This window comes from Mesoplodon densirostris, chromosome 2, assembly GCF_025265405.1.
Source record: "Mesoplodon densirostris isolate mMesDen1 chromosome 2, mMesDen1 primary haplotype, whole genome shotgun sequence".
NCBI classification, from domain to species: domain Eukaryota; kingdom Metazoa; phylum Chordata; class Mammalia; order Artiodactyla; family Ziphiidae; genus Mesoplodon; species Mesoplodon densirostris.
In genome coordinates this window covers 9,909,152-9,981,240 of record NC_082662.1, presented here as the reverse complement: position 1 = coordinate 9,981,240, position 72,089 = coordinate 9,909,152, and the positions used below count along the sequence as shown (strand labels likewise).

The window sequence follows — 72,089 nt, the reverse complement described above, 5'->3', positions numbered from 1 at the left end:
TTTTTCTTTCTTTCTTTTTTTTTTGTAATAGCCTATCCTAATGGGTGTGAGATGATATCTCATTGTAGTTTCAATTTATATTTTCCCAATGGCTAACGATATTGAGCATTATTCCTGTGCTTATTGGCCATTTGCATATCTTCTTTGGAGAAATGCCTATTCAAGTCCTTTGCTCATTTTTTAATTGTGTGTGTGTATGTGTGTGTGTGTTTGAGTTGTAGGAGTTATTTATATTCTGGATATTAATCTCTTATCAGATATAAGATTTGCAAATATTTTCTCTCATTCTGCGAGTTGTCTTTTCACTCTCTTGATATCATCTATTCCTATGTAGTTTGTATTTTATGCTAGTTAAATAAATTATTTTTATTTCATTTTCTGATTCTTGCCTATATATTAAAATGTGATTAATTTTTTAAAACAATAACCTTGGGCCTCCCTGGTGGCGCAGTGGTTGAGAGTCCGCCTGCCGATGCAGGGGATACGGGTTCGTGCCCCGGTCTGGGAGGATCCCACATGCCGCGGAGCGGCTGGGCCCGTGAGCCATGACCGCTGGGCCTGCGCATCCGGAGCCTGTGCTCCGCAACGGGAGAGGCCACAACAGTGAGAGGCCCGCATACCGCAAAAAGAAAAAAAAAAAAAAAAAAAAAACAATAACCTTATGTCCATCAACCTTGTTAATTATCTTATTAATTCTAATAATTTCCCTGTAGATTCTTTGAGAGTCTGAATGCAGGAGTATAGCATCTGCAAATAATACCTATTTTATTTCCTCTTTTCCAATCCTAACTGGTTTTATACTTGTCTTTTGCATTGGCTAAAACCACCAGAACAATGTTGATTAAAAATGGTAGTGAGCAACTCTTGTCCTGTTCCTAATACCAAAGGAAAAATGTTTAATGTTTACCATTAAGTATGATGTTTTTGTAAATGCTGTTTATTGAGTTCAAGAAGTTTCCTTCTACTCTAAATTTGCTTAGACAGTTTCCATAAATAAATGTTTAATTTTTGCATCTATTAAGATAATCACACACTTTCTCTCATTGAATCCATTAATGTGATAAATTGTATTGATTAATTTTGCAATGTTAAAATGATCTTACATTTCTAGTATAAACTCTAGTATATATGATCATGATACAGTATCCTTTTTCTAATATTTCTGGAATCTGCTTGCCAAATATGTTTTAGAAAATTTTTTTGCCTCTGTATACATGAGTAAGATTTTCATAGCCTGCAGTTTTCATTTCCTCAGTTTTTGTGGGATTTTATTATTAAGATTAAGTTAACCTGAAAGTTTTATTGAGCTCTGCCCACCAGAGCAACAGCCAGCTCTACCATCCACCAATGCCTCCCATCAGGAAACTTCCACAAGCCTCTTAGATAGCCTCATCCACCAGAGGGCAGACAGCAGAAGCAAGAAGAACTACAATCCTGCAGCCTATGGAACAAAAACCACATTCACAGAAAGATAGACAAGATGAAAATGCAGAGAGCTATGTACCAGATGAAGGAACAAGATAAAACCCCAGAAAAACAACTAAATGAAGCAGAGATAGGCAATTTTCCAGAAAAAGAATTCAGAATAATGATAGTGAAGATGATCCAGGACCTCAGAAAAAGAATGGAGGCAAAGATCAAGAAGACACAAGAAATGTTTAACAAAGACCTAGAAGAATTAAAGAACCAACACTTAGAAGAATTAAAGAACAAACAGAGATGAACAATACAATAACTGAAGTAAAAAAATACACTAGAAGGAATCAATAGCAGAATAACTGAGGCAGAAGAACGGATAAGTGACCTGGAAGACAGAATGTTGGAATTCACTGCTGCGGACCAGAATAAAGAACAAAGAATGAAAAGAAATGAAGGCAGCCTAAGAGACCTCTGGGACAACATTAAATGCAACAACAGTTGCATTATAGGGGTCCCAGAAAGAGAAGAGAGAGAGAAAGGACCCAAGACAGTATTTCAAGAGATTATAGTCTAAAACTTCCCTAACATGGGAAAGGAAATAGCCACCCAAGTCCAGGAAGCACAGAGAGTCCTATACAGGGTAAACCCAAGGAAAAACATGCTGAGACACATAGTAATCAAATTGGCAAAAATTAAAGACAAAGAAAAATTATTGAAAGCAGCAAGGGAAAAACGACAAATAACATATAAGGGAACTCCCATAAGGTTAACAGCTGATTCATCATCAGAAACTCTACAAGCCAGAAGGAAGTGACATGATATACTTAAAGTGCTGAAAGGGAAGAACCTACAACCAAGATTACTCTATCAAGCAAGGATCTCATTCAGATTGTATGGAGAAATCAAAAGCTGTACAGACAAGCAAAAGCTAAGAGAATTCAGGACCACCAAACCAGCTCTACAACAAATGCTAAAGGAACTTCTCTAAGTGGAAAACACAAGAGAAGAAAATGACCTACAAAAACAAACCCAAAAGAATTAAGAAAATGGTAATAGGAACATACATAGCGATAATTACCTTAAATGTGATTGGATTAACTGCTCCAACCAAGGGACACAGGCTCGCTGAATGGATATAAAAACAAGACCCATATATATGCTGTTGGGCTTCCCTGGTGGTGCAGTGGTTGAGATTCCACCTGCCGATGCAGGGGACACGGGTTCGTGCCCTGGTCCGGGAAGATCCCACATGCCGTGGAGTGGCTAGGCACATGAGCCATGGCCGCTGAGCCTGTGCATCCGGAGCCTGTGCTCCGCAATGGGAGAGGCCACAACAGTGAGAGGCCTGCATACAGCAAAATAAATAAAATAAAATATATGCTGTCTTCAAGACCCACTTCAGACCTAGGGACACATACAGACTGAAAGTGAGGAGATGGAAAAAGATATCCCATTCAAACGGAAGTCAAAAGAAAGCTGGAGTAGCAATACTCATATCAGATAAAATAGACTTTAAAATAAAGAATGTTACAAGAAACAAGGAAGGACACTACATAATGATCAAGGGATCAATCCAAGAAGAATATATAACAATTATAAATATATATGCACCCAACATAGGAGCACCTCAATGCATAAGGCAACTGCTAACATCTCTAAAAGAGGAAACTGACAGTAACACAATAATAGTGGGGGAATTTAACACCTCACTTACACCAATGGACAGATCATCCAAACAGAAAATTAATAAGGGAACACAAGCTTTAAATGACAAAATAGACCAGATAGATTTAATTGATATTTATAGGACATTCCATCAAAAAACAGCAGATTACACTTTCTTCTCAAGTGCACATGGAACATTCTCCAGGATAGATCACATCTTGGGTCACAAATCAAGCCTCAGTAAATTTTTTAAAATTGAAATGGTACCAAGCATCTTTTCTGACCACAATGCTATGAGATTAGAAATCAATTACAGGGAAAAAAAGTAAAAAACACAAATACATGGAGGCTAAACAATACATTACTAAATAACCAAGAGATCACTGAAGAAATCAAATAGGAAACCAAAAAATACCTAGAGACAAATGACAATGAAAACACAACAATCCAAAACCTATGGGATGCAGCAAAATCAGTTCTAAGAGGGAAGTTTATAGCAATACAAGCCTACCTCAAGAAACAAGAAAAATCTCAAATAAACAATCTAATGTTACACCTAAAGCAACTAGAGAAAGAACAAACAAAACCCAAACTTAGCAGAAGGAAAGAAATCATAAAAATTAGAGCAGAAATAAATGAAATAGAAACAAAGAAAACAATAGCATAGAACAGTAAAACTAAAAGCTGGTTCTTTGAGAAGATCAACAAAATTGATAAACCATTAGCCAGACTCATCAAGAAAAAGAGGGAGAGGACTCAAATCAATAAAATTAGAAATGAAAAAGGAGAAGTTACAACAGATACCACAGAAATACAAAACATCTTAAGAGACTACTACAAGCAACTCTATGCCAATAAAATGGACAACCTGGAAGGAATGGACACATTCTTAGAAACGTATAATGTTCCAAGACTGAACCAGGAAGAAATAGAAAATATGAACAGACAAATCACAAGTAATGAAATTGAAACTGTGATTTTAAATCTTCCAACAAACAGAAGTCCAGGACCAGATGGCTTCACAGGTGAATTCTATCAAACATTTAGAGAAGAGCTAACACCCATCCTTCTCCAAAAAATTACAGAGAAAGGAACACTCCCAAACTCATTCTATGAGGCCACCATCAGCCTGATACCAAAACCAGACAAAGATACTACAAAAAAAGAAAATTACAGACCAATATCACTGATGAATATAGATGCAAAAATCCTCAACAAAATACTAGCAAACATATCCAACAACACATTAAAAGGACCATACACCATGATCAAGGGGGATTTATCCCAGGGATGCAAGAATTCTTCAATATATGCAAATCAATCAATGTGATACACCATATTAACAAGTTGAAGCTTAAAAACCATATGATCATCTCAATAGATGCAGAAAAAGCTTCAGAAATTTAGCACCCATTTATGATAAAAAAAAAATATCTCCAGAAAGTGGGCATAGAGGGTACCTACCTCAACTTAATAAAGGTCATATATGACAAACCCACAGCAAACATCATTCTCAATGGTGAAAAACTGAAAGCATTTCCTCTAAGATCAGAAACAAGACAAGGATGTCCACTCTCACCATTATTATTCAACATAGTTTTGGAAGTCCTAGCCACAGCAATCAGAGAAGAAAAAGAAATAAAATGTATAGAAATTGGAAAAGAAGTAAAACTGTCACTGTTTGCAGATGACATGATACTATACATAGAGAATCCTAAAGATGTCACCAGAAAACTACTAGAGCTAATCAATGAATTTGGTAAAGTTGCAGGATACAAAATTAATGCACAGAAACCTCTTGCATTCCTATACACTAATGATGAAAAATCTGAAAGAGAAATTAAGGAAACACTCCAATTTACCATTGCAACAAAAAGAATAAAATACCTAGGAATAAATCTCCCTAGGGAGACAAAAGATCTATATGCAGAGAACTATAAGACACTGATGAAAGAAATTAAAGACGATACCAACAGATGGAGAGATATACCATGTTCTTGGATTGGAAGAATCAATATTGTGAAAATGACTATACTACCCAAAGCAATCTACAGATTAAATGCAATCCTTATCAATTTACCAAAAGCATTTTTTACAGAACTAGAACAAAACATCTTAAAATTTATATGGAGACACAAAAGACCCCGAATAGTTAAAGCAGTCTTGAGGCAAAAAAACGGAGCTGGAGGAATCAGACTCCCTGACTTCATACTATACTACAAAGCTACAGTAATCAAGACAACATGGTACTGGCACAAAAACAGAAATATAGATCAATGGAACAGGATAGAAATCCCAGAGATAAACCCACACACCTGTGTTCAACTAATCTATGACAAAGGAGGCAAGGATATACAATGGAGAAAAGACAGCCTCTTCAATAAGTGGTGCTGGGAAAACTGGACAGCTACATGTAAAAGAATGAAATTAGAACACTCTCTAACACTATACACAAAAATAAACTCAAAATGGATTCGAGACCTAAATGTAAGACCAGACACTATAAAACTCTTAGAGGAAAACATAGGCAGAACACTCTATGACATAAATTGCAGCAAGATAATTTTTGATCCACCTCTTAGAGTAATGGAAATAAAAACAAAAATAAACAAATGGGACCCAATGAAACTTCAAAGCTTTTGCACAGCCAAAGAAACCATAAACAAGACAAAAAGACAACCATCAGAATGGGAGAAAATATTTACAAATGAATCATCAGACAAAGGATTAATCTCCAAAATATATAAATAGCTCACGCAGCTCAATATTAAAAAAACAAACAACCCAATCCAAAAATGGGCAGAAGACCTAAATAGACGTTTCTCTAAAGAAAACATAAAGTTGGCCAAGAGGCACATGAAAAGCTGCTCAACATCACTAATTATTAGAGAAATGCAAATCAAAACTACAATGAGTTATCACCTCACACCAGTTAGAATGGGCATCATCAGAAAATCTACAAACAACAAATGCTGGAGAGGGTGTGGAATAAAGGGAACACTCTTGCACTGTTTGTGGGAATGTAAATGGATACAGCCACTATGGAGAACAGTGTGGAGGTTCCTTTAAAAACTAAAAATAGAATTACCATATGACCCAGCAATCCCACTACTGGGCATATACCCAGAGAAAACCATAATTCAAAAAGACACATGCACCACAATGTTCATTGCAGCACTATTTACAATAGCCAAGACATGGAAGCAACCTAAGTGCCCATCGACAGACAAATGGATAAAGAAGATGTGGTACATATATACAATGGAATATTACTCAGCCATAAAAAGGAATGAAATTGGGTCATTTGTAGAGACGTGTATGCATCTAGAGACTGTGATACTGAGTGAAGTTAAGTCAGAAAGAGAAAAACAAATATCGTATATTAACGCATATGTGAACCTAGAAAATGGTACAGATGAACCTGTTTGCAGAGCGGAAATTGAGACACAGAAGTAGAGAAAAACCATATGGACACCAAGGGGAGAAAGTGGCAAGGGGTGGGAGTTGTGGTGTGATGAATTGGGCGATTGGGATTTACATGTATACACTGATGTGTATAAAATGGATGACTAATAAGAAAATAAATAAATAAATAATTTTTAAATATTAAGTTAACCTCATAAAGGAATATGCCTACTTTTTATATTCTCTAGGAAAGTTTACATAAGATTAATGTATTTCATCCCTGAATATTAAATAAGTCAAGGCATCAGGGTCAGGAGATTTCTCTTTTGTTTTTCTTTGTTTGAAGGCTTTTCATTGTAGACTTAATATCTTTTATTAGTTAAAAAACTAACCAGATTTTTCTCTTTCCTTTTTTGTCAGTTTGGTGAGTTGTATTTTTCTAGGAATTTACACATTGCATCTAAATTTCAAATTTGGGGTCATACGTTGTTCATAATGTCCTCTTATCATCTTTTTAATATTTCTAGGATCTGTGCTGAAGTCCCTTTTTATTCCTAGTATTTACTCTTTGTGCTTCTTCCTTTTCTTCTTTATTGATCTCATCAGACATTGACCAATTTTATCAGTCTTTTTAGAGAACCAAAATGTGGCATTGTTGATCACCTCTATTGTGTCAAGATTTTATGGTTTAAGGATTTTGCCCAAAAGATATTTAAAAAGTATATAAAGATAAGTATGTTGAAAAGTATAAAATACTTTTTAATACTTAATCATTCAATCATCTTAGGAAATTCTCAGCACAGCTATTTTATCTACATAATAAACAGAGTTATTTTACAGTGGCTTCCTTTTTTGTTGTTGTTGTTGTTGTTTTTGTTTGTTTTTTGTGGTACGCGGGCCTCTCACTGCTGTGGCCTCTCCCTTTGCGGAGCACAGGCTCCAGACGTGCAGGCTCAGCGGCCATGGCTCACGGGCCCAGCCACTCCGCGGCATGTGGGATCTTCCCGGACCAGGGCACGAACCTGTGTCCCCTACATCGGCAGGCGGACTCTCAACCACTGCGCCAGCAGGGAAGCCCCCCACCTTTTTTTTAACTGTTGTTTCTGTGGGTTTCTGCTGCTATCGCTTCTCTTCTTGTATGCCTGGTATCTGAAAAACTAAATGGTAAGGTCTAGGATGAATTTATCTTCCACCAGAGATGATTGTCACTTGCTTTTCCAATCACCTGTGCATATTAGAAACTGGGGATCACTTTAATCTAGTTTAGGAGCAGACACTTTTGGTCATTGAATAATCACAATACTGTGTGCTCAGCACCACACTGGAGGAGCTACAGCAGACACTGTGCCCATAGGACGAGGGTCTAGTTCTACAGAAGGTGGCACCCTTCTATGGTGAGACCTCAAAGATGGATAATGAATTGACTTCTCTTCTCCTGGTCTAGTGCATCCTAGAAATACTTCTTAAAAGTGGGCAATCAGCTTTGGGTTATTGCACAAGGAATGGAATGGAGTGGGGGGTTGCTGGGTACTCAGACAAACTTGGCTTCCACTTCCAGTCTCACCTCTTACCAGCTGTTTCACTCTGGCCAAGTTCCCTGGTTCAGCCAGCCTTGGTTTCCTAATCTGTAAATTGGGAGTAAATATCATTTATTTCATAAGAGAAGATTATGAGAATTCAGTGAAATGTCACCTACAAAGCACTTCATAAAATGCCTATCACATATAAGGGATCAATAAATGTTCAACCCTCTCCTCCCTTTGTGCCTAAACCAAGTTTATTTTAATAACAAAATCCATTCCTTTCCCTATATTAGAGGAGTAAATTTGGGGAATTGGGGCAGAAATATCCCAAAGGGAACAATTCTAGATTCTCTTTTAAGAGGGGATTCCTGAACACAAAAGCAGCTTGTTATCCCCATCAGAGGATATGCTGTGAGTCTGATAACCAGCACCTCTGTAACTGTATCTGTTGAACAGCAGATGGCTAATCACAACTAACATCAATTCAGCCTGCTTTACAAACACCTCTATGCATTCAATATGATTATCCCCATTTCAAGGCAAGAAAACTGAGGGACTAGAAGGTTAAGTCAATATTGGGCCTCTAATTGATTCCAGACCGTATGTCCTCCATCACTCCGCCTCCCGGAAGCGGCTTTGCAGAAGAGGCTTTGCACAAGCAGCAATAACAAACCCAGAATGTGTCTCTTCGACTTAAAATTAAAACTGTTCTATCCTTTGGTGATGACATAGTTGCTTCACTGTAAGGAGATCAGACTCTTGTGGGGGTTTTCCTACGATGATAAGTGCTTTGAAAACTGAGCCCCAGGCACTGCCTTAATTGATTCAACCTTGCACAGCAATTTGCAAGAAACCAGCTGCAATGTTGGAGCAGGGGTGTTCTAGCCAAGAGCAAGCCTTGACAACCTGGGAATGAGGAGCCAATCTGCTGACTCTGGCATCCTTTGCTTTGTTAGATGGAGAAAAAGATGTTAGAGACAACACACCAGCAATATTGCAGCCTGCCCAAACTCCTCAACTGATTCTTGGAAAGGTTCATTGAGTTAAGAAATTTTCCCTTTCAAATACAGACATGCCAGCCAACTCCATCCCACTCGACCAGTTGTCAAGCCAATCAATTTTCTTTTTGCTTTTGGCATTGGTGGTTACGATTCAACTACTTCCTCCAAAGCTGAGACCTGCTAGGGAAAAAAAGGAATGCGACAGACAGGCTTCTTGGTAGCATCTATCAACATGTAAAATTGTTCAGGGTCAAAAGTCCTTCTTGAATCTATCACAGAGAACCACAAGTGCAGAAGGGGGCATGTGCAGAAATGTTCACTACAGAATTGTTTGTGAAAAACTGGAAAGAGACTAAATGTGTCCACCACTAGGGAATGGCTAAGAATTGTAATATGCCATACCACAGAATACCATGCAGTAGCTAAAAAGAGCAAGATATATCTATGTTGTTTACTAGGCTAGATTTCTAAGATACATTGTTGAGTGAAAAAAATCTCAAGTGGCACAACATGTACAGAATAGTATCTGTTATATACAATATATGTCAAAGTCATCCCACAAAATAATACTCTATATTTTCTGTGGGTACATATCTGCATATGTGAAAGCATAGAAACAGGTTTTGAAGGGTTGGAAAACCTACCCTCCACCCCCTAAAAAAGGTAACAGTGGATGAATCCAGGTAAAAAGGAATAGAGTTGAGGGAGGGTGGTCAAAAGGGACTTTAGCCTTATCTCTAAACGGAGAATTTTTTTAAAAAAGGGAATTCCCTGGTGGTCCAGTGTTTGGGACTCTGTGCTTTCACTGCTGAGGACGCATGTTCTCTCCTTGGTCTGGGAAGTAAGATCCCGCAAGCCACGTGGCACGGCCAAAATGAATAAATAAATAAAAGGAGAATATATTTGTGTATCACTTACATAATTTAAAATTAATTTTTAAGGTAGAATGGAAATGAAAATATTATGAATGAGAGTGTGGAAAGCTGTAACGTTGTCCAAAAGTAACTCTTGCCCCTTTCCGGGGAGGATTATGCTTCCTTGTTCTGTCAACATCAAGCTTGGTCATAGGACTTGCTTTGGCCAACGAAAGGTGAGCAGAAAAGGTGAGCATCACTTCTGAGCAGAAGCTTGGGGAGCCAGTGTGTGATTTGCCAGGTTCTTTTTCCCTCTGTCATGAGACTGGAGATATTTCAAATAGAGCCTGTATCCAGGAGTAGACAAATGTGCATCAGAGCTGTCGCTGACCTTTGAGGGTCATGTAATAGGTAACTGAGCAGGAAATAGACCTTTACTGTCATAAGCCACTGAGACTGTGGGGCCACTTGTCACTGCAGTGGAGCCTAACCTGTACTAGGACAGGAGGAGAGAGCAGGCAGGCACTCTGGAGCAGAGGTTGCAGGGGTAAAGGGAGACAAGGTCTGGGGTCAGACAGTCAAGGAGTTCCTGGGTGGGGGTGAGGAGTACCCTGAGGAGGACACAGTTTTTTTCTACTTTGCCCTAAGATCTTGTCCTCGGTTGCCTTCTGACAAAAGAAAGCGATCTGGGAGGCAACACGTTATTTTCTATCTGATGGCACTTGCCCCGGGCTAACTGGCAGATCTTTGCAGCGAAAGTCCTGGGAACTTACTGAGAAAACACTCCCGGAGGGCTTCCCTGGTGGCGCAGTGGTTGAGAGTCCGCCTGCCGATGCAGGGGACACGGGTTCGTGCCCCAGTCCGGGAAGATCCCACATGCCGCGGAGCGGCTGGGCCCGTGAGCCATGGCCGCTGAGCCTGCGCGTCTGGAGCCTGTGTTCCGCAACAGTGAGAGGCCCGCGTACCGCAAAAAAAAAAAAAAAAAAAAACCACTCCCGGAGCACCTGGGCTTAAAGGTATGGAGGTGTCCATCTCTCCTGAGCCGTATTAGTGGGGCACATCAGCTGTGCATTCCTGGAGTGGGCTATAGTTACCAATTCCAAAGCCATTCAGACTTAGAGAAAGTTACAGTCAAGGAAGCAAAACAAACAAACAAAAAATGATGGCAAAAAGACTTGATGTTATCAGTCTAATTCAGATCAGAGGGAGGCTGACACCCAGCTGGATGGGAAATGACTCACATAAGGTCATGTGGCTCAGTCGTGTCTCTCATTTTAATCCTGAATGATAGGAAAGAAAAGAGCTAATGGACCATAGAGCTCAGCAGAAAAAGTTTGTTGTCAGACAAAACCAGGGCTGCAATGCTCAGTGCCCTGGCCAACTACACAGCCTTGAGTAAACTACTGAATCAGCTGGCCTTGAGCCTGACTGGAAAGGGTCAGGAAATGAGTATTGTTATTAATGTCTCTGGGCCTCAGTTTCCTCATCTGTAAAGTGGGCTTAAGAATACCCACTTTGGGGGAGGGTGGGATGAAGTGGAGAGATTGGGATTGACATATATACACTAATATGTATTAAATAGATAAATTATTTTAAAAAGAATACCCACTTTGTAGAATTCATGTGAGGCACATATGGCGGGGGGGTGGGGGGGGTGTAGCTGGTGTATTAAATTAAGACTATGCAGATGATGACCTGATGAATGAGGGGGCACAACCCACCCACACGGGCTCAGCAGGGAGCTCCACCGCCCTGCATCTGAACTCCTGCTCTGGGGAAGCAAAAACCCAGGGGTCATTTCAACTGAAGGTGCAGTTTCAATACACTCACACAAAGGAGGTAAAGTAACAAGATTTATTATTTTTAATGAGCAGTGGGGAGAGCAGTCCTCTGTTCCAGGTCATGAGTGAGCAGGATATGGCCAGCAGGGCAGCAAGCAAGCACCTGTTCCTTCTAAGATGACTGGGGTGTAGGCTTCCCTGGTGGCGCAGTGGTTGAGAGTCCACCTGCCGATGCAGGGGACACGGGTTCGTGCCCCGGTCTGGGAAGATCCCACATGCCACAGAGCAGCTGGGCCCGTGAGCCATGGCCCCTGAGCTTGCATGTCCGGAGCCTGTGCTCCGTGACGGGAGAGGCCCGCGTACTGCAAAAAAAAAAAAAATAAGATGACTGGGGTGGACGTCACTAACTTTTCACAGGCTCAACTCTAAGTGGTTATTTTAAAAGGTGACCAGGGCAAAGCAAAGCAGGAACTTGTGGTAGGAATCCTAAGCTCGGGTCTTTATCAAAATGTCCAGACTCTGGATGTGAGCAGGGCTGCCATACTATAAAATGTTTGGGCAGCAACCCAGCACATGTGTTTCTCATCACAATGAGGTGGTAGATTTAAACAGCCCAGTACGGAGCCTGGCATGCAGCTGGCTCTCAGGGAACATTTATTCCTATCCCTTTTCCATTCCCTGAGCCTCATGACGGGCTTCAGGAAGGGTAGCAATGCATCGGTAAAGGAGAAGAGATGAGCATTGGGTCTCCAGATCAAACCAGCCATTGGGGGTGAAAGTGCTTTATTTCTCCCATGATCTGCAGAAGGAAGCAGCTTCAGAAATGAGCCCACCCAACAGTTCTTCCGGACACGAAAGTGTAACCCACTCATCTCCACTGGGCACCACCTTCCTGTGGCTCACCCACTCCTCACCAGCCCACTGTAGAAGAGCCGACCACCCAAATTTCCAGAAGGCCAGTTCATGTCCCTCTACCTATCTCCAGAGGCAGGGGTGAATCAAGACAACAATCCAGGAGGGGAACCTACCCAGACTCAACTCGGAGGCCTGTCTCAGAAGGGACTGTGCTCCCCAACAGCTGAGTGGCCACCAAAGTATGTGCTTTCAGTGAGTGCGTCCTATTTCTCCAATAAAGCCGGTCTTCCTGCTGTGAATGGACCAAGAAGCCATCCAATGGGATTCCTCTCTGTCCCATGTTTCAGCATGAACTTTCAACTGAAAGCAAGGTAAGGGCAAACATGGGGTCCTTTGGGCAGTAGATTTGAATATTGGCCTATAAAAGCCACTGGCCAACCAGGAGCAGAGCCTCCTGAAGGCCAGATGGGGCCAGCATGAGAGCCCGGGCCATCCCTTTCAAAGGAATTTTTATTCCTAAGTGGCAGGTGGTCAACTTGCCCAGTGGTCCTTGACATCTCTTGCCACTTCCAAGGACCTCGACTCAGGCTTCAGTTTAGCTTGTATAGTGGAGTAAGTGTTAATGTGAGGGAGCACTCACTCCATCCTCCATGCCCATCCAAGCACCAGGTGGAGTTGACCCCACCTTCCACCCCAGGGATGACTGCCCCAGGAGGGGCTGATGTCCAGGTAACCACACCAACGGTAGAAGGCCAAATTCTGCCTGAGCAGTGGAATGTCCTTGTTCTGCTGATAAGAAGGAGGCTGGAAATCCAGGGCTTGGAGAGCGGCGTAGATCAGGATCTGAGCACGGATCTTGGGGAGATCAGAACTGTCCACAAGGTTTTGACAGAGTATTGTTGCCACACCCCCACCCACACTGTCACCACAGACCACGACCCAGGCTGGATCTGCCCCATATGTATTCAAGGACTTCAAGAAGTGGATGGTAGCCACCATGGAGTCTCTTACTGTCACCGGAAACCTATGCTTGAGCATCCTGTGGTATTGGAAAAGGAAGTAAGGAGCACAGTGTCCACTCACCACAGAGCCCAAGACACCTGTGTCTAACATCCTCCAGCCCAGATTTCTTCCATTAACCTTTTTCTGAAGGCTGGGCAGGTGACGTTAAGGTAGAAAGCTTAAACTAGGTGACAAACATAAAGCCTTCAGTGCCGGGCGTGTAGGCTCAGAAAGTGGTATGCTATTCCCACTGTCTCGATGCCAACTGGGGGGACAGTCTGTGACCACAAGAGCCCTGTCATCCACCTAATGGTCAACAGCTTAGCTATCGCCAACATGATCCCCAGCTTTCTGAACCTACCTGATGCTGCTTCCCTGACTCACACCTGTTTTTATTCTTTTATAAGGCTTGCTTGGGTGTAGATTCTACGTTATCCTGCCATGTTCACAAGTTTTGTGGGAGGATCTTGAAGACTTAAATACCAGAAGGGGCTAGCAGCTAACATACGGTCCCTCCAGATCAGCCACGCCCACTCCAGACCATGGCTCCATGTTCATGCAGTTATGCCAGCTTGGCAGTGCTAGACCACCTCATCTTTCAAGAGATTCCAGAAATCTGGGGTTGGCAAGAAATTTCACCATTTTAAATGCTGACCTCATTTTTTAAAATTTAATTTAAAAAAAAAAAGGAAATCCTTTATGGACTCAACAAATCTTCTGTCAGCCATTTCTATTCTCCCTGTTCTAAGCTACCCTAGGTTCAGGCTGGGACAACAATGCTTTCAACTCCAAAACGCCATTCTCCCTTGGAGTCATAAAATAACTTTCTTGCAGGGATTTGCTAGTATATTCTACTGATGACCTCTTGTTTCAGCACAACCAGAACGGTAAGACATATAGTGGCCAACAACTGGGTCAAGATTTCCATCCCATTGCAGAAATAGTTTTGGAGCCAAGAATTGTAAAGTGAGGAGTTTCTCCAGGTCTCTCTCTCTCATCCAGGACTGACTTCTGTAATTTTTACTTACTCCACTGGCTGTATTCCCACGAAGACGTGGGCAGTGGGTATTTCTTTATGGCATGTTGCATTTAAATTAAACTTCAGGAAGTGCTTGATCAGGAGGAACCACCCTGGCCCTGGTGATGATGCGTCAGGCGGCAGGGCAGGAGGGTGAGCCCACTCCACTATAGTGTTCAGTATGCTCCTCATATGTGTCCAGTTTGCCTGATGTGGAGACCCAGGGAGGGCCCGTCCCAGGTCTCTCCTGCCCCTTCGAGGTTCCAGATTGTAGGGTGACACTCCCAGATTGGTTAAGAGACAGAGTGGCTTTTTAATTTTTCCTGCTTCCTTCTGTGGCTCCCACCAGGGTGGACCTCCCTCTTGGAAGCACTTGGAAATGATGTAGCAGTGTTTGAAGTTGCCGGGCTTACAGCACAGGGCACTGTGGGCATTTAGTGGAGGGAGGTGCTAAGAGTTCGGAATGTGCAGGGCTATTCTGCTCAATGAAGAGTGTTCCACCCAGATGTGCACTGGTGGTGAAGCTCTGCACTGTATTTGCTTCACGAAGACCACCCCCCGACCCCGTCCAGTTTCCAGATGATGCAGTGCTCAAAAGGCATCGTTTAAACATACCTAAGGGTCACCCGCAGGAAGGAGTGCCCCATCTCTGCCTCTCCCTGTCTCTCCCTTCCTCTCCTTCTTCCTTGCCCTCCTGCTCACTGGCTTCTCACAGCCTGTCCCCTGCCCCTGCTGTCCCCCCAACCCCAGTCTCCCTCCCCATCATTGCCCTGGCACTCCTGGAATCCCAGCACCTCCCCATCTTTCCCTTACTCACCCAACTGCTAGAACCACTGAGTCACTCTCCTTGCACAAATGACAGCATAAGCCACAGTGAGTTTCTAGAAAATGAAAGGTTTGAAACATTCAAGCTAGGAAGGCTAGTGGGTTTCCTTTGCCAGCCATCCTCAACTGGCCCTTCTCACTAACAGCCATGACAGACGGAGTGCCTAGGTTGATTCTAACAAGGTTTTGCAGACTCTCCTCCAGCTCTCAGCAGCCTCCCTCTCTCAACCTTCTCACTACCTCTCCTCTGTGGCACTGTCTCAACAACTTTCTCTAAGACTCACCCCCCACCAACCCCAGCAATTCTCCAATTCATTCACAGCATCTGAGAAGCTGTCTGGCCATGGAGCACAGTGGTTCAGGGGGTGAGTTCTGGATTCAGACCCACGTTCAAATCCCAAATTTGCCTCCTTTTAGCTTGACCTGAAGTGGTAGGGGGCAAGTCCCTTCACCTCCCTGAGGTTCAATTTCCCCTTCTGTAAAATGGAGATAATGACAGTGATAGGGCTGTTGGGGGCTTAGATGAGATCATACATATACACGGCTTCCACAGGATCTGCCATGGAAATATTAATATTAATAAATATCAACCAATAAATATTGGCTATTACTATCATTGATAACGCAGACCAAATCAAAACCATGGTCGCATTAAATCCCTTATTCTCAAAGACTACACGACCCTGACATTCCACAGGTTAGAAAGCACTATATAAAGGTGGTTTTTCTCCTTAATTCATGATGGAAAAAATTAAAACAATAACATCGTCTCAATTTTGCATTTTTTCCCTCATTAATTTTTTTTTTTTTTTTTTTTTTTTTTTTGCGGTATGCGGGCCTCTCACTGTTGTGGCCTCCCCCGTTGCGGAGCACAGGCTCCGGACACGCAGGCTCCAGACGCGCAGGCTCAGCGGCCATGGCTCACGGGCCCAGCCGCTCCGCGGCATATGGGATCCTCCCAGACCGGGGCACGAACCCGTATCCCCTGCATCGGCAGGCGGACTCTCAACCACTTGCGCCACCAGGGAGGCCCCCCTCATTAATTTTTATCAACTCTTTGTTGAGAAAAAAAAAAGAGTTGAGAAAAACTGTCTGCCTGTACCAGAATTTGCCTTAATCAATAGCTATCGTGAAACAATTGTGTGTTTAATTATTTTCATTTTTTTTTTAATCCTTATTTCCAGCTAAATAGAGGCGATGGTCACGCAACATTTCAATGTACTAAATGCCACTGAACTGTACACTTTAAAATGGTTAATTTTATGTTACATGAATTGTATATATTTATATACATATACACACACACACACATATATATACACACAGACACATACATAGATACACATACACAGGCATATATATACATAGGTACTATATATATATATATATATATATATATATATATATATATATATACACATATATACACATAGGTACTATATATATATATATCCTTACTTCCAGGAAGTGGTCAATACATTCCACATCTTAGCCTGAATGATCTGGGCCCCGCTAACTGTCCTGGTGTTCCCTGGTCATAATAGCAGCTTTGAGACCTTGGGGAGATGACGGGAGCGCCACCACCCGCTGGAAGATGGGTGTCCACCCAGCTCTGCTCTGAGAAGATCACACTCCGGGCGGGGTTGTCTGAGGGAAGGACTCTTACTCAAGCTCCCTACGATGCCCCCGCCGCCTTGCAGAACACGATGCCAGACCTGAGGGTGCTTGAGGACGCCTTGGGCTGGTACAGCTTCACAGGGATCCTCCCGTACCAGAGGTCCTTGACTTTCCTATCCAGATCCTTCTTTAGCGGCACCAGCTCGTGAATGAAACGGACAAATTGGGGCATAGAACAGATTCTCAGTTTCTCAAAAATCGTCCCCTGTTGGTGAGAGAAGAGGAAATGGGGCGGGGAGGGCTTCAGTGTGTGCCGTGCCGGAGCCCTGCCACCGTGGCACCCTCCACAGAGCGGGTGGGGGGCAGACTGGACCGCAGCCCTGCAAGTCCCCGCGCTGTGCTTCCAACACACCTGCAGAAATCCACCCCCGCCCAGGCCCACGCTGCCCCAGCACCAACCCCTCTCCCTCCTCTCTCCCCAGACACCGGACACCCAGCCCCACAAACCAGGTTTCTGGCCACCCCTTGAGAGTCCCTCTAACCTGGAACGCCTCTCACCTCAGCCTGGATGTGACGTCTCTTCCCAGGAAGACCCTCTGGACCACCCTAGTCATCATGGCCATCCTGAGCATTTGCTGCTATTTTTAAGACGTGATGACTGCATTGTGGTTATGTTTTTTAAAAGGGATGGGGAGACAGTTCTTATTTTTTAGAGTTACCTACAGAAATATTTTTAGATAAAATAATACCATGTCCAGGATCCACTCGTGAGAAAATGGGAATGAGGGTAAATGTGGGAGCACAGATGAAATGAGATTGGCTGGGATAATCATGAATGCTCTGGGTTGGGTGTCTGGGGCTTCTTTATATTATTCTGTCTCTGTTGAGTTATGTCTGTAAGTTTTGCATGATAAAAAATAAATATAGGGCTTCCCTGGTGGCGCAGTGGTTGAGAGTCCTCCTGCTGATGCAGGGGACACGGGTTCGTGCCCCAGTCCGGGAAGATCCCACATGCCGTGGAGCGGCTGGGCCCGTGAGCCATGGCCGCTGAGCCTGCACGTCCGGAGCCTGTGCTCCGCAACGGGAGAGGCCACAGCAGTGAGAGGCCACAGCAGTGAGAGGCCCGCGTACCGCAATCAATCAATTAATCAATCAAAACAAGGAATGTGGGCTCTCCCCCAGGCACTCTCTTTCCAGTGGTTCCTCACTCTTCCTGTACCAAGGCCACTGTAGCTTTTAGTGAAGCTCGTGGATGTTCTCACAGAATACCTTTGAAGACATCAAATAAAATACATGGGTTTATTACATTTTACTGAAACATGGTTATCAAAATACTAGAGTAAATGTATGCTGTAATAATATACCTAATATGCTTCCTTATTAGCACACTAAATAGAAGATCTAGCGGCTGGTCTAATACTATCATAATTTCAAAGGAACGAGGCACATATGCGATATTTTGCAGTCTCTGCAGTAGCTATAATAGGCTCTGAAAATATCCGTGATTCCTCTTGGTGACAAAGTCAAGGGTTCTGCTATCCCAGCGGTAGTTTGTCCCCTTCATGCATAATGAAAGGAAATAATACTATATTTGCATTAGAGGTTAGTGAAGATGGGGCAATTTCCACCCCATCCAAATTCACGGGCTCTTTGCATTCTGTTGCCCTTGGGGGGTTCTAGGAACCCCAGGTTAAGAAGCCCTACTGCACTCTACTGCCCTGTTTTACTCTCCTCACAGCACCTGCCACTCTGTCACTTGGTTTATTTGTAGTGAGTTTGCTTATTTATTGCTGCCTCCTCACCCCTCCCTGCCATGAGCGCCCAAACTCCCTGCAGGCCGACTCTGTCTGGGACTTTATTCTCTTGCCCATCACTGATCCTCTGAGCTGGAAAGGGAGAATGACACGCAGCAGTTACACAACACAACTTTGTAGAAAAAAACAAATCAAAAAAATAGCAATAAGGCTACTATTTATGAACGGCTTACTCTGCCAGGCATGTAAAGCCCACTCTGGATAGATTAACTCATTGCATCCCCACCAAATGCTCTGAAGTGGGGTCTTTTACTTTCCCTGATTTTGCAGATGAGGAAACTGAGTCACTATATTTGGAAACCTGGAGTGTAGATTATGAGAGTCAAGGCCAGAAAAACCACAGGACTGAACCGTCCCATCTTGTAAAAGCTGAGCCTGCAGGTAAGAAAACTGGCTCCTGGGTTCTCCTCCCTCAAGGCCTGCAGGGAGAACAGGTGCTTGCAATCCCTCTGCATGAAGTAAGAGACTTAAGCAACATATTTCCTATATTCAGTCTCTGTCAGCCCTTCTGGAAAAGTACAGCGAATCCTTATTGGCACCATTTACTCGATCCTCACCATGATCTACTTCCAAGGATCTGATTAAATTACACACACCAGCAACAATGAGCAGGGTCTGACTATAGGACAGGAACAGTTTTCCATCTCTCAAAAGCAACAAAATATTTTTCTAAAAAGTCACATTCTGTAGTTTTGCTCATCTGTCCTAACTTACCCATCTGCTACATTTCTTTATCGTGTTGTTGGTTGCTTCTAGGTAGCAGGTAGGTAGTAACAAGGGCCCTGTGAAGATTATTCCTATCGTCACAGCTTCACAGAGTGGTGGGTGCCGTGAAGAAAATAAGACAGGAGGCAGGGTGGAATTTCTCTGTTAGCTGAGAAAGTGAATCATTTTCTGAATGTTGTGGCTCTTAGCCCAGTCCAGCTTGAGAAACACCAGGAAGAGGTTAAGGGCCATGTTATCCAATAGAAATTATTCAGGTCTGAAATATGCTGTCAGCCTCCACCGCCATGATACCACTATTAATTCAACTAGAAGATTCTGGCACGTGTTTCCCCAACTCCCTCCTTAATCCTCAGAAAGAGCAGACAAGTAAAACACAAAACTCACCCATGTCACTAACAGCTGGAAGAAGCAATGGAGGACCTGAAGTTTCACGGGGTGGCCAACGGCTGCAGGGATGTCTGCTGTGAGGAAGTGGTTGCCGACAACCCACAGCCCCACCCCCATGGAGAACACGCAGGCTGTAGCAAGGACCAGAAGCAGGAGCGAGAACATCTTGCTGATTCCACCACGGGAGAGGCCTGTGCTCAGGAGGCTGCGCTCAGGACAGGCTATTTAGGACTCGGATGGGAGTCAGCAGACCTCCTCCACTTATACATCACAACCTGCCCTCACCGCCTCCCCATGTCCTGCAAGCATTGGTCCAGCCAGGTGAGTCACAGACTCAGGTGAGGGCCTGGTTCTAGGACAGGGCCCGTGTGGAGGAGAAAGTGGCTCGTGCAACCTGATGCAGCTGGAAAGGAGAGCTCCGAAGTCGGAGCTTGCATCCTGGAATTGCTACTAGAAATGGCCTTGGATAAGTCACTGTGGACATCACAAACACTATTCCCTCCACCAGCCCTGGGACCTCATCACCACCTCCTAATTCCGCTCTGGTTGCACTTACTGATCCTCAGCCTGCCAAGGAGGCCCCAGGGCCTAGGCACTTACAGTTACCTGCACAACATTCTTCCCTGAGACTTCAGCTCACTTCAACCCCTCCTCTGCTGTGACTCTGCGACTCTGCTCAAATGTCACCTTCTGAGTGAGGCCGTCCCTGGCCACCTTATTTAACACTGTAAGTACCCACAAGCCTTCCTATACCCACCCTGGTCCTACCTGCGTACTCTGTCTCTATGGCCTTTAACATTGCCTGAGATACCACGTGCTTCACTTGTTCACTTACTGCCTTGAACGTAACCTCTGTGAGGACAGGAATTTTTGTTTTCTTACTTGCTTTGTCCTCAAAGGCTAGATCACGGTTTGGTACATGGTAGGTGCTCAGCAATGTCTGTAGAATGAAGAAATGAATAAGCAGGCTTTGTCCTTTTCATCATAAAGCAGAAAAAAAAAAGCTGAGCTCACCTGTCTTTTCAGGTTGAGTCAGAGATTGATATCAGCGTTCAAAGTCTTCCCCAACAACAAAGTCCCTCATCGTCTGTAACAATGATGATGTCTACTATCTTTCTCACCTCCCCACCGTGGTGTCAGGGCAGTGGTTTTTACACAGAAGGATTTTACCCCCCACCCAGGACACATCTGGAGACATTTTTGGTTGTCACAACTCCGCGGGGGCAGGGACTGACACTGGCATCTCGCCGGTCGATGCCAGAGATTTTGGGAAGCATCGTACAGTGCACAGGATGGTCCCCAGAACAAGGAATTATCTGGTCCAATGTATCAATAGTGACAAGGATGAAAAACCCTGAGTTAGTAAGACTTGGATTTGAACCCTGCCGAATGCCAGCATTCTGATCATGAGCAAGTTATACTCTCTAATCCCCCAGTTCCAAATCTGTAAAATGGGGTGGATAATAATAGTATCCCCATGGGGTTGTTGGCTGCATCAAAGGCACCGTGTCTGTAAGCATCTAGCCTGAGTCTGGGTGTGGGAACACTTAATAGGTGTCAGGAAGCAAGGCCAAGACATTTCTATGTGTTCTCCAAACCCCATCACTCCCCTTGTGGAGGGAAAAGCACACAGGTGCTAACACTTAGTCTAGCCCCTGCTGCTTCTGGAGTGACCACATGATGTGTTCTGGCCAGGGACTGTGAGTCACCATGCTGCCGCCACTTCCAAGCCTGGTATTAGAAGGTTCATGTGATCCCTCATGCTCGCTCTCTTCAGAAAGGAGGGACTCCTGATGGCTAAGCTTCACAGTGGCAGAGCCTGGATCTCCGTGTCAGTCCTGGAGGTGAGATGCCAGAAAGGGGACCCAGCAGGACCACCTGTCAGGTGTTGCCTGATGGGGTATGCAGGTTGGTGGTGTTAAACAACTGAGATACAGGATTATTGGTCATGGCTACTAGCCTCTCCTGGCTCGTATTGATGCAGTGGCAGTATGAAAGCTGGGAAGGGCTTCTGCAACGTCAAAGTCTAAATTTACTTTCATTCTGCGTAACTCTTGTTTATTTCCTTGCGCTTTTATCCTTTCACTGCAAGACACTGAACTCACTCCCAGGAAAGCCACTGATCCTGACACCTGAACCCTGCATCCACCGCCATCTGAGGTGAGCAGTGAAGGAACCCAGACTGGCAGACACCCAGGCACTCTTCCACCTCTGCTTCTGACCTAGCACGATAAGACTGGGCAATTTACTCACCCTCTCTCTGCTGGCAGCTTCTTCACTTATAAAACAAAGCTGGGGTTCCAACTCTGTGTCCGGTGCTGAGCCAAACCCTCTGCATGTGTTAATACATTTAGCTCTCCCATCAACCCTTTATTTAGGTAGACTCTCTTCTTGTCCCCATTTTATGGATAAGGAAACTCAGCCTCTGTGAGGCAAAGTAGCTTCCCCAAGGTCACGATACTCATAAACCTAAGTTGTAGGGGAGCCTCATAACCAAGCAAGACTCTTCTCAGGCCCTTATTTTGAGCACTGCCAAAATTTCAATGAATAAAGAAAACACTCAGCAGATCTTACCTACACCTCAACCAGTCTCCCATCCAGCCCCTGCGGAAACTTGGCTGAACAGGAACAGACTCAGCAGGAACTCCCAGCTCACTGCATCATAACCGGCAGCCAGGTTAAAAATCTGTGTCAGGCCTAAGATTTATTATTTTATGACAAAGGTAAAGAAGAGTCTATCAGCTATTCAGACTTACTGATTTTTTTAAAACATCCTTTTTTTTTTAAGTCTGCAAGTAATACTCATTCATTTTGGTGTATCACCATACTGACTTTTTTCCACACTAGCAGCGGAGTCCCTTGCCTGTAGGATAGAGCTGTGTCAGGCATTTAAATAATACTTTCTGGATTTTTGTGATGTTGGTGGTATTTTCAGCTTTTAAAAATGTGTAGTTTTCCCATAATTCAAAAAGAGACATGTACCACAATGTTCATTGCAGCACTATTTACAATCGCCAGGACATGGAAGCAACCTAAGTGTCCATCGACAGATGAATGGATAAAGAAGGTGTGGCACATATATACAAGGGAATATTACTCAGCCATAAAAAGAAAGAAAACTGAGTTATTTGTAGTGAGGTGGATGGACATAGAGTCTGTCATTCAGAGTGAAGTAAGTCAGAAAGAGAAAAACAGATACCGTATGCTAACACATATATATGGAATCTAAAAAAAAAAAAAAAAAGTTTCTGAAGAACCTAGGGGCAGGACAGAATAAAGACGCAGACATAGAGAATGGACTTGAGGACACGGGAGAGGGAAGGGTAAGCTGGGATGAAGTGAGAGAATGGCATGGACATATATACACTACAAAGTGTGAAATAGATAGCTAGTGGGAAGCAGCCACACAGCACGGGGAGATCAGCTCTGTGCTTTGTGACCACCTAGAGGGGTAGGGTAGGGAGGGTGGGAGGGAGACGCAAGAGGGAGGGGATATGGGGATATATGTATATGTACAGATGATTCACTTTGTTATACAGCAGAAACTAACAAACCATTGTAATGTAATTATACTCCAATAAAGATGTTAAAAACAAACAAAAAAAAAACCTTCCTGCACTTCAGCTGATTTTCTTGTATTATCTTTTCTCTGAGGTATTGGATACATAATTAGTTAAAAGAGTGTTTACTGTTACATGAATATTAAGTAGTATCATCTTTATTCTGTCTGAAGAACTACATTCAGAGAAACTGACCTCCTGATCAAAACAGGAGTTTAAGATTCTTTGGGTTTGGAATACATTAACTTTTTGCATTTGAAATTTTTTCTGCAAGCTAAATATTCTGTCTTGTTCACATTAAACTAATGAGCTCGGTAAAAAAAATAAAATAAAATAAAATAATTTTTTAATTTGTAGTTTTCTGTGCTTTCTTTTCTTATTCTAAATATGTACTCACTTTTAAACCTGAATTGTATTCATAATTTTGCATTCCTTTTCTTGAAGAAAACTCTCAAAATTGTATAAACCCCACAAAACCTGGATCCCCAGGCTGTGTGTGTGTGTGTGTGTGTGTGTGTGTGTGTGTGTGTGTGTGTTTAAATGGGAGCAGCTGGGATATGTTCTTTGGAACCTGTTCTTTTTTTTTGAATTTTATTTTATTTATTTTTTTAGAACAGCAGGTTCTTATTAGTCATCAATTTTATACACATCATTGTATACATCAATCCCAGTCACCCAATTCATCACACCACCACCACTCCGCCGGCCACTTTCCCCCCTTGGTGTCCATACGTTTGTTCTCTACATCTGTGTCTCTATTTCTGCCTGGAAAATGTTCTTTTCACTCAATAATTTTCCATGCCAATAAAAGTAATTATATGACATAATTTTCAGTGATTATAGAATATTTCATTATTCCACCATTTCTTGTGCTGTAATTTAGTTCACCAATCCCCTATTGTTAGACATCTACATTTTCTGTTTTTTCCTAAATCTTTTCATAACTCTCAATTATTTCTCTGGAATAACTCTCTAAATGTGGAACTGATGGGTCAAACATAAAAATATTTTCAGGCTTTTGATGCATATGAACATGTTACCCTTCAGAGAAGTTGTATCAATTTACACTCCTACCCAAACTAGACCCCAGAATGATTTTTTTTCCAGTTCTCTCACCAACACTGGATATTACCACTGTGTTTGAATTTGGCCAGCTTTGATGTCTTTTTAAAATTATCTCTCAGTGTTGTTTTAGTTTGCATTTCTTTGAATCTAATGAAGTAGATCATTGTTTCATATTTTATTGGTTGACTTTCTTCTCTTGTGGATTCATATGAATCAATTTTGTGTGTTCATACCCTTTATCTATTTTCCTGTTGATATATGTTTGTCTTTTTGCATTGACTTATACATGCTCTTTATATAGTAAAATGTTTGTTTTGTGCTTGCAAACATTTTTTTCTGGTTGTTTGCCTTTTAACTTTATGTTATTTTTCTGCACTGATGTTCATAATTTTTATTCAGTGAAATTTGTCATCTATTCTCTTACAATTCTTAGAAAAATTCTCTTACAGTACATGAAACTGTGTGGCAATGATTTTGAAAATGGAGAACTTCCCTGTCAAAACGTAAGTACCAGAATTTCACGCAAGAAATGCAAAATACAAATACATTGATTCTTATGAGAGGGATTGGAAAGTCTGTCATCATTGAGGTTTATAAACATTAAAACATTTGTATGACAAAAAAATAATACAGACACAGAACTTGTGGCATGAACATGGCAGTGTAGTTTCAGTATTTTCTCCTCTATTTGCCTGGAAATCATACAAAAGTACAAAGAGAATGAAGGGATAGATAAGAATCAATACAGAACCATTTTGTATGTCCTAGATATATTAATTAGGGTAGGTAATACTAGCTACTCTAACAAATGATCCTCATATCTCAGATCTTGATAGAATAAAGACTTATTTCCTTCTCACAGCCTAGACACTTGGGTGCCTTGTGAACAACCATACCACGTGGTGATTGTAGGATCCACATTCCTTCCATCTATTTGTCTGTCATCCCCTAGGCCCTCACCCTGCTCTACCCTCCACTGCCTGCTCTGTACCTCACCAGGAGGCTGAGGGAAGAGAATGCTCATGTAGGAGAATTTAAGGGTCAGGCCTGGAAATACATTCCAATGGCCAGAACACATTCACATGGCTTCACCTAAATGCATGTGACCCTAGGAAATGCAAATCTTCCACGTACCTAAGATGAATATATAATGGAGTTTGGTGAATTCACAGGATTTTTCGGCCACATGGCCTTTCTTCCCCCAAGCAGGAAGAGATTTAATATAGGGAATTGGAAATTTGAGAAACTTTTGGGTGCGTGAAAAGAGCAAAGGTCAGAAGGAGGGGCAGGCTTTCTGTAAACAGGAAGTGCAGGTGTCATAGGAAACCACTGCTGCCGATTTCTGCAATGCAGAAGTGGGTGACCCTCTGGAGGGCACCTGGAGCCACACGCAAAACTTCAAGTCTTCTACCTGCTGATGCTCACGTGCCTGCACTCAGCTTCTGTTGAGAAAAATGACTTCGGCTTCTAGCTGCCTTCCAAATCTTACAGGAAGGTTTCTCTTGGGCAAACTGGAGCACTGCTGGCTGTAGAGTCTGGGAAATGCCATTCCCCTGCATCTAGCCCCTGGACAGAAGAAAGAGCTTAGAAGGGTAGGGAGGGTGCTGGGTGCCAGCATCTGACACAAGAAGTAAATGCTAGATTGATCATGACATTCAGACTCCTTGAAGCCCAACCATGAACTGCCTAGAAGTCCGTGGCCCTAGGTCAAGTATCCCTGGTATGTATCCTTGCAGTGTTACTCAGTACTTCTGTGCATTCATTAAGGAACTTCTAGCAGTATTTTCCTTTATGTATCTTGTTGCAGTGTTATTTGGCACAGAATTACACATTTATGGTGAAAGTTGCCTGTATCGGTTTGCTGGGGCTGCCATAGCAAAGTACCATGGACTGGGGGGCTTAATCAACAATTCATTCTCTCACAGTCTGGAGGCAGGAAGTCCAACATCAAGGTGTTGGCAGGGTTGGTTCCCTCTGAGGGCTGTGAGGGAAGGATGTGTCCCAGGCCTCTCTCCTTGGTTTGTAAATGGCCATCTTCACCCTATGTCTCTGCACATGGTCTTCCCTCTACACATGGCTGTATCCAAACTGCCCTTTCTTACTGAAAACATGGGAAATGAAACAGTCACCAAGTCCAGGAAGCACAGAGAGCCCCAGGCAGGATAAACCCAAGGAGAAACACGCTGAGATACATAGCAATCAAACTGACAAAAAATAAAGACAAAGAAAAATTATTAAAAGCAACAAGAGAAAAGCAACAAATAACAAACAAAGGAACTCCCATAAAGTTATCAGCAGATTTCTCAGCAGAAACTCTGCAGGTCAGAAGGGAGTGGCAAGATATATTTAAAGTGATGAAAGGGAAGAACCTACCACCAAGAATACCCTACCCAGCAAGGCTGTCTTGTAAATCAAAAGTTTTACAGAGAAGAAACAACTAAGAGAATTCAGCACCACCAGACCAGCTTTGCAACAAATACTAAAGGAACTTCTCCAGGCAAAAAAAAGGAAAAGACCATGACTAGAAAAAAGAAAATTATGGGACTTCCCTGGTGGCGCAGTGGTTAAGAATCTGCCTGCCAATTCAGGGGACATGGGTTTTATCCCTGATCTGGGAAGATCCCACAAGCTTTGGAGCAACTAAGCCCATGCACCACAACTACTGAGCCTGTGTGCTGCAACTACTGAAGCCCACAGGCCTGGAGCCCATGCTCCACAACTAGAGAAGCCACCAAAATGAAAAGCTCATGCAGCACAACGAAGAGTAGCCCCCTCTCACCACAACCACAACTAGAGAAAAGAGCCTGCACCCAGCAACAAAGACCAAATGAGGCCAAGAAAAAAAAAAAAAGAAACAAAGAAAGAAAAGAAAACTACTAATGGAAAAGCTCACCAGTAAAGGCAAACATACAGTAAGGGTAGTAAATCATCCACACACAAATATGATATCAAAGCAAGCAATTGTGAGAAGAGGAGAGTACAAATGTAGGATATTGGAAATACATTTGAAATTAATGGACCAACAACTTAAAACAGTCTTGTTTATATATAGACAGATAACCAACAAGGACCTACTGTATAGCACAGGGAACTCTGCTCAATATTCTGTAATAACCTAAATGGGAAAAGAATTTGAAAAAGAATAGATACATATATATGCATAATTAATCACTTTGCTGTACACCTGTAACTAACACAACACTGTTAATCAATTACACCCCAATATAAAATAAAAATTTTAAATAAAAATAAAAAATTTTAAGTAAAAAAATAAAATAAAATAAAAGAGGAGATTGGTTCAAGATGGCAGAGTAGGACATTCACTCACTCCCTCTTGAAAGAACATCAGAATCACAACTAACTGTTGAACAATCATTGACAGGAACACACTGGAATTCACCAAAAAAGATACCCCACATCCAAAGACAAAGGAGAACCTACAATGAGATGGTAGGAGGGGTGCAGTCACAATAAAATCAAATCCCATAACCACTGGGTGGGTGACTCACAAACTGGAGAACAATTATAAAACAGAAGTCCACCCACTGGAGTGAAAGTTCTGAACCCCATGTCAGGCTTCCCAACCTGGGGGTCCAGCAATGAGAGGAGAAATTCCCAGAATCAGACTTTGAAGGCTAGTGGGATTTGATTGCAGGACTTTGACAGGACTGGGGGAAAGAGAGACTCGATTCTTGAAGGGCACACACAAAGTAGTGTGTTCATCAGGACCCAGGGGGAAGGAGCAGTGACCCCAGAGAAGATTGAACCAGACCTATCTGCTACTGTTGGAGGGTCTCCTACAGAGGCAGGTGGTGGCTGTCGTTCACCATGAGGACAAGGGCACTGGCAGCAAAAGTTTTGGGAAGTATACCTTGGCATGAGCCCTCCAGGAGTCTGCCATTAACCCCACCAAAGAGAAGTAGCTTCTAGTGCTGGGTCGCCTCAGGCCAAACAACCAACAGGGAGGGAACTCGGCCCACCCATCAGCAGACAAGCTGATTAAAGTTTTACTGAGCTCTACCCACCAGCGCAGCACCCAGCTCTACCCACCACCACTCCCTCCCATCAGGAAACTTGCACAAGCCTCTTAGATAACCTCATCCACCAGAGAGCAGACAGCAGAAGCAAGAAGAACTACAATCCTGCAGCCTGTGGAAAGAAAACCACATTCTTAGAAAGATAGACAAAATGAAAAGGCAGAGGACTATGTACCAGATGAAGGAACAAGATAAAACCCCAGAAAAACAACTAAATGAAGTGGAGATAGGCAACACTTTAGAAAAGAATTAAGAATAATGATAGTGAAGATGATCCAGGACCTCAGAAAAAGAATGGAGGCAAAGATCAAGAAGACACAAGAAATGTTTAACAAAGACCTAGAAGAATTAAAGAACCAACACTTAGAAGAATTAAAGAACAAACAGAGATGAACAATACAATAACTGAAGTAAAAAAATACACTAGAAGGAATCAATAGCAGAATAACTGAGGCAGAAGAACGGATAAGTGACCTGGAAGACAGAATGTTAGAATTCACTGCCCTGGAATAGAATAAAGAAAAAAGACTGAAAAGAAATGAAGACAGTCTAAGAGACCTCTGGGACAACATAAAATACACCAACATTCACACTATAGGGGTCCAGAAGGAGAAGAGAGAGAGAAAGGACCCGAGAAAATATTTCAAGAGATTATAGTCCAACACTTCCCTAACATGGGAAAGGAAATAGCCACCCAAGTCCAGGAAGCACAGAGAGTCCCAGGTAGGATAAACCCAAGGAGAAACATGCTGAGACACATAGTAATCAAATTGACAAAAATTAAAGACAAAGAAAAATTATTAAAAGCAACAAAGGAAAAAATGACAAATAATATACAAAGGAACTCCCATAAGGTTAACAGCTGATTTCTCAACGGAAACTCTACAATCCAGAAGGGAGTGGCATGATATACTTAAAGTGCTGAAAGGAAAGAACTTACAACCCAGATTATTCTACCCAGCAAGGATCTCATTCAGATTCAATGGAGAAATCAAAAGCTGTACAGACAAGAAAAAGCTAAAAGAATTCAGCACCACCAAACCAGCTTTACAACAAATGCTAAAGGAACTTCTCTAAGTGGGAAACACAAGAGAAGAAAAGGACCTACAAAAACAAACCCAAAACAATTAAGAAAATGGTAATAGGAACATACATAGAGATAATTACCTTAAATGTAGATGGATTAAATGCTTCAACCAAAAGACACAGGCTCGCTGAATGGATACAAAAACAAGACCCATATATATGCTGTCTACAAGAGACCCACTTCAGACCTAGGGACACATACAGACTGAAAGTGAGGGGATGGAAAAAGATATTCTATGCAAATGGTAATCAAAAGAAAGCAGGGGGGGCTTCCCTGGTGGCGCAGTGGTTGAGATTCCACCTGCCGATGCAGGGGACACGGGTTCGTGCCCCGGTCTGGGAAGATCCCACATGCCGTGGAGCGGCTGGGCCCGTGAGCCATGGCTGCTGAGCCTGCGCACCCGGCGCCTGTGCTCCGCAACGGGAAAGGCCACAAAAATGAGAGGCCCACATACTGCAAAAAAAAAAAAAGCAGGGGTAGCAATACTCATATGAGATAAAATAGACTTTAAAATAAAGAATGTTACAAGACACAAGGAAGGACACTGCATAACGATCAAGGGATCAATCCAAGAAGAAGATATAACAATTATAAATATATATGCACCCAACACAGGAGCACCTCAACATATAATGCAAATGCTAACAGCTACAAAAGAGGAAATTGACAGTAACACAATAATAGTGGGGGAATTTAACGCCTCACTTACACAAATGGACAGATCATACAGACAGAAAATTAATAAGGAAACAAAAGCTTTAAATGACACAATACACGAGATAGATTTAATTGATGTTTATAGGCCATTCCATTCAGAAACACTAGATTACACTTTCTTCTCAAGTGCAGATGTAACATTCTCCAGGATAGATCACATCTTAGGTCACAAATCAAGCTTCGGTACATTTAATGAAATTGAAATCATATCAAGCATCTTTTCCAACCACAATGCTATGAGATTAGAAATCAATTACAGGGAAAAAAAGTAAAAAAAAAAAAAACATAAACACATGGAGGCTAAACAACACGTTACTAAATAACCAAGAGATCACTGAAGAAATCAAATAGGAAATCAAAAAATACCTAGAGACAAATGACAACGAAAACACAGCAATCCAAAACCTATGGGATGCAGCAAAGTCAGTTCTAAGAGGGAAGTTTATAGCAATACAATCTTACCTCAAAAACAAGAAAAGTCTCAAATAAAAATCTAATCTTACACCTAAAGGAACTAGAGAAAGAAGAACAAACAAAACCCAAAGTTAGTAGAAGGAAAGAAATCATAAAGATCAGAACAGAAGTAAATGAAATAGAAACAAAGAAAACAATAACAAAGATCAATAAAACTAAAAGCTGGTTCTTTGAGAGGATAAACAAAATTGATACACCATTAGCCAGACTCAACAAGAAAAAGAGGGAGAGGACTCAAATCAATAAAATTAAAAATGATGAAGTTACAATGGACTCTGCAGAAATACAAAGCATCATAAGAGACTACTACAAGCAACTCTATGCCAATAAAATGGACAACCTGGAAGAAATGGACAAATTGTTAGAAAGGTACAATTTTCCAAGACTGAACCAGGAAGAAATAGAAAATATGAACAGACAAATCACAAGTAATGAAATTGAAACTGTGATTTAAAATCTTCCAACAAACAAAAGTCCAGGACCAGATGGCTTCACAGGTGAATTCTATCAAACATTTAGAGTAGAGCTAACACCCATCCTTCTCAAACTCTTCCAAAATATTGCAGAAGAAGGAACACTCCCAAACTCCTTCTATGAGGCCACCATCACCCTGATACCAAACCAGACAGAGATACTACAAAAAAAGAAAATTACAGACCAATATCACTGATGAATAGAGATGCAAAAATCCTCAATGAAACACCAGCAAACAGAATCCAACAACACATTAAAAGGATCATACACTATGACCAAGTGGGATTTATCCCAGGGATGCAAGGATTCTTCAATATACGCCAATCAATCAATATGATACACCATATTAACAAATTGAAGAATAAAAACCATATGATCATCTCAATAGATGCAGAAAAAGCTTGTGACAAAATTCAACACTCATTTATGATAAAAACTTTCCAGAATGTGGGCACAGAGGAAACCTACCTCAACATAATAAAGGCCATATATGACAAACCCACAGCAAACATCATTCTCAATGGTGAAAAATTGACAACATTTCCTCTAAGATCAGGAACAAGACAAGGATGTATACTCTTGCCACTCTTATTCAACATAGTTTTGGAAGTCCTAGCCATGGCCATCAGAGAAGTAAAAGAAATAAAAGGAAAAAAAACTGGAAAAGAAGAAGTAAAACTATCACTGTTTGCAGATGACATGACACTATACACAGATAATCCTAAACATGCCACCAGAAAACTACTGGAGTTAATCAATGAAGTTGGTAAACTTGTAGGATATAAAATTAATGCACAGAATCTCTGGCATTCCTATACACTAAAAAACAAAAGACCAGAAGGAGAAATTAAGGAAACAATCCCATTCACCACTGAAACAAAAAGAATACAATACCTAGGAATAAACATAACTAAGGAGGTAAAAACTCGTACCCAGAAAACTATCAGACACGGATGAAAGAAATCAAAGATGACACAAGCAGGTGGGAGAGAAATACCATGTTGAAGAACCAATATTATGAAAATGACTATACTACCCAAAGAAATCTACAAATTCAATGCAATCCCTATCAACTTACCAATGACATTTTTTACAGAACTAGAACAAAAAAATCTTAAAATCTGTATGGAAGCACAAAAGACTCGAATAGCCAAAATAATCTTGAGGGGAAAAAATGGAGCTGGAGGAATCAGGCTCCCTGACTTCAGACTATACTACAAAGCTACAGTCATCAAAACAGTATGATACTGACACAAAATCAGAAATATAGATCAATGGAACAGGATTGAAATCCAGAGATAAACCCACATATTTATGGTCACCTCATCTATGACAAAGGAGGCAAGAATATACAATTGGGAAAAGACAGCCTCTTCAATAAGTGGTGCTGTGAAAACTCGACAGCTACATGTAAAAGAATGAAATTAGAACACTCCCTAGCACCATACACAAAAATAAACTCAAAATGGATTAAAGACCTAAATGTAAGACCTAACACTATAAAACTCTTAGAGGAAAACATAGGAAGAACACTCTTTGACATAAATCACAGCAAGATCTATTTGACCCACCTCCTAGAATAATGGAAATAAAAACAAAAATAAACAAATGGGACCTAATGAAACTTAAACCTTTTGCACAACAAAGGAAACTATAAACAAGATGAAAAGACAACCCTCAGAATGGGAGAAAATATTTTCAAATGAAGCAACAGACAAAGGATTAATCTCCAAAATATCCAAGCAGCTCAGCCAGCTCAATATCAAAAAAACAAACAACCCAATCCAAAAATGGGCAAAAACCCTAAAAAGATATTTCTCCAAAGAAGATATACAGATTGACAACAAACACATGAAAGAATGCTCAGCATCACTAATCATTAGAGAAATGTAAATCAAAATTACAATGAGGGATCACCTCACAACAGTCAGAATGGCCATCATCAAAAAATCTACAAACAACAAATGCTGGATAGAGTGTGGAGAAAAGGGAACCCTCTTGCACTGTTGGTGGGAATGTAAATTGATACAACCACTATAGAGAACAGTATGGAGGTTCCTTAAAAAACTAAAAACAGAATTACCATATGACTCTGCAATCCCACTACTGGGCATATACCCAGAGAAAACCATAATTCAAAAAGACAGAGGTACCCCAATATTCATTGCAGCACTATTTACAATAGCCAGGCCATGGAGGCAACCTAAATGCCCATCAACAGATGAATGGATAAAGAAGATGTGGTACATATATACAATGGAATATTACTCAGCCATAAAAAAGAACTAAACTGAGTCATTTGTAGAGACGTGGATGGACCTAGAGACTGCCATGCAGAGTGAAGTAACTCAGAACGAGAAAAACAAATATTGTATATTAACGTATATATGTGGAATCTAGAAAAATGGTACAGATGAACCAGTTTGCAAGGCAGAAATAGAGACACAGATGTAGAGAACAAGCATATGGACACCAAGGGCGGAAGCAGGAGTGGGGGAGGGGTGGTGGTGGTGGGATGAACTGGGGGATTGGGATTGACATATATACACTAATATGTATAAAATTGATAACTAATAAGAACCTGCTGTATAAATTTTAAAAATAATAAATAAATAAAAATAAAAACACTATGTGGAGGATACCATTTTCATGGATTAGAAGATTCAATCATGAAAAATGTCAGTTTTCTCCAAATTGATCTTTTGATTCTATTCATTCCCAATCAAAGTCCCAGCTGTATTTTTTTTGCAGAAATTGACAAGTTGGTTTTAAAATGTACATGGAAATGCAAAGCAGAAGACTTACACTTTGAGATATCAAGATTATTAGAAAGCTACTGTAATTAAAAGGACATGGATAGACACACATGTGGATAGGCACATGTGGATAGGATAGACCAGTGTAACAGAATAGGGAGTCCAGAAATTTATCCATATACAGATGGCCACCTGGTTTATAACAAAGTTGGCACTATAGTGCTGTAAATAAAGCATGAGCTTCTTAATAATATACTATACACAAAAAATAAATTTCAGATGGATTGCAGATCAAAAATGTAACAGACAAAACAGTGATACTTTTAGGTGAAAATGTGGAGAGCATCTTGATCACCTTGGAGTAGGCAAAGATTTCCTAGAGGACACTGAAAGCTCTAATGAGAAATGAGGGAGAAATGATAAATCGAACTATATTAAGATTGAGGACTTCTGTTCATCAAAAGACACCCTTAAGAGAGGAAAATAGCAACCCATAGAGTGGAAGATATATTTGCAACACATATTTTCAACAACTGAATCACATTCAGAATGTTAACCTCTAAAAAAACAAAAGAGCCAGTTATTTTACCAGCAAAATGAGTTTATTCAGGAATAGGAGAGAATTGCAACTTGGAAGACGCAAACTGTGGCAAACTATAGGCAAGTCAAAGAACAGCGGAAAGAGGCTTAACTTTTAAAGAGGAAAGGAGGAAATTGGGGAGGGTTGTGGTGGTTCTTCATTGGCTACATGAAATGTGCAGATAGTTGTTGATGGATCGGAAGGAAATCTTTTCTTCCTGCTGGAGTCTGAAGCTGTAATGAGTGATAAATACATGAGAGCTCCCCCTTTGGGGCATCCTGCCTCCATTTAAATGAGGTTCCCTTTATTAATTTTCACAAGTTTTTTTGCATTATTGGGACTCTTTACAGGCATACCTTGGAGATATTTTGGGTTCGGTTCCAGACGACTGCAATAAAGTGAATTTTGCAATAAAGCGAGTCACAAATTTTTAGTCTCCCAGTGAATATAAAAGTTATGTTAAAAAAAAAGTTATGTTCACACTATACTGTAGTCTATTAAGTGTACAATAGCATTATGTCTAAAAAAAAGTACATACCTTAATTTTTAAAATACTTTATTGCTTAAAAAAAAACCCACTAACCATCATCTGAGCCTACTGCAAGTCATAATCTTTTTTTCTGGTGGATGGTTTGAAATATCGTGAGAATTACCAAAATGTGACACAGAGACACAAAGTGAGCAAGTAGTGTTGGAAAAAAATGGCACTAATAAAATTGCTTGATGCGGAGTTGCCACAAACCTTCAGTCTGTAAAAAATGCAATGTCTGCAAAGTGCAGTAAACTGAAGCACAATAAAACAAGGTATGCCTGTAAAGAGAACCAATGAAGAAAAAAGATGAAAAATCTAACAGAAAAAAATGAGCAAAACATATGATAAGCCCCTCACAAAAGAGAATATCCAAATAGCCAATAAACATATGACTAGGTGCTATTTCACTAGCCATCACGGAATGCAAAGTTAAAACACAATGTGATGCTGCTTACACACCTATCAGAAGGAAAAAAATGTACAAAACCAAGTCTTGGAAACAATGTTGAGCATCCCAAACTTTCATACACTGCTGGTAAATTGGCACAACTACTTTAGAAAACTTTTTGGAAGTATCTGCTAGTGATCTGAATACATTCATACTCTCTGATTCAGCTATTCTACTCCTAGGGATGTAGCCATTCGCTTTCTCCTAGGGTAAGGCTGCTCTAACTTCATGAGCACTTGAATAACCTGGGGATCTGTTTTAAACAGAGATTCTTACAGATTCTGATTCAGTACATCTGCCAGGGGGCTGAGATTTTGCATTTCTTACAAGCTCACAGGAAATGCTGGTGTCACTGGTCAAGGGACCACCATTTGAGAAGCGGTGACATAACCCAAGGTGATGGTGACAATCTCTCCTTTACCTTTAAGATTGTCAACCAGAGGCTTAGAGGAGGTGGGACCCACTGGCTTCATCATGCACCACCAGCAACTGTCTGTCCATCTTCCAACCAAAGCAGGTGAAAAGTACCTGCCATCATAGATGGAGAGCTGCTATTCTTGGCTTTGGAGAAGGGCAGAAACATTCATAGATTCTTTATGAAACTGGTAGCAATATTCATAATATTCTCAGCACAAGGGAAGGAAACCCACTTAATGCTGATGGCTCTGTGAAAGCCTACTTCAGTATGGTGCCAGGCCACTGGTACCCCTTGCTCCTCCAGTCTCTTTTTATAAAGCAAGACATCATCTCAAAGGACATCATGCTCACAGCTTACAAGACAGGTCTCAGGCAGCTGATGGATGATGTCATCATCACCAACAAGAGGCAAATGTTCTAAGTTGAGGATCTCTCTGCTTTCTAGATGGGCTTGTAGCCGTGGCCCCCAGGCCTCCTCCAATGCTGTTTCCACCAATGACCACCTGGGTTGGATCCACCCTATAGGACTTCAGAGTCTTCAGAAAGGTGATGGAAACATTCAGACAATCATTAAACATGGCTGGGAACGTGTGTTCAGGGACTTTCCAGTATCTGGGGAGGAATCAAAAACCAATGATCAACATAATAATCTCCTAATACTCTCAACCACCAAAACAGTTTTTATTCTGCACTGCAAGAGGGAAAACTCAAACCCCCACTGACCATCAATGAACCAGTCACTGTACCAGGCACTTTCGTGATTTACCCTATCCTCACAGCATCATATATCATGAGCATAACTTCTTGAGAAACATGAGGAGGACTCATCAGTGAGCTAGAATTGGAATGCCTTGTGCTCATCACCCAGCTTTAAGATGGAATAATTGAAGGGAGGAAATAATCCATTTCCTCCTTCCCTCACCTATGCAGGTACATTTCTTCAGCCAAAGGTAAAGGAGTCTGAATTTTCTATTTGTCCTAAACCATTTGTTTTCAATTATTTTTGCCCACATTTTGCACTTTATGACTTTCCTGAGAAGAACTCATGTTATTTTCATATGATGAATATAACCTACACAGCACTGACATTTATCTCTGGCCTGAGTCAGAGGATTATAGCCAAGACCTATTTGCTGGTCTTGTAAACCATGGAGTGTCAAAAAATAGGCTCCTCCCTTCCTTCCTCTTCCTCCTCCTCTTCTTCCTCCTCAATCATCCTTTCAAACATTGGGCTTTGGGGTCAGTCTTAGAACTCCCTTCCTTCTCTTCCTCAACACTCTCCACCCCTTTGGCTGTAAGTACCACCCACAGACATTTATATCATCAGATCTGAACTCTCTCCAGAGCTTCGGACTCAAATATCCAACTTCCCTATTGACATGTCCTTTTCTGTCCCATTTCTTTCCTATCTTAGGAAATTACATTGCCGTAGCTTCATTCAGAATCCCTAGAGTTCTCTATGACTCTTCCTGTTCCTGAAGTCTTCATACCCAAGCCATTACTGGGCCATTAGATTCTAGATCCCAAAGACATCTATATCAATTCCTGTTTATTATTCTCAGTCATGGCTTCCTACTCCTTCCCTTCCAATCACTTTAGAATTTTGAATTATATTTAATTGCTTTTCTGCTTACTTTCTGTCTCCCCAAGGAAATTACAATTCCAACAAGAACCTATGTCTATTTTACTCACTTTGGCATCCGTAGTGTCTAGCACCTACTGTAGGTGCTCAATAAATAATCATTGATAGGTGAATAAATTATGGCCATGGACAAAGGTGATGACCTAAAATAAATACACTGCCACTTATTTTTCCAGCAAAAATGGTCTTTTTCAGGATCAGCAATGAATTGCACCTTGGGGTCTGCAACCATGGTGAGCCACATTCAAGTCTCCACATAACAAGGGAAGAACTCTTTTATAAAGGGGAAAGGAAAGTTGGAAGGGCTATAGTAAACAAAGAGTCCATGGCTTTTCAATGGCTGAGTTGTTGTCAGGAAAGAAGTCTTCTTACTTCCTGTTGGGTTCTTCTATCCTCGCAGGGCATGACATCTCCCCCTCTGCTCTCCTGACTCTAATTAATTGAGGTTTCTGTTTATTCCTTTTTTTACATTTCCCCCTGTTGATCAAGATCCTCCTCTGAAAGCATCACTGGTCAAGAGTCAGGTTTTATGGTTTCAGTAAATTTTTGTCCCTGAATGCCAGGAAGGACCATTCCTGGATGTAACATCTCACATAGAAGGGAAACTGCACAGACAGAAAAATCTATTGAGGTCATATTTGAGTAATAGGAGAAGTAGGAGGGAGACTCTTGGACACTTTATCTACAGTCCATATGTTACCAAGATCATAGACACTGGAGATCATCTGAAGTGTTATGTCATCATTAAAGATTTGGCAACAAAATTTCAACAAGCCTGTTTGAATATCTTGGGAAATCTCTCTTATCAGATGTTAGCTGGTTAATCCTGGGAAATCTCTACTTTCAAGTCACAAGATGATGTGCAGGTCCAGTGTTCGGCACTTTCTTTAAGTGGGTCACATGAATCCAGGAGTCTATTCCCTATATTTTGGGAGCACAAGGATCAGTTAGCAGTACCTGATAGGAGCATTTCCAGTGAGATGGAAGAGAGTATTTCTGGGGGTGTCTTTCCTAATAGACAAAATCTACAGGTTTCAGGATGTGATGCTAAAGGCCTTAGTCTCTCAAGAGCACACTGTGAATAGATCATTCCACCAAAATATGGTTATTTTTAATAGAAACAGTCAAGCCTTTACAATATTGGAGTATCTCTTCTTTTATTAGTTTAGGGTCCAAAGAGGCAAGAACTAAATGCATTGGCCATCCTGTGACTATCTTAAAGGGTGAGAGTTTATGAGTTCCAAAAGGGTTAGATCTAAGATTTAGAAAGACCAACAGTATTTTGGCCGAGGTATTTGGAAGGCCTCTACAAGTTTTGCTAATTGTGTCTTTTTTTAATTAATTTTTATTGGAGTATAGTTGATTTACAATGTTGTGTTATTTTCTGTTGTACATCAAAGTGAATCATACATATACATACATACACTTTTTTTAGATTCTATTCCCATATAGGTAGAGTTCCCTGTATTATACACTAGGTTCTTATTAGTTATCTATTTTATATAGAGTAGTGTGTATATGTCAATCCCAATCTCCCAATTTATCCCCGCACCTTTTCCCCCTTGGTAACCATAAGTTTCTTTTCTACATCTGTGACTCTATTTCTGTTTTGTAAATAGGTTCATTTGTACCATTTTTCTTAGATTCCACATATAAGTGATATCATATGATATTTGTCTTTCTCTGTCTGACTTATTTCACTTAGTATGACAACCTCTAGGTCCATCCACGTTGCTGCAAATGGCATTATTTCATTCTTTTTTTATGGCTGATTAATATTCCATTGCACATATGTACCACATCTTCTTTATCTATTCCTCCATTGGTGGACAGTTAGGTTGCTTCCATGTCCTGGCTATTGTAAACAGTGCTGCAGTGAACACTGGGGTACAAGTATCCTTTCGAATTATCATTTCCTCTGGATATATGCCCAAGAATGAGATTGCTGGATCATATGGTAGCTCTATTTTTAGTTTTTAAGGAACCTCCATACTGTTCTCTACAGTGGCTGTGCCAGTTTACATTCCCACCAACAGTGTAGGAGGGTTCCCTTTTCTCCACACTCTCCAGCATTTATTGTTTGTAAATTTTTTGATGATGGCCATTCTAACTGGTGTGAGGTGATACCTCATTGTAGTTTTGGTTTGCATTTCTCTAATAATTAGTTCTGTTGAGCATCTTTTCATGTGCCTCTTAGCTATCTGTATGTCTTCTTTGGAGAAATGTCTATTTAGATCTTCTGCCCATTTTTTAATTGGGTTGATTGTGTTTTTTTATATTGAGCTGCATGAGCTGTTTGTATATTTTGGAGATTAATCCCTTGTCAGTTGTTTTCTTTACAAATATTTTCTCCTATTCTGTAAGTTGTCTTTTCATTTTGTTTATGGTTTCCTTTGCTGTAAAAAAGCTTTTAAGTTTAATTAGGTCTCATTTGTTTATTTTTGTTTTTATTTTCATTACACTTGGAAGTGGATCAAAAAAGATCTTGTTGCGATTTATGTCAGAGAGTGTTCTGCTTATGTTTTCCTCTAAGGGTTTTATAGTATCCAGTCTTACATTTAGGTCTTTAATCCATTTTGATTTTATTCTTGTGTATGGTGTTAGAGAATGTTCCGATTTCATTCTTTTACATGTAGCTGTCCAGTTTTCCCAGCACCACTTATTGAAGAGACTGTCTTTTCTCCATTGTATATTGTTGCCTCCTTTGTCATAGATCAGGTGACCGTAAATATGTGGGTTTATCTCTGGATTTTCTATCCTGTTCCATTGATTTATATTTCTGTTTTTGTGCCAGTACCATACTGTTTTGATGACTGTAGCTTTGTAGTATAGTCTGAAGTCAGGGAGCTTGATTCCTCCAGCTCTATTTTTCTTTCTCAAGATTGCTTTGGCTCTTCAGGGTCTTTTGTGTCTCCATACAGATTTTAAGATTTCTTGGTTCTAGTCCTGTGAAAAATGCTATTGGTAATTTGATAGAGAGTGCACTTAATTTGTAGATTTCTTTGGGTAGTATAGTCATTTTCGCAATATTTTTTCTTCCAATCCGAGAACATGGTATATCTCTCCCATCTGTTTGTGTCATCTTTGATTTCTTTCATCAGTATCTTATAGTTTTCTAAGTACAGATCTTTTGCCTCCTTATGTAGGTTTATTACTAGGTATTTTATTCTTTTTTTTTTTTTTTTTTTTTTTTTTTTTTTTGCTGTACGCGGGCCTCTCACTGCTGTGGCCTCTCCCGTTGCGGAGCACAGGCTCTGGACACACAGGCTCCGCGGCCATGGCTCGCGGGCCCAGCCTCTCCGCGGCATGTGGGATCTTCCGGGATCGGGGCACGAACCCGTGTCCCCTGCATCGGCAGGCGGACTCTCAACCACTGCGCCACCAGGGAAGCCCTATTCTTTTTGATGTAATGATAAATGGAATTGTTTCCTTAATTTATCTTTCTGATCTTTTGTTGTTAGTGTATAGGAATGCAAGAGATTTCTGTGTATTAATTTTGTATCCTGTAACTTTACAAAATTCATTGATGAGCTCTAGTATCTTTCTGGTAGCATCTTTAGGATTATCTATGTATAGTATCATGTCATATGCAAACAGTGACAGTTTTACTTCTTTTCCAATTTGAATTCCTTTTATTTCTTTTTCTTCTCTGATTGCCATGGCTAGGACTTCCAAAACTATGTTGAATAAAAGTAGAGAGAGTGGGGCCTCCCTGGTGGTGCAAGTGGTTGAGAGTCCGCCTGCCGATGCAGGGGATGCGGGTTCGTGCCCCGGTCTGGGAGGATCCCATGTGCCGCGGAGCGGCTGGGCCCGTGAGCCATGGCCGCTGAGCCTGCGCGTCCGGAGCCTGCGCGTCCGGAGCCTGTGCTCCGCAGCGGGGGAGGCCGCAGCAGTGGGAGGCCCGCATACCGCAAAAAAAAAAAAAAAAAAAAAAAAAAAAGTAGAGAGAGTGGACATCCTTGTTTTGCTCCTGATCTTAAAGGAAATGCCAATTGTGTCTTAACAACACCATTAGTGCATAAAACTAAACCAGAGGATTGAGGGTGGTAAGCACAGTGAAAATGTTTATAACCAGCCAAACAATGCAAACTTATTGATGTACCTGACTAGTAAAATGGTTTCCTCAATTACTCTGAAGTTTGAGAGGACCTCCCATGTAAGGATAATCTTTTCCAAACGGACTTTAGCAACAGAAGAGGCAGTAGCCATTCTGTGAGGGAAGGCTTCTCAGTCCAGTGTGAAAACGTACAGATGATGACTAAAACATATTTATATCCATGAGATGGAGGAAGTTGTATGAAATCCCTTTGCCAGACTGTGAATGGTTCATTAAGCAGTTTTAAATGTCCAGGAGCAGTAGGAACAGGCTTCCCCAGGCTGTATTGTTGGACAAGTGGGACAAGTGAGGTAGGCAATTTTGCAGCCTTTTTAATATTCCCTCAGCAATATTGACTTGTGAATGCTATCATTTTGTCAGTAGACCAATTGTTTAATGCAGGTACAGTGGTGAGGAGTGGGAATTTTAGAGTCTCCAGTTAGGACTGGGTTATTTGGTCCAAATCTGAGTTTTCTCTTTTTATCAAACCAACAATTGAATTTCCAATCTTGTTTTTCCCTTTCTCAGGCCAATTGTTGGGCTTCTCTAGCCAGTTTTTCTAAGTTCTCATTTGGGGAGATATCCCTTTGTACCATGACAGAGGTTTGCCTGCTGTTGGTCCCTTTAAGGACAGCATTCCTTGTGGAAATACTAGCAAGTTGTTTCCCTTAGCTTCCAGAGAGTCAAGTTTAAAACTCCCCAGAGTCTTGATAAAGGCTAAAGCAGTCAGTAAAATATTGCATCTAATAATTCCTGAACAAAGAAGTCATTTTTAATTTTATTTCTGCTGGAAGTAAGGAAACCATGTTGTTTCCACAACATTCCAAAATCATGAGCTACTCCAAAATCATAACTACTCTCAGTATAAATATTGGCAGTTTTGTCCTTGGCTAAGGTACAAGCCTGTGTAACTGTGTGTAATTCAGCTTATTGGGCTTAAGCAGCCATAGGTAAAGACGCTGCCTCAACAACATCAAAAGGAGCTGTAATGCTCGGTGCTTTGTGACTGCCTGGAGGGGAGGGATAGGGAGGGTGGGAGGGAGGGAGATGCATGAGGGAGGGGATGTGGGAACAGATGTATATGTATGACTGATTCACTTTGTTATAAAGCAGAAACTAATAAAAAAAAATGGAAAAAAAAAAAAAAAAAAAAAAAAAAAAAGGAGCTGTAATAGCATCCCTAGCACAGTACCGTCACCTTTAAATAAGAACCATCAGTGAACCATGAGAACTCAGTGTTATCCACAGAAGCTTCTTGTAGATCACCACAAGGAGTCAGAATGTGATCCATTAGCATCAGGCAGTTGTGAGGGACTTCCTCAGTGACAGAGGGGAGAAGAGTAGCAGGGTTAAGGTTATTACAATGCAAAAGAGTTATGTGAGGGACAGTTAACAAAAGGACTTCATAGGAGGTGAGGAGGCTGAAAGAGAAATGTTGAGTGTGGTGGCAATTCTGGAGAGCTTCTAATGCATGAGGTACAAAAATGGTTAAAGGGAATCCCACAACAATTTTCTCCATGGTCCTAACCAAAAGCACAGTGGCTATAATAGCTCCAAGGCAAGGGGTATCCCAGCGCCCCGAGGTCCAGTTGCTAGCTATGATACCATATGGGTCTGTGATGGTCTCCATGTTTTGGGGTGAGTACCCCAAGGGCATTCCTTTCCTTTTATTTTTTTAATATACAGGATAGCCCATTCTAAAGGCTCAGACCTTTATTTGTTTATTTATTTTATAAATTTATTTATTTGTTTATTTATTTATGGCTGCACTGGGTTTTCGTTGCTGTGTGCGGGCTTTCTCTAGTTGTGGTGAGCAGGGGCTACTCTTTGTTGTGGTGTGTGGGCTTCTCATTGCGGTGGCTTCTCTTGTTTTGGAGCATGGGCTTTATGGAGTGTGGGTTTCAGTAGTTGTGGCACGCAGGCTCAGTAGTTGTGGCGCACAGGCTTAGTTGCTCTGCAGCATGTGGGATCTTCCCAGACCAGGGAACGAACTTGTGTCCCTTGCATTGTCAGGCAGATTCTTAACCTCTGTGTCACCGGGGAAGTCCTCCCTTCCTTTTTATATACAAACAGGAAAAGGGAATCTGATAATTGGGATGCCAGAGGGCAGGTGCATTCATCAAACTTTCCTTTAAGACCTTGAAAGCTATGTTGTCTGGTTTTCCCATTAAAAAATAAGTTGGGGTTGTTATTATTTAGTAAAGCATACAAAGTTTTTACCATGAGAGAAATTTGGGATTCAATTTCAGCAATAACCAACCAGCCCAAGAAAATCTCACGATTGGTGCTTAGTTTTGGATTTGGGGGAAACTAAAACACCATGAAGTCTGTCTGGATCTAGGTGTATCCCTTGTTCTGATATCATACACCTTACATGTTGAACCTGGGTTTGGTCAAGCTGCAATTTTCCTTTGGCAACCTTATATCTCTTCATGGCTAAAAGCTTTAGCAAGCAGATGCTGTCTTCCTGTGAGGAAGCTTGAGAAGAAGAAAAAAAGAAAGAAACCATCCACATATTGCAATACCACAGAACTCCTAGGGAGGTTTATATCATAGGTCAGCCTTCAGGATTTGTGAGAAATAAGGACTCTCAGTAAAACCCTGAGGCATTACTGTCCAGGTGCATTGTTGTCCATGCCAGGTGAAGGCAAAAAGGTATTGGCTAACCCTATCAACTGGAATAGGAAAGAATGTACTGCATAAATCAATTATAGTAAAGAATTTGCTTCCAGTAGTAATAGATGTCAGTAGTGTCGGGGAGGTAGGAATGACAGGGTTTCAAGTGATAACAATGGTGTTTATTGAGTGGAGGTCCCTGAAAAACCTCCATCTTTGGTCCTTAAGTTTCTCACCAGTAAAATAACAATATTACAGGGAATAGTGCAAGATAATGAGGCCTTGAGAGTTGTAATAAATTATGGATGTTAGCATTTGAAGTGCTCCTTATTTATTGGGTATTGATTAATTCTGGAAAGAGGTTTGAAGAGACCTTTTTGAATTTTTATGGGAGATGTGCTGTGCATAGTGTCAAAATCAGTTGGAGATTTTGCCTTGGTAGCTGATGCACTAGGGACAAATGAGCAGCGCTTCCAGAATCAGCTCTAGTACCGTCAGAGACAGCAAGTAAAAGATATCAAAGGGTCATTTAATTTACCTGGTTGGATGCTTTTATGACTACTGTCAATTTCTAGAATTATTTCCCCCTTTGGAGAGAAAGAAATGTTGGCATGGTACTTATCTAAGAAGTCTTGACCTTATAAATGGAAAGTGGTAGAAGACCTAAGGAGAAAAGGGTGTGCATCTCTCAAAGGGCTAAACCAAAGGGAATAGGTTCAGAGACAGGAACCTCTTCAGATTTATTAGAGATCTCCACTATTGGAACTCTTTTTGGACTCCATGGCAGGGAGCTTTATAGTAGTGGGGTTGAGCACTGAGAGTGTGGCTTCGCTCTTAGTTAGGACTGGAAGAGATTCACCTTCAACTTGGAGAAATGTTCTCCAGGCTGATTAAGATGAAGGACTGGAAAGAGCCCCTGTAGTTTCTCAGAGCCCCATTAGTGAGAACTGGGAGGACACTAGAAAGTCTGGTTAGAAGACTGAAGGTGCCTGAAGCACTTAAATTTATAACAATCTCTTTTCCAATACCCTGGCTCTTTGCAATAATAGCAGAAACTAGAAGCTTTTGGGTTTGGGGTTGGGGGGTGGTGCCTTCATTTGCTGGTGTTGAAGATTAAGAATTTTGGTAGACTTCCTTTGAGGTGGTTCATCTAGGATGAGAGAGAGCTGGTTTGACAACTTAACTAAACTTGGTATGGACATAGTTTCCATTCCATCCTGATCCTTTTTACTAGAAGGAAAAGGTCCCAGTTCAGCACATCAATAAACACAGGGTTAAAAGCTATCCAGGTGGAATCAATATCTGAAGGAAGACCAGACTTTTCTTTTAAAATAACCTGACATCCATTGTAATGGTCATGAACGGGTTCATCAGATTTTTGTGAGGAAGTCTAAATCTGGTTTCAATCCACAGGCTTTGGAAAATCCCCAGGAATTGCCCAGTGAAGTTGCTTAGTAATTCCCTGAGCCTGATCATATAAGTTAGTGGGCTGGTCTTTTGGTTGTACTTACAGACCTTTCAGGATATTCTCCATTAGTGGTTTTCATCCAATGCTTGGCCTGGCCTTCACCAACAAGCATATGAACTAGCTGATATAAGTCAGAGAAACCAGAATGATAAGTTTGAATAACTATATTAAATTCCTCAGCAAACCTGTGAGGATCTTTGGTTACTTTGGGAAAATCTTTGACTATGATTGGAGTTCAGCTTTAGTCCTGGGAGTATAAGAAATTAAGGGGTTAGCCTCTGTATCCTTGGAAGGCTTCATTTTAAAGGACAGGCTCTAACGTGGTTGGACCTATATATTGTTATACAGAGTGAAGTAAGTCAGAAAGAAAAACAAATATTGTATAATATCGCTTATATGTGGAATCTAGAAAAATGGTACAGGTGAACTTATTTGCAAAGCAGAAACAGTCACAGATGTAGAGAACAAACTTATGGTTACCAAAGGGGTAAGGAGGGTGGGATGAATTAGGAGATTGGGATTGACATATATACACTACTATGTATAAAATAGATAACTGATGAGAACCTACTGTATAGCACAGGAAACTCTACTCAATGCTGTATGGTGACCTAACTGGGAAGGAAATCTAAAAAAGACTGGATATATGTGTATGTATAACTGATACAGTTTGCTGCACAGCAGAAACTAACACAACATTGTAAAGCAGTTATATTCCAATAAAAATTAATTAAAAAAAAAAAAACAGGGGCTTCCCTGGTGGTGCAGTGGTTGAGAGTCCGTCTGCTGAAGCAGGGGACACGAGTTCATGCCCCGGTCCGGGAAGATCCCACATGCCGTGGATCTGGGCCCGTGAGCCATGGCTACTGAGCCTGTGCGTCCGGAGCCTGTGCTCCGCAACGGGAAAGGCCACAACAGTGAGAGGCCCGTGTACCACAAAAAAAAAAAAAAAGAGTATGCAGTCAAGAAACTTAAAAGAAAAAAGTATCAAAGATGTATGTTTGGCAGTTAATTAATAAAAATATTACCTTACTAACACAACATTGTAAATTAACATTTCAATTTAAAAAATAAAAATATTTTTTAAAAAAGGACAGGCTCTGATAAATTCACAGGAAAATGGAATGGGAAGAGTTTCAGAGAAAACGAAGGGCTGGCTGAGAGAATTAGTAATGGGAGCTAAGGGTATAGAGGAGATGTAGGCAGCATAGAAAGGAAGGAGGAGGATGGCGCTGGAGGTGTGGCCTGAGATTTAAAAGCCAATGAAATGGAGCCTGAGACTTTAGAAGCCATTTATCTTTCTTTAATTGTTCGTTTGCCTCAGTTAATCTTAAAATCTTATTGTGCAGAGAGGCAATTTTGGGTTTTGATAACATATGGAATTCTCAAAATATCAACTGAAATAGGCATTCCATTCAGTTTGGGAAATTTTAGAGCTATGGTAGTCCAATTCAGTTTTTATTTTTAAGATTTTTTTTTGATGTGGACCATTTTTAAGGTCTTTATTGAACTTGTTACAATATTGCTTCTGTTTTATGTTTTGGTTTTTTGGCTGTGAGGCATGTGGGATCTTAGCTCCCCGACCAGGGATTGAACCCACATGCCCTGCATTGGAAGGCAAAGTCTTAACCATTGGGCCACCAGGGAAGTCCCCAGTTCTGTTTAAGAAAAGTAATTTTGAGGTTTTCACAACTTCCCCGTAATAGCCATTGATAGTCTAAATTGCCTTTGGCTAGGTCAGTCCATTTCGTTAGAAATGTGAATGAGGAAGGATCGTGGTTATTAAATATATAATAAGCTAGAGTACCTGTAGGGAGGGTACCCTCAAAATATGTAGATAACTGGGATCCCATTTCTCAGAAGACTTTCTCTAGAGAAAGAGAATAATTTTCAAACAGCATAAATAGCTTACATCTCAAAACAGTTTAAACAACTCAAATAAGAGAAATAGTGTGCAACTCCAGCAGCTCAAATACCTCAAACAAACTGTAGGCTTAATACCAGCCAGTTCTAAGGGAAAACATGGTCCTTGAGGAGCCAGGCTGAAGGTTTCTAAGCCCAGTTCCCATAGACCAGCTCCTATTCCAAATGAATGGGCCCAAGGCTGAACCAGCACAGTTCCAATGAAACAGCCCCTGTTCGTGAAGGAATGGGTTAAAGGCTAGCCAGTTCCAATGAAACAGTCTGATTTCAAAATCAGACCAAAGTGCCAAACAAGTACTTGCATACAGAACAAGACCTTAACCAGAAAACACATAATCTTAAAATAGATCTCGAATTAAACCTGGAGAGCTTCCAAACACAAAGAGGGCAGAAGCTCAGATTCAGGAGGAAGAGTAGCATTCCAACTCCAGGGTTGGTAACAAAAGCAGAGAGCAACAATGGGCTCAGTGTGGGTACTGCACCAGTTTACCCACCAGCCCTGGAATCAGCAGGGGTATTCTCTGGATCCCCATACTGGCCACCAAACCATTGACCAAAATAAATAGACTGCCAGTTATTTCCCCAGCAAAAGCGGGTTTATTCAGGATCAGCAAAGAATTGCAACTCAGGGTCTATAACCACAGTGAGCCATGAGCAAAACTCCACACAACAAGGGAAGGAGAACTCAAAATTCTACAGCAGAGAAAAGGTAGTTGGGAGGGCTATAGTAAACAAAGAGTCTATGGCTTGTTGCCAGGAAAGAAAAGCACTCCTTCTTCTTATTATTGGGCTCTACTATCATCACAGGGTGTGAGAGCTTCCGATTCTGGTCTCCTGACTCTGTTTAATTGAGGTTTCTGTATATTCATTTTTTTCACAAGGGTAATATAGACAACTCGTTCTCTTGCTGCTTTGGTTGTATGTATTGTTGGTTACCGATCCTGGTGGAAATGAGAGGGGATGGAATTGCAAAAAGTCTTGAGAAAACACACATGAAATCTGTGTGAAGTTTATTTCTTTGAAACCATCTTGGACTCCAATCTCTTCAGATTCTACAGCCTCTGTCTCCACTATGTTATCCCAGGTCCCAAAGAGCATTTGACTGCTGTGTAGGGAGAGTTCCAGAAACAGAAACACTATTAATTCTGTTTTTATGGATGAAAAAACAGAAGCTGCATTTAATTAAGCAAGTTGCCCACATTCAGTGGCAGACAGAGCTGGGATTCTAATTCAATTCAACTCAAATCCAATTTTGTTTAAATCCAAGTCTATTCAAATCTGACTCCAAGGCCAAGTTCATCCCTTGTCAATAAACCACCACAGTCCACAAATCAAAAAGCTTATAGCAATCCCCGAGTATCTCTCCCTTTGCGTCTCTTGACCCACTCACACTTTAATGATTTCCAATCATATGGTTCTTGAAAATACCTGAAGCTGCATTCCTGAGAGACAGATGGGGCAAAAATTCTTACTCATTGTAAAGATGGGAAAGCAGAAGCCTGAGGTAATGGGTGCTTGCTTTATTACTTAAGAATATTCAATTCTAATCCTAAAAAGAAAGAAAGAAAAACAGGATGAATGACACTCATAATAAGTGTTAAGCATAGAAGTAAAGTAAGCTGGTAGCTCAAGACATAGACAAAACACATAGGAAGTGTCAAATACAGATCATGAATAAACAGGGAGTTTGGAGACACAGAAAGAAATTATAGTAATCAAGACGGTATGGTACTGGCACAAAAACAGAAATATAGATCAATGGAACAGGATAGAAAATCCAGAGATAAACCCATGCACATATGGTCACCTTATTTTTGATAAAGGAGGCAAGAATATACAATAGAGAAAAGACAGCCTCTTCAATAAGTGGTGCTGGGAAAACTGGACAGCTACATGTAAAAGACTGAAAATAGAACACTCCCTAACACCATACACAAAAATAAACTCAAAATGGATTAAAGACCTAAATTGCAGGCCAGACACTATAAAACTCTTAGAGGAAAACATAGGCAGAACACTCTATGACATAAATCACAGCAAGATCCTTTTTGACCCACCTCCTAGAATAATGGAAATAAAAACAAAAATAAACAAATGGGACCTAATGAAACTTAAAAGCTTTTGCACAGCAAAGGAAACCATAAACAAGACAAAAAGACAACCCTCAGAATGGGAAAAAATATTTGCCAATGAAGCAACAGACAAAGGATTAATCTCCAAAATATCCAAGCAGCTCATCCAGCTCAATATCAAAAAAACAAACAACCCAATCCAAAAATGGGCAAGAGACCTAAAAAGACATTTTTCCAAAGAAGATATACAGATTGTCAACAAACACATGAAAGAATGCTCAACATCATTAATCATTAGATAAATGCAAATCAAAACTACAGTGAGTTATCACCTCACATCAGTCAGAATGGCCATCATCAAAAAATCTACAAACAATAAATGCTGGAGAGGGTGTGGAGAAAAGGGAACCCTCTGGCACTGTTGGTAGGAATGTAAATTGATACAGTCACTATGGAGAACAGTATGGAGGTTCCTTAAAAAACTAAAAATAGAACTACCATAGGACCCAGCAATCCCACTACTGGGCATATACCCAGAGAAAACCATAATTCAAAAAGAGACATGTACCAAAATGTTCATAGCAGCTCTGTTTACAATAGCCAGGTCATGGAAGCAACCTAAGTGTCCACCGACAGATGAATGGATAAAGAAGATGTGGCACATATATACAATGGAATATTACTCAGCCATAAAAGGAAACAAAATTGAGTTATTTGTAGTGAGGTGGATGGACCTAGAGTCTGTCATACAGAGTGAAGTAAGTCAGAAAGGGAAAAACAAATACTGTGTGCTAACAAATATATATGGAATCTAAAAAAAAAAAAAATGGCTCTGAAGAACCTAGGGGCAGGACAGGAATAAAGACACAGATGTAGAGAATGGACTTGAGGACACGGGGAGGGGGAAGGGTAAGTTGGGACGAAGTGAGAGAGTGGCATGGACTTATATATACTACCAAATGTAAAATAGATAGCTAGTGGGAAGCAGCCACATAGCACAGGGAGATCAGCTGGGTGCTTTGTGACCACCTAGAGGGGTGGGATAGGGAGGGTGGGAGGGAGACACAAGAGGGAGGAGATATGGGGATATATGTGTATGTATAGCTGATTCACTTTGTTATAAAGCAGAAACTAATACACCATTGTAAAGCAATTATACTCCAATAAAGATGCTAAAAGAAAGAAATTATATCATGCATTAAGATATACAGTAAGATAGTAACAGCACACCATATTAAAAATAGAGTATTGGGCTTCCCTGGTGGCGCAGTGGTTGAGAATCTGCCTGCTAATGCAGGGGACACGGGTTCGAGCCCTGGTCTGGGAAGATCCCACATGCCGCGGAGCAACTAGGCCCGTGAGCCACAACTACTGAGCCTGCGCGTCTGGAGCCTGTGCTCCTCAACAAGAGAGGCCGCAACAGTGAGAGGCCCGCGCACCGCGATGAAGAGTGGCCCCCGCTTGCCACAACTAGAGAAAGTCCTGGCACAGAAACGAAGACCCAACACAGCCAAAAATAAATAAATAAATAAATTTATAAAAAAAAAAAAATAGAGTATTTATGAAACAATATTTGGTGAAACAAACAAGAGTACCACTTATAGAAAGAAAGTAATGGAAAGATTAAGTCAGAAGTCTTGAGTGTGTCATATGTGCATTGATAGCCACATCATCCTAAATTGGCCAACCATTGGTAACACCCAGTATGGCCCCATTCTGGCCCTAGGCATCGTCTCCCAAAGAATGCAGATAAAATTCACAGATACCCAGCAGGCTAATAGGTGAACTGCTGTTGTGGCCAGGTGTACCTGCTCCAGTGTCTCTCTGATGCAGTAAGCATGTGTGTTGGTTCCACACACGTTCCATCTGTTGGAACCCCTCTAGTCCTCTTAAACACAGCAACAGAGGGGAAGGTGCATGCAACAGAGGAGAGAGGACATGTCAATATTGTCTAATCCTATATGGAGCAGGTATGAACCTTCCACCCCCTGGCACCTTACTTTACATGGGCTAATTTACTCATCACTTTTCCCCTTGCTTCTTGCTGTTTTTTAAATGGACTTAAGCCTTGTGATTAGACCATTTTAATTTGGTCTGTGAGCCTTTCTGTTCAGTGACCTTCAGAATACCTTGCCTGGTAGTATCTGGGGCTACTATTGCATCAGTATAATAACCCACAGCACACATGGCTGATCTTGAACAAAACTGTGAATCAGAAACTTATCTATGACCTTCTGCCTTCTTTGTTATGCTTGTATGCTGTCCCATAGTCACCTGGATTCCCTCCATCAAAATTGGCTCCTTCCTCAGGTGATGAAATTTTCTTTCCTCTATACACTGTCTCATTTGCCAAAACTTGTCTGCTTTGTGTCTCATTTCATCTATCATCTTGCCGCTATTACCACTAGTTTGAGGTTGAAGAGTTAACCTTCAAAACGTGTGCTTCTTAGAAATTTAAACCTATTGTTTTGAGTATGCTGCCACCAAGTGGCAGTCAGGCCTCAAGTGTGGCTATGTCTATTCTTACCATCCATGAAGGAGTGAAGAGGGAGATGACCCGGGATCTAAGCGCAGAGCACAGGGACTCTTGGCCAGTACGTGATTAGGTGGTTGTAGAGAAAGCAGTTGCAGTGAAAACCCAAAAACAAGGACCTAAGACTTAAACAGAAAAGAATTTTGCTCTTCCATATGTAGAAATGGAACTGAGTGCCACTAGCTTCAGCTTGTCCTGGTGATAGATGTTTTTGGTGACTATAGACCATGAGTTCAAGGGAGAGGCTAAGTGGATAGACCTCCTCTCTCTACTTCAACCCGACAACTCTGCTTTTCTCTGTTTTATACATCAGGGTGCCCTATACATTTTCATTTATTTAGAAGATGCTATAGTTTTAAAAGGAACTGTTACTATGTTTCAAATCCCTCTCAGAAGTTGTCTTTCCATACTTGAATTATTATTATAATTATTAAAATTATAAATACTAGCTTATCCCTGTTGACCCAACTCTATGGAGGGTGGTCTGCTGGACAGGGAGGGGTAAGGACAAGACTTTGGAGGCTGGAAAGGAAGGAGAGGACATGGAAGACCCCTAACAACAACAACAGAAAAGTGCTAGAAGGAGGGACTAAGAGTAAGGACCAGGACCATAGAAGGTCCTGCACTCTTCTATCTGAATAAACAGAGAGAGAGAGACCCTGGAACATCTAAAACTCCCTGGAACTTGTCTGGTTTTGCTAATATAAACACAATAAAGATCCTAATGAATTCAAGGGCAAGTCCAAGTTTAACGACGATGTCAGTTGATGACTCTGACACTTCACTGAACATGTACAATGTTAGGCATTGCTTCCTCATCCTAAACTAGACTCCCAGAACCAACCATCTACCTCCCATGGTGGAAGTCTAGTGACCAGGGCCAACAAATTGCATGTTTCTGGCTCAAATAATGACTTAACAGAGGTGTCTTTCTTCAAAGGAAACAGGCAAGGAGAAACATCAGAAGAAGAACTGTTTGACTGGAACAAAAGAAGAGGACTGACTAGCCCCAAGTCAGAGGACTGGGGATGGCTGCAAAATGTACCCCAAAGGGCTGGGTCAGCCCCAGGCAAGCTGGCCAAAACCTAGGAGGAAACAAGCGTGTCCAAGTTAATGAAGTCGTAGGTTTGGGGAAGCAAACGTCTTCATGAAACTAGGTGTTATCAAGTAAGAAAAGAAAACTCAACTCCTGGGAATTCCCTGGTGGTCCAGTGGTTAGGACCCAGAACTTCCACTGTAGGGGACCTGGGTTCGATCCCTGGTCAGGTAACTAAAATCCCACAATCTTCACATATGATCAAAAAAAAAAAAAAAGAAAGAAAAGTCAACTCCTAGGACCACATTTGTAAAGAATTTGTGGTTAGGGTCATTTGCAGCCACTGACTGCAAATCAGAACCATTGCCATGTATCCCATATCACATAAGAGTCTGGTGGAGGAGACACCTCCAGACACTCAATGTCCACGCCCAAAGCTTGAGAAGTTATCCGAGACTTGGGATGGCTGCACGTACACCAACTGCGCGGGAACCTACTAGGATGGGAACCCTCTCAGAAGCAAGGAGTTTTTGTCTGTTTCATTCACAGGTATATTCCACATGACAGGACAGTATCTGGAGGGTGACAGGTATTCAGTAAACATTATTGAACCAAGTGGATCATTGCCCAGAGCCACCTGTGTTTTACGGTAGAACCAGGACTTGAACCCTGCCCTGCATGGATAGTGCAGCCAGGCTGTTTTCCACTGTGCCACATCTCAGTAAGGATTAGTCAGCAAAGATGTTCTACCTCTGCATGCCTATTACTTCAATGGACACCACTGATTGCTTTGCTTATATTCCTTGGAGGATTATTAGCCCGTCTCACCATTGCCGGTTATTTTTTTTTTTTTTTAGCAGATATGGGGTTTTCTGTGGGGGTTTTTGGTAATGACTTTTTATACTGATATTCAATGAATACAAAAATAACAACATACAAATTTGATACAAAAAAAATCTCACACTGATTTCTTTGCAGAGCCTCCTAATACCGGATCCTAATACTGGATACTGGTGGAGACACCTATCTGTATTCCATTCCCAGTGCTTCCGGGTACCAACTCTATCAACTGCTGACTGATCGTTAACTTACACGGGCTCTTATTCTATCCTTTTTTCTTCCTCTAGCCTTTGTTAATACTATTTTCCTATTTTACTGCATTCATTCCTGGAAGCCAGCTGACACTGTCCCCAGGACCGGCGGGCCCAGCCCCAGTAGCAGTCAATCCTCCCACCATAACGACACAGGCCAATGGACGACACTATTTGCCTGGGCCACCCCCCGTCGAACTCCGCAGCCACCCGCAGGTAGAGCGAGGACCCGAGCACCAGCGCCAGGAGGAAATCCATGTTGGGCGGCTGCGCGCGGGGAGCAGGTTGGGGGTGCGGGGCTCGCAGGAGAGGCGCGCTCGGCTCCCCGGAGGAGCTGCGGGAGCCGTAAGCCCCTGGGGCCGCCGCGGCTACTGCTGCCGCTCTCCTAGGAAAGCGGCGCCGCGCGCAGCCGCAGCAGTTCTGCGCGCGGCCTCCGGAGCCCCCTCCGGCTCCCTCCCCGAGAGCGGAAGTGCTGCAGGGGAAGCTGCGCCGCCTGCGGGGAGGGGCGGAGCAGCAGGTACGGTTTTATCTATGTGGCTAATCTATCCACCCTCCTTAAAAATCTGGACACAGAGAGTTGCCTCCAGGCACCCTGCTGCCTCCGCCCTTGGGAAGGCGCCTCCCCGTGGCCGAAGAGATGAAGTGCAGAAGGAAAATCCCTGCGCTGAGGGGGCAGCGGACACTGTGGCTTCTGGTCCTACCTTTGCCCCTCATGGCTCTGAGGACCCATAACTCGCCAGATCACAGACGCCTTCCTGGAAAATAAGGGACCAAGCAGTTTCTGAGAACCCCGGATTAATCCCATATCTGATGCAATCCCATTCACGTGCCCCAGGTTCCCACCCACGGCTGGCCATCCTGCTCAAAGCGCGGTGCCCCTGATCGAGCTCAGCTTCCTGCTTGCTCCATCTAGCGAATGTTTTCAATTGGAGCTCATGCTCACAGCAAACCATTATCAGTCCTTATGTGGTCCCACTCCTGCTTTCCTTATTTACTTCCTTTTATTTCTATTTCCTCTCCCATAGGCACCCACCCAAGTATGTTTGATACATGTCTGTGAATATACATGTCTTATAAAACACATTGTATTGTTTGTGTGTTTTCTAATTAACATAAATTTTATGCTGTTGCTTTCATTCTGTCTGTTATATTTTTTTAATTCTCACTGAGTTTTAAGGTCTACGTTGCTGTGTCTACATCTTGTGTGTTCTTTGTAGTTACTAAACAGTATTCCACAATATCAGTGCAAGCCGTTTTACTCCTTGTTTTCCTAGTGATGGAAACAAGTTGCCTCTGTATGCGCTATGACGTAGGCCATGTATGTCACAGCACTGGGTGACAGTTTATCGGGAATACCCACGCAGAGGGGTGGTTGGGCCTTCGGGTAGACACATGCTTAACTGACTAAATACCGCCAAATGCTTCCCTTCCCTGGTGGCGCAGTGATTAGGAATCCGCCTGCCAACACAGGGGACACGGGTTTGAGCCCTGGTCCAGGAATATCCCACATGTCGTGGAGCAAATAAGCCCGTGCACCACAACTACTGAGCCTGCGAGCCACAACTACTGAGCCCGCGCACCTGGAACCCGTGCTCCTCAGTAAGAGAAGCCACCGCAGTGAGAAGCCCGCACACCACAACGAAGAGCAGTCCCCGCTCGCCGCAACTAGAGAAAGCCCGCGCGCAGCAAAGAACATCCAACGCAGCCAAAAATAAATAAATTAAAAAAAAAAAATACTGCCAGAATCTCCCAGATGCCTGCAGCTCCCTAGGCAGCAACAAGCAAAGATTCCATTTCCCCACATCCTCAGCAGCAATTGCCCTCTTTCTCATTCTTGCCCATCTGATAGATTACAAAGGCATATCTGACTGTTGTTTTAATTTACGTTTCTTATTTATAGTGGATTGGAACACTTTTTCATATCCACATAGCAGTTATATTTCCCATTCTTTGAGTTGCCTTTTGACATCCTTTACCCATTTTTAAGCAGGTGTGTTCTGTCTTTTCTGCTGCGTTTCAGGAATCCCTTGTGTTTTCTGGACATCTCTTGTTACTTTCAGACATCATATGATTTTTCTCTGAGACTATCATCTTTCTGATGACTTTTCTATGGTGTCTCTTTTGAGCAGAAATTCTTAAGTTTTGTGTATCCAATCCATACCATTTTTCACCCCGTGGTTTATGCTTTTTGTATGTTATTCAAGTTGCTTGCCAATTCTATGCCATAGAAATATCTTTCTACATTTTCTTCTAGTAGATTTATAGTTTTACCTCTCCTGCTTTGGTTCTGAGGCCATCTGGATTCCACCTCTATACAAAGTGTCTGTAGTGTAAGGTGCTAGCCAACCTTTATTTCTCCCCTTGTCTTGAAAGAGATGTCACAACACCATCTCCTAAACAATCCATCTTTTCCTCACTGATTTGGGGTATCACCAATCACCTAAGAAGTCTGTTTCTGAGCCCTTTATTCTGCCTTGTGGGCCTACTGTCAGTTCCTGTGTTGGCATCATGCTGCTTGTATGACTATGTCTTTGCATTGTAGTATGTTGTTACTACCAGGTAGGAAATAATCCCTCCTCTTTACTCTTTTCTTTCTGAATTGACCTAACTAGTCCTTCCTAATTTCCTCCTTTTCTTGATGATTTGGTCTGCTGCAGTTGACTCCAGGGTATGGAGGTCAGTTCAACTCAACATGAAACCCAGACAAGAAGATCTGAGCCCCCTCCTCGCTGCCACGCATTCCTTGCCCATCAGCATCTCACCCACGGCACTCTCTCTCTTACCCAATCGACAGAAGTAGAGAGTCACGCTCCTTAGTAACCACATAGCTCATGTAAACTCTGGAAAACAAAGGATAATCAATAGACTCAGTCTGGTTTTACTCAGTCCTATATCCCAGAGCCAGGACAGTATCTGACATACCACAGACACTCCATAAATATTTGTATGGTTGAAAAGAGGGCAAAAATCAATGGTATCATTCTCATGTCAAAGCTTATATTTATTGTCTACCTTTGAGCTTTCTGCATAAGCATCTGAGCAGAACCTGGTCTAGGCTTTCTCTTACAGAGGACATTTTACAACTTCAGTAGACTCCACTGCATTCATTAATGAGAGTGTAGAATTAATGTCAGACCTACGATGGTTATAATATGGATTGATGGGGAACCAGCGCCTGGTAAAGGGAAAAGGTACTACTCGTAAGATGCAGCCCTTTGCTGGAGTTGCTTGGAGCTTGGTTGTTAAAATAAAGGTTAAAAAGCTGATGAGAGGGGGCCTCCCTGGTGGCGCAAGTGGTTGAGAGTCCGCCTGCCGATGCAGGGGATATGGGTTCGTGCCCCGGTCTGGGAGGATCCCATGTGCCGCGGAGCGGCTGGGCCCGTGAGCCATGGCCGCTGAGCCTGCGCGTCCGGAGCCTGCGCGTCCGGAGCCTGTGCTCCGCAACGGGGGAGACCACAACAGTGAGAGGCCCGCATACCGCAAAAAAAAAAAAAAAAAAAAAAAAAAAAAGCTGATGAGAATTTCAAAGAAGCTATGCTAATTGCTGGTAGGGACAGAGGAAAGAAAGATCCAAAAGCCGAGATCATCAAATGCTGGCTCTGTTCAGCAAGTCCAGGTTTTTATAGCTGAAAGTTTAAAGCTATATGTTTCTGAAGACCTCTACTGTTAGATATTCCAGAGTGGCTGCACCATTTTACAATTCCACCAGCAATGAATGGGTGATCCAGCTTCTCTGCATCCTTGCCAACATTTGATTTTATCACTATTTTTTATTTTAACCAACCTGATGGAAGTATAGTGATATCTCATTGTGATTTCCTATGTGTTTCTGATCATTTAATAGCTATAACAAAATAACTTAAGAGGTGCATGAACTGTACAGTACATATCACACCAGCAGGACATGGGAAAATAATTCCACTATTACACACATTAATATTTCTGCAGCAAACCTATGAACATCACATAAGTAAATAAATATGGGCAATAAGTATCCTCATCCCAATTTAAATCTGAATATGTGAACAAATGAGCTCAGGTCAAATATGACTGCCAAACCAGTTGTGAAAAAATTCTCAGCTTTCCCAGCAGCCTGGATATTGGAGCTGCAGATAAGGAATTTTGGACCTGTTGATAAATATATAATTCTAGATGGCCTAATTCCATTAAGGCATCACTGGAATTGAATCAATGGACAGTAAAGAGGATAAGCTGGGAGAAGATGTTGTTCATTCATTCTCTTATTCATCCATTGGACAAATACTTATTGAGTACCTACTATGTGCCAGCAAATGAGGCTCTTCCTATACGAAGCTGAGTAAGGGAAGCACCTCTGGAAAACCCCACCCAGTCCAGAGTAGAAAAGGTTGCCTCGCTGGGACTGGGAGACATGACCTTGGGTGACAACAGACTCATGGGTGTAGTTCAGGGTCCTTCTTTATTCTCACGCTGTCATGTACAAAATGGACAAATCTGGGCATGGAGCAAATTCCCAACTTCTCTAAAATATGTCCCTGTTTGGGGCTTCCCTGGTGGCGCAGTGATTGAGAGTCCGCCTGCCGATGCAGGGGACGTGGGTTCGTGCCCCGGTCCGGGAAGATCCCACGTGCCGCGGAGCGGCTGGGCCCGTGAGCCATGGCCGCTGAGCCTGCATGTCCAGAGCCTGTGCTCCGCAACGGGAGAGGCCACACAGTGAGAGGCCCACGTACCGCAAAAAAAAAAAAAAAAAAAAAAAAGTTTGTCCCAGTCCTAATTGAAACCGTGCACCTCAGATTGGGACTTGAACCCACGTGCCGGGACTCGAACCCAGCCTAATCCCTGATTGGGACTTGAAGGTATTCATTTCAACAATGCAAAAAGCACCTGCAGCATCATCACCCCAAACCACAGCCAGGACCTTGACCAGAACCTTCAGCCAAGCCCTTAATACCCCCACCACCATCCCACCTCGCTGCCTTCCCAGTCTGAGAGAACGGTTACCTTGAATCCCGTATCCCTCACTCCTTTTCTTTCCTTTTTACATAGTTCCATTGTATCTATGTATATTCCTTAGAAGTATTATTATGAGTTTAATTGTTTTTAATTTTGTAGACAAAGTATCTGGCTTTATGTAATTTTTTGAAAATTTTTTCACTGAATTTTATACTGCCGATATTCATCCACAGTATGGTGTGCCTTCCGGTTCACTTACTTGAACAGCTATGTCATATCCCATAATGCCTTAACAGCTGTGCAATATAACATTGACTATGCCACAGTTGATTCATGCACTCCCCGTTGAGGGGCATTTGGGTTGTTTCAGGTCTGGGTTGTTTTGAACGACGCTGCGCCTGTCTCCGTGGATGCATGTGCAAGAGTGTCTCTCGGGGCCCAGGACCTCCTCTCCCTCTGTTCTGCAAATCATCCAAGGCCTCACCCCTCCCTTCTGTCACCCAGGTAACTCCTACCGACTTTCTCCAACAATTCACCCAACCGACAGCAGCACAGAGTCAGTCTCCTGGGATAGAAGACCACACAGGGCGTGGTACATGTCTGCAAGACAAAACCGACACATCAGCAGCCACCTGTAGGGAGGTCGTTGCCCCACGGGGACCAGCACTGCTCCCCAGCCCCCAAGAAGAGCTGCCAACAGTGCTGGCACTGGGTGTGACATCTTCCCTTTCTTCCTATTCTTGGCTCCTGTGAAGTGACTCTGGCCACCTCTGCCGGGACAACACAAAAAGCCAAGTCAGACGCCTGAGTCGACCCCAATCTCCCGAATATCGGGGCTCAGATGCGCCTTGGGGCTCCCCAGCTGCAACATTTTCTTTTACAGTAGGGGAAACTGGACCTAGAAGGCTTGGTGATTTGAAACCAACAAAGCCAAGATGAGGGAAGGTGGGCGTGTCTGCCCTGAAATATGAATAATAATTATATATATGTATAGATGTTATTAAGAAGTAAGCAGTGGTCGCAGGGGCCATTTCTATGAGTCGAGCAGTATGTTTGAGGCTCTCAGAAAGCAGGCCCCTGATCATTAATACATTGACCACATGGGCACAGTGCCAGACACAGAAGCTGGACCAAATAAACCACGTCTGACTCAGCCGTTCTCAACCCTGGCTGTTTATAGAGGTAAGGGGTGGGGAGGGGTGGGGGTTACACACCCTGATGCCAAGGCTGAGCCCCAGACCAACCAAATCAGAATCTCTAGGGTGGGAGCACAGGCGGCAGGATTTCTCAAATCCCACCAGGCGATTCCAGTGTCAGAGGGGGTGGTGATGGAACATCTGGCAGAGAGAAGCAACAATGGGGCGGGTACTTGCTTTGTTAACACGGTTTGGGGAGGTGACAAAAGAAGGGTCAAAACGAGTCAGAGTGGGCAGCTCCTAAGTAGGTCTCGGACCTGGCTGAAGTCATCTGGGAGCTTTTTTAAAATACTGATTGTGGATCCCATCCCCAGAGACTGACAGTCGGCCTGGGGTAGGAGCTGAGTGTATGACTCTCAAGCCCCCAGGGGGTTCTAAAGTGCAGGCAGCCAGAGTGGAGACGACTGCTAGCCACGACCTAGTCCTGCCGACCTTCCCCACTCCAGCCCCCCGCTCTGTGGTCCCAACATTCTTCTTTCTCTTGAGTGCCCAAGGTTTTGCACTTGCTCTCCCTTAAGAGGGCTGGGACTAGGGTGAGGCAAGCAAGGCCCTCGCCTTGGGCGCAAAATTAAGGGAGCATCAAAACACTCAGTAGCGGGCTTCCTTGGTGGTGCAGTGGTTGAGAGTCCGCCTGCCGATGCAGGGGACACGGGTTCGTGCCCCCGTCCGGGAAGATCCCACATGCCGCGGAGCGGCTGGGCCCGTGAGCCATGGCTGCTGAGCCTGCGCGTCCGGAGCCTGTGCTTCGCAACGGGAGAGGCCACAACAATGAGAGGCCCACATACCGGGAAAAAAAAAAAAAAAAACACTCAGTATCCAAGATAAATCATACTTTGGTGCAATATTTTAAGGAATCAAAATGAATGCCAGAAACGTCCGTGATGAACAACATATCGAAATGTTAGAATGCTCCTTTGCTTTTGCACGACTTACCCAGCTCTCTTGGATCCTGCTTTTATATAAATGTTGGTATGTTGTTCATCTTAGTTTTCTGCATTAATACTGCTATTTTTAATATTGCATAAAATATATTTATCTGGATCACTGTGGTTTGGGGTGCCCCTTTAAATACGGAGCCCAAGGAGGGTGCCTCACCCCATTCCCGTAAGGCTTGGAGCTCTCTTTCCCAGCCCCTGTAGGGCCGGCTCCTTCTCATCAGTTGATCCTGGGCTCAAACTTTGCCTTCTTGGAGAGGCTTCCTCTGACAGGAAAAACTGAATGTGCTCCCTGAGTCATTCTCTACTCCATCGCCCTGTGCTGCCACGATGTGAAATTACCCTACTCATTTGTTTCACTGTCCAGCCCCCTCATTTGAGTGGGCTCCAATGAGGACCTTTCTTGTTCTCCACAGTGTCCCCCGTGCCTCAAAGAGGGTCTGACACAAAGTAGGTGCTCAGTAAACATTTGCTGAGTGAGCCTCGGTTTTACTTTTGGAAATAACGTCATCCCTCCACAGAGGGAGGGGAACAGACCCAGCCAATGAATGGGGGTGCTCCCCGGGGCCTCTGAAAGGGAAGAGGGATCTTGGGCTAGGGTGAGGCCAGTAGATGGAAGATTATTCATAAAAGGGGAGAGCTTCAGGGCAGCAGATTCAGCTATTGCATTTTCACCACCAGGTGGCAGTACACCCTAATCTCAGGGAACATGTAATGCGAACAGCCCACCTCTTCACATGGGCAACTTTTCTCCTGTGAGGAAATAGAGACACAGACGTAGAGAACAAACTTATAGTTACCAAGGGGGGAAGGGGAGGGTGGAACAAATTGGGAGGCTGGGATTGACATATTACATTACTATGTATAAAACAGATAACTAATAAGAACCTACTGTATAGCACAGGGAACTCTACTCAATGCTCTGTGGTGACCTAAATGGGAAGGAAATCTAAAAAAGAGTGGATAGGGCTTCCCTGGTGGCGCAGTGGTTGAGAGTCCGCCTGCCGATGCAGGGCACACGGGTTCGTGCCCCGGTCCGGGAAGATCCCACATGCCGCGGAGTGGCTGGGCCTGTGAGCCATGGTCGCTGAGCCTGCGCGTCCGCAGCCTGTGCTCCGCAACGGGAGAGGCCACAACAGTGAAAGGTCCGCGTACCGCAAAAATAAAAAATAAAAAAGAGTGGATATATGTATACGTATGACTGATTCACTTTGCTGTACAGCAAGAAACTATCACAACATTGTGAATCAACTATACTCCAATAGAAATTAATTTTAAACATTTTTTCTCCTGTGCGGCCATCCCTCCATCCATCCATTTGTTTGTTGGTTCATGAACATACCCTTTCACCCAGTTATTTGCCCATCCATCCATCTATATATTCATGCACTCATACATCCATTCAAAAAATAAAACCACAGGCCTGGTCCTGGGGATCCTGCAGCAAGCAAAATAGAAGACTTTCTCGCACTCTTGGAATTTCCACTTTTAGTTGGGGAAGGCAGGCGGTAACTAAGGAAACACCCAGAGGAATGAGATAAGTTCAGATTGCGACAAGCGCCATGAAGAAAACTTTAAAGGATGATGTCAGGGATGGAGGTGGGGGGCAGGCATAGGGTAGGGCACTAGAGTGGGCAAGGAGAGTTCTTTAGATAAGATGTCCAGGGAGCCCACTCTGCAGAGGGACATTTGAGATCAGACTGGAAGAATGAAGAAAGGGTCACCTGTCCTGCAAAGCAGCAGTGGGGGGAGACGCAACTTTGGAGGACTCGGGGACAGCAAGTGCAGGAGATGCAGGGTGAGAAGGAGCCTGGTGTGTCCAAAGCCCAGAGGAACAGGCAGCATGGCTGCAGCAGAGTGAATCGCTGTGGGAGGTGGGAGACCCGGGTGACCAGGTCGGAGAGGTCTGCGGGGCCAGCACCAGCTGTGGGGAGGAGTCGGGATTTCACCTGAAGACCCCGTAAAGCCACAGGAAGTGTTCACTGCAAGACTGACAAGTTCCGACTTGTATTTTTAAGGGTTCTTTCTGGCTGCTGGGTGAGGATTAGACTGTGAGGGGTGAGGGGTGACATGGGAGAGCAGTTACTGGGATGTAGGGATAAAGGGATGCGGGCAAGAGAAGGTGGCTTAGGATCACAGGGGCCTTGCAGAGCCGGAGAGAAACGTATGGGTTTGAGAAATTCTGTGGGGTGAGAACAGACAGGACTGGTCAATGGCTGTGAGTGGTGAGGAAGCGGAGAAGAGTCAACACTGCAGGGCCATAAACATCAAACGCCACCCCTCTCCAGCCCTGGCCACTTCACCACCCTCTCCTTGACCAAGACTATCATAGTATAAAAAAGAGCGTTTTCACACCATCTGCTGACTTGAGCCCAAAGCCCTTAGTCAGGGCTCCCTATAAAAACCTCCAGCTGCTGATTCCTTGGAGGGAACCCAACAAGGTTCCCATGCGAGGGGTGGGCAGCGCTTTGCATGAAGATGAGGCTCTTCCTTCACGAAGCCGCCGGGGACCATCTTACCCAGGCTCCCTAATACGGCACTCCCTCCGTGGAAGAAGATGATGCCTCACCGGGGGCTGGGGGAGGCCGCCTTGGGCTGGAACAGCCTCATGGGTACGGTTCCAAAACACAGGTTGGTTACCACGAGCCCAGGGTCCTTCTTGATTCTCACGCTGTTGTGCAAAAACTGAATAAATCTTGGCACGGAGCAAATCCCCAATTTCTCAAGTATATTCCCCTGTTAGAGGCAAGAGAAAGAGCAGGAGATACTAGGAGAGGTTAGGATCTACCTGGATGGTGGATGACTCCTGCCCCTTGTAACTGCTAGGATGTTTTTGCAGTTTCTCATCTGCCTCAAAGGCATGCATCTAGGGCTCATCAGGCTCTAGGGTGTGTCCAGATAAAGTGTTTGGGCTTTCAGAATCTCCTCCCAAAAGCTCTTGGTTGAATAGTGGTATGAATTTGCCAAAGAGCTAGCCCACGTTTGGGCTGAGTGGTTGGGCATTGAACTGATCAAAGCCAATGTCCAAGGCAGCTGGCTGGCAACCTCGCTCTCTTTGGCTCCCAGCCTAAGACGGCAAAGACGGTCCATCACCTGGGTCAGCACCATCATTGCCTCTCTGGGTTATGACAGACCCTTAGGTCTCACTTGTGTTCAACAGGAAAGAGTAATGGGATCAATTGAGGATGTCTGCCATGGGCCCAGGAGGAAGGAGCAATGTCACAAAGGCTCTATAGTTGCCAAATGTGAAAAAGAAATCCATTGTTTCTAAACTAATATGGTTGTAAGTTCGGATCTTAACAAATGGCACCGCGAAACAGAGGAAAGCTTCAAGTGAGCTTTATTAGGGGGCGCTCCCGAGCGAGGTTCACTGGTCCGAGAGAAAGGGGCCAGAGAAGTCGCACCCGGGTGAGGGTTGGGCAGGATTTTATAGGGGAAGAAGGGAAAGGGGTGTGGTGAATCTGGGAGGGCGCAGGGTATTCCTTATTTGGTGGTCTCTTCGGGTATCGTGGCAATATCTGGTGCCGGTTACATCAGTCTTGGGACCGCTAGTCCCGCCCCTCGAAAGGCGGGAAGGCTGGGCCGGGTGGAAAGCCCCCAGGTCAGTTCCTGGAACTGGGTGGTCCGGAATGTCTCCAGGTCAGTTTCTGGAACTGGGTGGTCCGGAGAGTTTCGGTCTGATGCAACCTGTGAATCTGATTGTGTTCCCCTGCCTCGGGCCAGTTGGCCTTACAATAGTCACTCTAGTTATAAACAAGCAAAATATCTGAATATTTCTTGAAATATAGTTACATGGTATCATATCTCATGTACTAAATGCATTTCAACCATAATGGATCATCTCTTCCGTGGACCTCGCATGGAATATGTGTCTTTGTCATAAAGAAAACAGGAAGGGATAATTGTGAACATAGTAAGAACAGCTGACACTTATTAGTCGCCTACAACATGCCAATACTGGTCCAAGTGATTTGGATTATTAACTGGCTTAAACTACTCAGCGATCCTCCTAAGTCAAGCACAATTATCAGCTCCATTTCACAGATGGGAAAAGTGAGGCATGCCAAGGTCAAGTGTCTTGCCCATCAACAAGTAAGATGTAGAACTTATGTTCTCAACCACTAAACTAGAAAGAGCTTGGGTTCTCAAGTCCAGCAGATTTGGATTCAAGACTTAGCTCTACTACCACTGACTCATTGAAAGATCTTGAGCATTACCTTCTCTGAGCTTCAGTTTTCCTCATTTTATAAAATAGAACAATGGAGTCTACAGTCCCTGAGGATGAAGCTTGGGAATTAGATGCAACCACCCCTATGGAGTGTGTCACTGGTGGGTCCTGGCAAGTGTGAGCTCATACTGGGTCCTGCCCCAGGTTTATGGAATGACCCAGTGCATTTGCTCCATGGAGACGACCCCACCCCCGTCCCCACTGCCCCATGGCCAAGGCTTAGGCTTCTTAAAAGGGAACTCCCAACAAAACCCCTATTTCCCGGCCTGAGGTAGGAGCAAGATGACCAACGCGGTGGAGATGACCTACTTTCCCCACCACTTAGCCCACATCTGAGGAATCCATTTCCAGCATCTAGAAGAGCAAATGTTTCAGAGATTTTGAACGATGCAATGTGGTGATAAACATCTCTTAGCTCAACATTCTGAAAGGTCACTAGATATAGCCAGGAAGTTAGATTTGGTTTGGTTTGGTTTGTTTTTTTCCCACAGTGAGTCCACATTTGCCAGAGCTGGTAATTTAGGACAGAGGCAAATAAGGAAGATTGATTATTATATATTATTATATAATATTGTAAATACATATTATTTATATATAAATATTATAAATATATTATATATATATATAATATTTCTATATTGTAAATATATTATTTGCATAAATGTTATAATGTGTATATATAAGTATTATAAATATAATATAATATTTTGATATTATTTATAAGAATGTATTAGCAGTAGTATAAAGGGGACCATGACTAGTTTAGGAATGCCTGAGATCCGGAACTTTAGATGGATATTGAAACTCTTTCACAAAATATTCTAGCAGAGTTTGCCGTTTAAAATAAAATCTAGGGACTTCCCTGATGGTCCAGTGGTTAAGACTCCACGCTTCCAACTCAGGGGGTGAGGTTCAAACCCTGGTCAGGGAACTAAGATCCTACACACCCTGGGAAGAGGTCAAAAAATGAAACAAGGGCTTCCCTGGTGGTGCAGTGATTGAGAGTCCGCCTGCCGATGCAGGGGACACGGGTTCGTGCCCCAGTCCGGGAGGATCCCGCATGCCACGGAGCGGCTGCGCCCGTGAGCCATGGCCGCTGAGCCTGCGCGTCCGGAGCCTGTGCTCCGCAACGGGAGAGGCCACAACAGTGAGAGGCCCGCATACCGAAAAAAAAAAAAAGAAAGAAAGAGTACTGTAAAGACATCTCAGGAGAGAAGGGCTCTGCTTCCAGGTTCCAGGTACTCACACAGCAGGATCCTGCAGACCACGTGGCTTTGCCAGCACCCAGCTTCTGCACTGTGTGAGGAAAAGTGCAGCACAAGGAATTATTAACCATAACAGGGAGTCACAAGAGAAGAAGCAAGAAGTAAAGAAAACTCAAAATAATTGCAGATATACGGAACAGCTATTACCCCTAGAGCTGAGATAGCACACCCAAAGGAAAAACCCCACCTCTCACCCCATTGGCTTGAGGTCCAGAGCTTGTTGGAGAGGGCCTCACTGAATTGGTTAATCGTTGCTCTGCTGCTGTACCAGCAGGACTTGATGGCATCTACCCCAACCCTCACCCCCAAAAATTTGCTGGAAATCTGCCCTCCTAGGTGCTATTAAAAGCCCTTCATTCACAATAAAGTATCTGGCTGGAGGCATTCTGCAGTGAAACTACCCAAGGGGCCTGGAAGGGAAAGCTACGACAAGAGATGCCATCCAAACAGCAGGAGCTGGAGCTGATAAAAACACACATGCTGCAGGACCCGAGGTCTGGGGAAGCCATGCACACTTCAGGAGCTTCGCCTAGAGGAGCTGGTGGAGCAATTTGTGCCCCAGGACATTGCTGAAAACAAAAGAGCCTACCTTGCAATTAGGCTAACAGTTGGGTGTAGCACCAACAGAGGCAGAGAGCTTAGCAGAGAGGTCAGGGAAAGTCAGAAGGCCCTCAAAAAAAGTCATCCCGAGGCTGCACCCCCTCAGTCAGAGCTGCACACTAAGGGAAACAGACTTTACTGGAATATCCATCCAAGTCACTAAACAAATAAGCAAACAATATAAGCAACAGGCCCAGGGAGGTGTGGGGGAGGAATCAATATCCAGCATTGCTACAATGTAATATCTAAATCTCCAGTTTTCAACAACAGCAAAAAAAAATTATGAGACATGCAAAGAAACAGAAGAGTGTGACCATAAGGAAGAAAAAAAAAAAAGGCAAGAGAAACGGCCTTTGAGAGCACCCAGACGTCAGGCTTAACAAACACATCAAAGCAGCAATAATAAATATGTTCAGAGCCAAAGAAAATCATGCTCAAAGAAAGAAAGGAGCATATGATGACCTTATTTCATATAAAGAATACCAACAAAGAGATAAAAATTATTTTTTAAAAAAGAAGACCAGGGCCTCCCTGGTGGCGCAGTGGTTGAGAGTCCGCCTGCCGATGCAGGGGATACGGGTTCGTGCCCCGGTCTGGGAGGATCCCATATGCCGCGGAGCGGCTGGGCCCGTGAGCCATGGCCGCTGAGCCTGCGCGTCCGGAGCCTGTGCTCCGCAATGGGAGAGGCCACAACAGTGAGAGGCCCGCATACCGCAAAAAGAAAAAAAAAAAAAAAAAAAAAGACCAAACTAAAATTATGGGATTGAAAAGTACAATAACCGAAATGAACTATTCACTAGAGGGGCTCAGCTGTAGATGTGAGCTGACAGAAGAAATAATAAGCAGACTTAAAGGTAGACTGTAAGGTCGGATCTTAACAAACGGCACCACGAAACAGAGGAAAGCTTCAAGTGAGCTTTATTAGGGGGCGCTCCCGGGCGAGGTTCACTGGTCCGAGAGAAAGGGGCCCGAGAAGTCGCACCCGGGCGAGGGTTGGGCAGGATTTTATAGGGGAAGAAGGGAAAGGGTGTGGTGAATCTGGGAGGGCACAGGGTATTCTTTATTTGGTGGTCTCTTCGGGTATCGTGACAATATCCGGTGCCGGTTACATCAGTCTTGGGACCGCTAGTCCCGCCTGGGCCGGGTGGAAGGTCCCCAGGTCAGTTCCTGGAACTGGGTGGTCCGGAAAGTCTCCAGGTCAGTTTCTGGAACTGGGTGGTCCGGAGAGTTTCAGTCTGATGCAACTTGTGAATCTGATTGCGTTCCCCTGCCTCGGGCCAGTTGGCCTTACATAGACTAATAGAGATGGTGCAATCAGAAGAACAGAGAGAAAATGAAGGAAGAAAAATGAACAGAGAATTCCAAGAAAAGTCGGCCATGACTAGGTACACTACCGTACATGCAATGGAAATGCCAGAAGAGAAAAGAGAGAAAAACCATCAGGAAGATACTCAAGGAAATAATGGCTGAAAGCTTCCTAAATTTGATAAAAAACATTATCCACATCCAAGAAGCTCTAAGTATGATCAACAGAAAGAGATGGTGTCACTGGTAAATTCTGTCAAACACTTAAAGAAGAATTAATTCCAGTTCTTCACAAAATCTTCTTTAAACTAGAAGAGGAGAGAACACTTCCCAGCTTGTTCTATTGAAACAGGAGGGAAGGGGGCAGGGCATAACCTTTAAAAGAGTGACGTAGCCCAAGGACACAACATAAACTGATTAGACCAAACTAGGTCCAAGATGGCTCCACTGGACCCTGAGCCTCAGTATATTCTCCTTGTAACACAGCAGCAAGCTAAATGACACACCCACAGATGCCATGACAGTTTCAAGGCTGACCACAAAGGTCAAAAAGTGCGCAGTAACCCAATTCCTGGAAATCCCCACCCCTTCCCCAAAATAACTGGAATACTCCTCCCACTCATTAGCCTATGAAATTACCCACCCCTATAAAAACTGAAAACGCCATACTCTGGTGCTGCTCTTGCCCACGATCTGTTTGTGGAGTGTGTTTCTCTCTAAATAAATCCACTTCTTACCTATCACTTTGTCTCTCACTGAATTCTTTCTGCAATGCGACATCAAGAACCTGAGCTTCGGGCCTCCCTGGTGGCGCAGTGGTTGAGAGTCCGCCTGCCGATGCAGGGGATACGGGTTCGTGCCCCGGTCTGGGAGGATCCCATATGCCGCGGAGCGGCTGGGCCCGTGAGCCATGGCCGCTGGGCCTGCGCGTCCGGAGCCTGTGCTCCGCAACGGGAGAGGCCACAACAGTGAGAGGCCCGCATACAGCAAAAAGAAAAAAAAAAAAAAAAAAGAACCTGAGCTTCATAAAGTCCTGAGAGCAAGTGTGTGATCTCAGTTAAAAGACCGTGGGTTCAAGTCCCATTCTGAGTCACATGGTTTCACTGTGACTCCAGTCTTATCCTGATATCAAAGACAAAGACATCAAAAGAAAAGAAAACTATGGACCAATATACATGCAGAGATCCTCAACAAAACTGAATCCAGCAACTTAGAAAAAGGGTTAATTACCAAGTGGCACTTATTCCAGTAATGCAAAGCGGTTTTAACATGTGAAATTCGATTGACATCAATAGAATACAAGATAAAAACCACAGGATCATCTCAGTAGATGCCGAAAAGGCACTTAACAAAATCCAAAACCCTTTTGTGATAAAAACACTCAACAAACTCAAGACAAAAAGCAACCTCCTGACTAAGGGCATCTATGAAAAAGCCACACCTAACATCATAATTAATGGTGTATATCAGTTTCCATTGCTGCTGTAAAAAAAATTATCATGAACTTAGTGGCTTAACCAATACACACTCATTACCTCACAGTTCTAGAGGTCAGAAGTCCACCCTGGATCTCATTGGGCTAAAATCAAGGTGTCAGCAAGGCTGCATTCTTTCTGGATGCTCTAGGGCAGAATCTGTTTCCTTGCCACCTTCTAGAGACCACCACATTCCTTGTCTCATAACCCTGAAAGCGAGCGGGGCCCTGTGGGGCTCCTGGCCATTGAGCCCTCTTATTTTTTGTCCCCCATTTCTTGCAGGCAAGACTCCAGCCTCCATGACCTTCCCTGAGTTCCAAAGGGCAGATTCAAGCTGTTGCTGATCATGGGAGGAGAGGCCAAGAAACCACCTGAGGCAAGATTAAAGGGACCAGAGAAGCTCATCAAGATTAAGAGACCAGGACTTTCCTGGTGGTCCAGTGGCTAAGACTCTGCCCTCCCAATGCAGGGGGTCTGGGCTCATCCCTGGTCAGGGAACTAGATCCCGCATGCCGCAACTAAGAGCCCGCATGCCGAAACTAAAGATCCCGCGTGCTGCAAGTAAGACCTGGCGGCACAGCCAAATTAATTAATTAATTAATTAATTAAAAATAAATAAATAAAGTTTAAAAAGAAAAATTAGGAGACCTGACCACCTGAGCCCCTACACACACCCTAATCTTGTCAGCAACCCCACCCTTGGGAAGTGTCATTATAAAACTCCTTATCAAATCCTCCAGGGTTGGGACACATAGTTTGTTGTTTTTTTTTTAATAAATTTATTTATTTATTGCTGTGTTGGGTCTTCGTTTCTGCGCGAGGGCTTTCTCTAGTTGTGGCAAGCGGGGGCCACTCTTCATCGCGGTGCACGGGCCTCTCACTGTCACGGCCTCTCTTGTTGCGGAGCACAGGCTCCAGACGCGCAGGCTCAGTAGTTGTGGCTCACGGGCCCAGTTGCTCCGCGGCATGTGGGATCTTCCCAGACCAGGGCTCGAACCCGTGTCCCCTGCATTGGCAGGCAGACTCTCAACCACTGCGCCACCGGGAAGCCCGGGACACATAGTTTTTTGAGGCAGGAGCCCGCTGTGTCCCCCTTTGCCTGGCAAAGTAATAAAGCTCTCCTTTTCTACTTCACCCAAAACTCTGTCTCCGAGATTTTATTTGGCACTGGTGCACAGAGAAGCTGAACTTTCAGCATCAGCCCTCTTCCTCCATCTTCAAAGCCAAAAACATGGAGTCCATCTCATGCTGCCATGTCTCAGGTTCTGCCTCCTCTGCCTCCCTTTTCTACTTGCAAGGGTCCTTGTGATTACACTGGGCCCACCCAGATAATCTAGGATAATTTCCCTATTTTAAACTGATTAGCAACCTGCAACCCTAATTCTCCTTTGCCATGTAAAGTAGTAAATTCTCAGTTTCCAGGATTAGGCTATGGACATCTTTTGATGGGCGGAGGGCTTTATTCTGCCTACATGTGGTGAATGGCTGAATGCTTTCTCCTTAAGACCAGGAACAAGATGAGGATGTCCACTCTCACCATTTCTATTCAATATTTTACTGGAGGTTCTAGCCAGGGCAATTAGGCAAAAACAAACAAACAGGGAATTAGATAAGTAGGCAGATAGGTATACAGAGGT

At 42.9% G+C, this 72,089-nt stretch overlaps 2 protein-coding genes across 2 annotated transcripts; both read right to left on the bottom strand.

Moving 5' to 3' along the window:
• Positions 1-12,859: 12,859 nt before the first annotated feature.
• LOC132502388 (arylacetamide deacetylase-like 3) lies at positions 12,860-20,057 on the bottom strand. The gene is given in 7 exon segments (XM_060118264.1): positions 12,860-12,863; positions 13,243-13,542; positions 13,854-13,862; positions 15,341-15,404; positions 17,015-17,047; positions 17,050-17,230; positions 19,890-20,057. Coding segments are annotated over 7 exon segments (759 nt in total).
• A 15,698-nt stretch (positions 20,058-35,755) lies between these two features.
• On the bottom strand, positions 35,756-64,445 carry LOC132502380 (arylacetamide deacetylase-like 4). The gene is given in 6 exon segments (XM_060118251.1): positions 35,756-36,542; positions 54,695-55,009; positions 55,218-55,271; positions 59,985-60,048; positions 64,099-64,315; positions 64,368-64,445. Coding segments are annotated over 6 exon segments (1,065 nt in total). The 3' UTR covers positions 35,756-36,205.
• Positions 64,446-72,089: the final 7,644 nt, after the last annotated feature.